This window comes from Notamacropus eugenii, chromosome X (genome assembly GCF_028372415.1).
Source record: "Notamacropus eugenii isolate mMacEug1 chromosome X, mMacEug1.pri_v2, whole genome shotgun sequence".
NCBI classification, from domain to species: domain Eukaryota; kingdom Metazoa; phylum Chordata; class Mammalia; order Diprotodontia; family Macropodidae; genus Notamacropus; species Notamacropus eugenii.
Window position 1 is genome coordinate 98,488,071 of NC_092879.1, and position 70,072 is coordinate 98,558,142.

At 50.0% G+C, this 70,072-nt stretch overlaps 1 protein-coding gene, 1 long non-coding RNA gene and 1 other non-coding gene across 6 annotated transcripts; 2 read left to right on the forward strand and 1 right to left on the reverse strand.

The window, feature by feature from the left end:
• Nucleotides 1-5,542: 5,542 nt before the first annotated feature.
• Nucleotides 5,543-48,457, reverse strand: LOC140515288 (ras-related GTP-binding protein A). 4 transcript variants are annotated; one of them, XM_072625920.1, is made up of 11 exons: nucleotides 48,369-48,457; nucleotides 44,208-44,309; nucleotides 33,345-33,378; nucleotides 29,597-29,696; nucleotides 24,265-24,331; nucleotides 21,333-21,555; nucleotides 18,247-18,342; nucleotides 16,483-16,605; nucleotides 11,608-11,699; nucleotides 8,562-8,677; nucleotides 5,543-6,369 (listed from the first exon to the last, which is right to left on the reverse strand). In XM_072625920.1, the coding sequence occupies exons 2-11, from the start codon at nucleotides 44,276-44,278 to the stop codon at nucleotides 6,272-6,274; spliced, it is 1,020 nt and encodes a 339-aa protein (XP_072482021.1). In that variant the 5' UTR covers nucleotides 44,279-44,309; nucleotides 48,369-48,457; the 3' UTR covers nucleotides 5,543-6,271. The 4 variants fall into 4 exon arrangements, with proteins under 4 accessions (XP_072482021.1, XP_072482019.1, XP_072482022.1 ...); XM_072625918.1 differs by lacking the exons at nucleotides 44,208-44,309; nucleotides 48,369-48,457 and adding an exon at nucleotides 35,411-35,848; XM_072625921.1 differs by lacking the exons at nucleotides 44,208-44,309; nucleotides 48,369-48,457 and adding an exon at nucleotides 35,177-35,381.
• On the forward strand, nucleotides 33,119-49,085 carry LOC140515290 (uncharacterized). Its single transcript, XR_011970929.1, has 2 exons — nucleotides 33,119-33,696; nucleotides 48,322-49,085. It is a non-coding gene; the product is annotated as an uncharacterized lncRNA (long non-coding RNA).
• A 14,152-nt stretch (nucleotides 49,086-63,237) lies between these two features.
• Nucleotides 63,238-63,309, forward strand: TRNAE-UUC (transfer RNA glutamic acid (anticodon UUC)). The gene has a single exon. It is a non-coding gene; the product is annotated as a tRNA-Glu (tRNA).
• The last annotated feature ends 6,763 nt before the right edge of the window (nucleotides 63,310-70,072 follow it).

A 70,072-nucleotide genomic window follows, 5' to 3' on the forward strand; every position in this document is an offset into this window, starting at 1 on the left:
CAAAGCACTCCAGTGTCTTTACTGAGAAAACCCTAAATGGGATCAACTGAAAAAATGACTGAACAAGTCCCCTGGCCTTGTGTTCTATGAACTCCTCATTTTAGGCAAAGCCCTTGTCAATGTTCCACCAGAAGACCTGTAAATAGTGTCCTTCATAGATGTAGGCATGTCTTTGGGGAACTTTATTATGTATGGAGCTAAAGGTCTGCCAATATATGTGTGTGCAGGTGTTTGTGTGTAGGGGGAAGAATCCAAAGAGGCTATTATAGAGGAGGATGGGAATTCCACAGGGTAAAAGCAGAGGTAATGAGCAGCATTTATCTCAAAGCCAAATACACTGTGACAAGATCACATTCTCAAAACCTCAAACCAAACCAAATCACAACAATCCCAGCATTTCCAAAATGGCCACACGAGGACACTTAGGGCATGACAAGGCTGTGCTTTGGCCCATCCACTCTCTCCATGCCCTGGAAATGTTTCCTGGCATTGAGGATATTGATCAGGATGGCTGCAGAAGTGACTGGGGAAAGAAAACAGATGTGAGCAGTAGTAACAAAAACAAACCTGGTGGGAAAGCTGACCAATATTTTCTGTTTATTGGAGATGTTTGCTGACTGACCAACTGACCAGCAGCTCTCTTCTGTAGATACACTGAACTTTAAAGACCAGGGCAGGGGCAGTGACAAGGAGCACTCTCTGTCCCCAAGCAGCTAAAGAGGCTCCAGACTCGGGAAATGTCTTTGGGCCAAATCCAGTCACAGATTACATTCCAATTTCAACTTTGAAAAAATATCAAACCATGAAACATGTTTTTGGCTCCAACCAGGCTTGTTCTTTTGGTCCAGGAACAAAGGGGATTTCTCTGGAGGCCTCTTCAAAGAGCTAAATAGAAGCCAGAGCAGCATTTCAGCTTTAGAAGAACACTGGATCATCACTGTCACTATTGATATCATCAGCCAAGTTCTTGGGCATCTAATGTGTGTCTGCTACTGTCATAGGCTCCCCAGAAACTCACTGCCTCATTAATGAGGATGGTGATGATACCACCTGACTTTCCTGCAGTGCTTAACTCTATAAAGAGCCTTCCCACCTCTTATCCCATTTGATGCTCACAGTGACCCCTTGAGGTCCATAAGGCACTTGGCCCCACTGGAGCATGTACCCAAAAAGTGGCACAGCTGGGTCTAGAACCCAAGTGTTCTGATGTCCCACTGTCCATCCTTTCCACTAGCTCTGTCTTCAGATTGCAATGACTGGGGCCAACCTGAGTGTCTCAGGGCAAGCTCACCTCTAGTAAGGGAGCTGTGGTCATCACTGACTTCTCTTCCAAAAACTGGGACATTTCCAGGTGAGAATTAGATCAGATCAATATGGTAGATGGTATCATTGGAATGGAGGACCATTCATCATCAACACTGATTACTAGCAGATCTCGGCCCTCAAAATTATCTAAAAGAAAAGAAAATATGGATCTGGGGTGAAACAATGGGGGTACAGAAGTTGCAGCCATGATAACAATGCCTATGGTGTTCCCTGTATAGATTTTTGCTCCCAAACAACTTTCTCATGAAAATAGAATGGAACTGCCAATGAAGAGATACTGGATTGTCCATAATGTCAGTCACACACACACACACACACACACACACACACAGAATCTTTGGCTTTGTCCAGTCAGTTTTTCCATTTTAAGATAAAAGTTACTGGAGAAAGATGAAAAGGGATTGTTGGTCTAAAATAGACTCAAACAGCCACACCTGTGTGTCTTTCCAAAAGACCCTTCTTCATTATCTGCAGTTCGGCCAGGGGGCTTTGCCCTCCATGACTCATACTTCTGGGCCTCATATCCATCGGCAGCAGCAGGAGGAAGAGATAGTTGGAGCTTCACTACCTGGGATTCTGGCTCCTGTTTCCTAGTAAAATCCATCCCTTGTTTATAGAAGCTCTTTGTACACGATCTGTAACCATGGAAACATGCTCTCTAGCTTCTGGAAGAAACCGTTCCACAAGCTGAATGAAATGGAATAAATGAAAACCTTTATTGTGAAAAGGGGCTATAGGCTTCTCCAGCCTAGGGGCCCCTACACAAAAGATTGGATTCTCTGCCTTAGAATCAATGGCTGTTAGAGCCAGAAGGACCTCAAGGTGCATCTTGCACAACCACTAAGGAAGACGGGTTAAGATGGAGAAATAAGCCAAGAGTGAAAGATGACCCAAATAGATGACATGGGGATGGATACACGGGCCCGACCAAGGATGCGATCCACCAGGGCTTTAGGCTTAGCTATTGGGGAATACTGTCCATGAAGTCCAGGTCCTAAACTATCTGGAATCAGAATAAAGGGGGAAATGCTATCTGTCCTTGAAAACACTCAGCTCCGGTGGCCGTATATGTATTTCAAGCCTTACTCTTGCTCAGAAGAGTCTTGGAGCCCTCTTTGGGAATTGCCTTTAGACATCATTTATGTCCTCACCTTTGGATTACTTTATTCTCCCAGTTTATCTGGACCCCTAAATAATATCTGTCATTCAATGAATCAACATCTAGGTGCCAGGTATACGCCGTTGGGGACTTGAATGTCTTTTAGCTATTTCCAAAAACAAAATCCTTCCTCGTTGGGCAGCGGAGATATCCCATTGTGCACCCAAGGATCTGAAGGCAATCCCAGGAGAAGCAGGAAGCTTCCCAAGGTGACCAGCTTGGTGGCTAGGGCAGTTCCATGTGACAGTTCTGGTCTCAGTGTTGGAGTCTGGGGATCTCATTATGATCACATACTCATACTGATCTGTCTCCTTTCTACTAGATTTTGCACCCCAGAAGGTCAGGCGCCATCTTCTCTGGAAAGAATGCCAACTCTCTCCTAAAGTCTTTTGGAAAGGCTTCCCCTACCAATGGGCTATTTCATGCCAATTTTCCATAGGAGAATAAGGTTCATTGAGTAATTTGTTGTTCAGTCGTTTCAGCCATGTCCAACTCTTCATGACCCCATTTGGGGTTTTCTTGGCAAAGATATTGAAGTGGTTTGCCATTTCCTTCTCCAGCTTATTTTGAAAGAAGAGGGAACCAAGGCAAACAGAGTAAAGTAACTTGCCCAGGATCACACAGCTAGCAAGTGTCTGAAGCTAGATTTGAACTCAGGAAGGTGAGTCTTCCTGATTTCAGGCCCAATACTGTACCCACTGCACCATGTAACTGCCATCATTTAATAACACTGGCAGTTATGTTTATGAGTTCAGGTTTGCACATAGTCCTTCAGAGTGGCCTTGGGAGATAGATACCATTATCTCAATTTTTCAGATGGGGAAACTGAAGTTCAGAGTGTGAGAACCCAGGAATAAAAGAGGGACGGACTATTAAAAATCATAGTTTTTTGCCAATGACTAAAGGATAAGAAACAAATAATGAAGAAATAAGCACTTGCAAGCTGGAGGAACCAGGGATCCCCCACAAGCAACATTTTATCCATGACTGAGAACAAGGAGTGATTTTGAAATGCTTTGTAGCATCTTGCTGATAAAAGAGCAGAATTCTATCCTTGAAACTCCCCATGAGAGGCAAAAGAACACAATGTCGAGGTCTTGGCCTGCATCAGTTGTCATATACTATGTGCCAATTGCCTGCCCTTGGGTGCCCCTTTGGCATCACGCCCTTGTTTAAGTTCTAACCCCTATCTCACTGCCATGTAAATAGCGTCCCGTATATGGGCATGTGGGGGGCAAAGGGGAGAAGGGGGACTTTACGACTTTTGCAGGTGTTTGTGTTGGTAGGAAGATGTGGTCTGTATCTCTTTTAATGGAGGACAGGGGTGGGAGAAGCCCAGGGTAAGAAGGTGATGAGCTGCACTCATCTCAAAGCCTGAATAAATAATGACATTACTACATCCTCCAAAAGCAAACCTAATCACACAGCGGGAATTCCAGTGTTTTCAAGACTGTCTGTCACAAGAGCCAAAGCAGGCTTTGAGAAGGCTGAGCTTTGGGACACCCATTCTCCCCAACCCCTGGAAACAGTTCTTGGCTTCGGGGATACTGATCAGGGGAGCTGCAGACATGAGGGAAAAGCAAAGAAAATAGATGTGAACAGTAAGAAAAAACAGGTCAGGAATTCAAAGGACATTCTCTGTTCATAAGAAACATCTGAGAGTGGTGACTGGCAAGGGATCTCAGCTTTCAAACTAATCTGAATGCTTGAAAGACAAAAACATGTGTATATGGATTGAAACAATGCAGGGCGGGGAGGGGGTGTCAGCAGCCATAATAATACTGTTTTTGTCTCCTGGATGAATTTCTCCTCCCTTACTACTAACTTTCCTCCTTCAAATAGAATGGAATTGTTGATGAAGGGATACTGAATTGTCCCCATCAGATACCCTCACAGAACCTTTGGCTTTGGCCAATTTTGGACTTTAAGATCAAAGTGTCCAGAGGAAGTAGGAAAGGATTGTCAGTCTAATGTAGTGATAACCTCAAACAGCCACATCCCCATGTCTTTCCAAAAGCCCTTTGGCAAATACCAAATATAATATAATATAATATAATCATATAATATAATATAATCATATAATCATATAATCCCTGATTTCCTGCAGTTTGGCCAAGCGATCTTTCTTTCCATGGCTCACACTTCTGGGCCTTATATCCATATCCCTCTGTGGCAGCAGGATGATGGTACAGTTGGAGTTTTTTGTTATTTTGTTCGTTTTGTAGAGGCAATTGAGATTAAGTGACTTGCTTGGGGTCACACAGCTAATAAGTGTCTGAGGCTAGATTTGAACTCAGGTCCCTCCTGACTCCAGGGCTAGTACTCTATCTCCACTGAGCCACCTAGCTGCCCCAGTTGGAGCTTTTCCACCTGGGATTCTGGCTCCTACTTCCTAGCAAAATCCACCCCTTTTTTTATGGAACCTCTGTACATGGAAAGGTGGACACAGACTCTCCTGTCTGCTGTAACCACGGAAATGTGCTCTCTTGCTTCTGGGAGAAACTGTTCCATCAGCTGAATGAAAGCTAATCAATTTCAAAGCCTTATTCTGAGAAGGGGCCCACAGGCTTCTCCACCAGGTTGCCCAAGGGCCTATGACATGAGGGGCATGGCACCTCTGCCTTCTGTTAGAGCTGGAGGAACCTTCCTGATCATCTTTTGCAATCTGCTGTCCCATTTCCCAAAACCACTAAGGAAGACGGGCTAAGGGTGAGAGAGGACCCAAAAGAATGACAGGGGGACGCCTGGGCCCTGCACAAAGCTACCTCCAGAAGGACTTTAGGCGTACTGATTTTTTCAGTAAAATATGAGCCAAGGTTCTTGGCTGAGTTGGAGGGACCAAGTGGAGCCCTGGGAGGTTTGAGGGCAGAAGAAAAGATTTCCAAGAACTGCTGTGGTGTCACAACCTGGAGGCCAGGGCCTCTCCCTGCCTCCCAGTGCCTCCTGTGGCCAGCCCTGACATGGCAGGGGCTCAGGCACCATGACAGCACAGCCAAGAGGATCAGGTGACCACCAGGCCTTCCAAAAGCAAACCCAGAAAGCCGCACACATTTGCACTTTGTTGCCAGAAGTACTTTATTTTGTCCGATGATTAATACAGATTACATAAGACGTATACAAATATGCCACTGGGTAGGCAACATAGGAATTCTCCAGCAATAAAATGGGGATGGCCTCATGAAGATCCAGGAGTGCACCAACAGCAAAAAGGACAAAAACAATTTAGTGAAAAGAGAAGCACTTAAGATCTTCAGGGAACTGGGAATCCCTAAGGAGTTAACATTTTCTTTTACCATTGAGAACAAGGAGGGATTTCGAAATGCTTCACAGCATCTTGCTAAAAGAAGAGCAGAGGGGAATTCCATCCATATCATTAAGAATCAGAGGCAAGACATCCCAAAGTAAAGGCTTGGCATGCATAACTGTCAGAACTATGTGAATATACGATGTACACGTCACCTTCCCTGGTGCCCCATGAGCCCCTCCCTTTCCATGAAGGCCTTTCTCAGGCTCCCTTGGGTCTCCTACATATGTGAGTGTGTCGGTGTGGGACTGTCTTGTAGGTATGGGTGGATATATGCATGTGTAGGTGTATGTGTATGGAAGGGGGTATGTATATGTTTGGGTTTTATTTGGAAGGGGGGGGGGAGCACAGGGTAAGAATATAGAGGTGACAAGCGGCATTTATCTCAAAGCCTGGATACATAATAGCAGTACTCAAATCTCCAAACTCAAGACCAAACATAATGGAGTTCCGCTGGTTCCCAAAGGGAAACATGAGCACGTTTAGCGCATGAGAAGGCTGTGCTTTGGTCCATCCACTCTCTCCAACTTCTCAAAATGCTTCCTGGCATTGCGGATATTGATCAGGGTGGCGGCAGACGCTATAAGGGGAAAGAAAAGAACACCAAGTAGGCATGGAGAGCAGGCCATCATCCATCCTCTGGGCTTAGATCCTTGAGGGCTGGCCTGTTTCATTTGTACCCTTGTGTTCCTCGGAGGTGGTTGCAATACCAAAGAAGGGACCTGGATGTTGGACTGAAGTAGAAAAGTGAATAACGACAACACCCCCCAAAATAGCCCCCAAAGAGAAACAGGTTCTGCTCAGATTTTTTTCAAAATGATCCAGAGTTTGTGTGAATCACTCTGCAAACTGTAATAGGAGAGCAAGAAGACAGCGAGGCTACAAGCGCATGCTATGACACTGCTTAATGGCCGAGAAGGCTCACAAATATTCCAGAGAAATCCATCCAAAGGGAAACTGAGCCTAAAAACTTTCCAGGGCCCAGGTCTCTTTGATCACAAAAGAACAATTTGCATTCTTAGATGCAAGCAAAAGGCACACTGGTGAGCAAATGGCTGACTCTTTAAAACAGGCAGCAGAAGCAGCAGCACTGCCAAGTGTTCTAAGGCAGTCCTCCTTGAATGAGACCAGCATGAAGAAGCTCTCAGGTGCCAGGCCCAGTTCTCATAGAACTTCCACCCTCCTGACAAGCAAAGCTGGGCCAAAGACATCCAAGCTGTTTCCTAAGGAGGGGACAAGGGCCACCGTGGGTGCTTGCCACAGCCAGGAGCTAGCTAGCACTGGGGTGTAGCCTTGAAGAAGCTGGGGAAAGGAGGAGGCACATCCCAGGTCATAGACTAGTAGGTCTACAGAGCAGCAAGCCTGGTACAGACTAAACAGTCCCTGATTTCAGATTTTCCATTCTCCTGGAGGGGGTACCACAGGGATCTCTAACAGGGTAATTGGAAGAGACGGTATCCCACCATTGTTCATTTCCCTAAAGTTGGCATCTTCCTTCAGGCTTTCCTATTTGGCTGGGGGATCACCTGCCATTCACCCAGCATCCCAGATTCACAACCTGAGCATTCATTCATTCATTCATTCATTCCCTTTGGCTCCTTCCTCCTTCAGCACTCTGATCTAGCTGGTTTCTAAGTCCTGTCTACTGAACTTAGAGAGCAGTGGTTTTAACTCCCCTAACCTCTGGTTTCTCAGGACCTGGCAAAGTCTTCTGCACACAGTAGATATACACTTAATAAAGTGCCTCCTGCTGGATCTAGAAGCCACCTTGTTTAGATACTGAAATACATTCAAATGCTCACTTGCATGTGGTCAAACACATGCCAACGCACTTTCTGCATGTGTTTAAGTGAGGAGGGCTACATGGAGGCTTCAGGGCTGCCACTGGGCTCAAATGGTACAAAAAACTGAGAGAAATGTCCTTTCTTCCAAGCTCCAAGGCAAGAGGCTGGGAAGGATTCACACATTTCCTTTCCTGAGCAAACAGATTAGGGCAGAGTGAGTCCCTCATTCCAAATCCAGAATGGGAATGGGAAGCTAAGGAGATGGGGACTTTTTTAAAGACAGGCGCGTAAGAGCAGACTAGCCAATCAGCAGGTATTGCTGGAGGTATACCTGATCAAATGTGTAAAGGGAGGTCCCACATATACCTTAGCAGGCTGAGGAGAGTTTGTGATGGGACTCCATATGGACACCTCACTGACAAACCTCCATCTCCTAGGAAAGGTCTCAGGCAAGAGTGCAGGACAGACATCTGCACATTCACATGATCATCAAATAAGTAGCCAAAGAATTCAATTGAAATTAAGGAAAATCGTTCTAGGTACTAAATGGGAGCCTGGCTCTTGGATCTTGGCAGTCTAAGGTAGGAGGAGGTCCCAGGAGACCAAAGGGAGAGTAGACTGGAATTAGCACCAGAGCCAGTGGCAACTCTGAAGCCAGCAGCTGGAGCCTGGGTGCCAACACCTTCTCATCCTATAGCACAAACTGAGAATATGGAACCTTTGGGTTGGCAAAAAGGACAGGCAACATCATGGCATGTACAAAGAATCCAGCAGTCACCTGGCATTTCAGTGTTCCAAGATCAGCACCTCCATTCACTAATCAGCCTAAGATTTGCATCATGAGGCCTAAAGCATGCTATTTTGTTTCTACCTTCTTTTAAAGTCTAGATTTTTTTGGACTCTGTTTTGTGGATTGTTTTATGTTCTAGCAAGAGAAAAATGAGACCACTGAGAGTCTTGAGAGTGTTTGTTTGATTTTCTAACTTACGTATTGATGGATCAGACATGACAACCATCACGTAGGTGTTGGAAGTAAAGATGTCAATGAAAGCAGCAAAGTTAGAGTTCCGGACTTCCATGCTCTGGAACGAGGCCGCCAGCTTGCTGGAGGGGAAAGGACAAAAGCTATTTAAAAACAAAACCAGACAATCACATCTTTTCTACTTATTTCTTTGGGCCCATGGATCCTTAATGAAGCAGTGCAGTTCAGGGCTATTCTGCCTTCCAAAGCAAATGATCAGGTGACTTCCAGGTCATGTGTGCAACAAAATGGCAGACTAGATATTTTCTCCAATCCCTGCAACCTCTCAAACATTTCCGAAACAGAAATGATGCACCAGAGATAAAGAAACTTCAGCTATTTCCATGGTCTAGGACACCTAGAATCCAAAAGATTAAAAAAAAATCCCCGAGCCCAAGAACTGATGCTCTTGAACTTGAGTTCACTCAGTATCTCTTCCCCAGCTCCAATGCTATTGGCAGCAAGATGATACTGGCAGAGCCAAGGATATGAAACAGGTTCACATCAAAACCCTCCATCCCAGCCTTCCACCCTTGTTCCAGTGCCATAAAGACCATGGCTCCAGGCTGTGGAAGTTTGCTCACGCCTCAACAGTCAGCTTGGTCAAAGTCCTTCAGCAGCAAAAGCCTGCTAAGGCTGTAACTCGGAAGAACTGGTGCTAGCGAAAGAAGGCTCTAAACTGCCAGTGCTGGGACAGAGTACCAAGGAACAAAGGGAGTGGGACGGATCACCAGGAAAACAGGACACTTTGCAAGGGAGGGAGGGATAAAGAGAAAGAGTGAGAGAGCGAGAGACAGAAAGACTGTGTGTGTGTGTGTGTGTGTGTGTGTGTGTGTGGCCATGCAGTACTCCACCAAGTCTGAGAGAAAGAGTCCAGCACCCAGCTGGGTACAGTTCTGACCACCCAGAAGTCAGCTGGGGCAGAAACCCAGGCTGGTGAACCATGAAATGCCCAGCGTGGGAGGAAGCTGACACACATTGAGATCCGGTCCCCAAGGAAACCACCATCAGAAGGGAGGGAATCAGGAAGTGAACAATAAGGAAAATGAGGGGGAGTGGAGATTGAAAGGACCAAAGATTTCAGGAACAAGAAAATTCAAAGACCTTAAACATAAACAGATAAATCAAGAGGAAAAACTGTCCACAAAAGAAGGAAATATGGCTTCCAAATCTAGTAAACTAGTTCAGGCATGAACAAATACTGCAAACCCAAGGAAAATGATCCAACACCTGATGAGACAGAGGACCCTGTGGAATGTGAGAACACAGAACCACAACACACTACTCCTAAGCAGCTCAAAAAAAGAAATGAAAATTATGAGAGCAGAGTGTATGTCCTGTACAACAAAAATAATGAGCAAAATAGAAAAACTGGCGTGTGCATTGGCAAGCCTCGCCAGGGAAACCAGAGACAACACAACAGACCGGAATTTCAAACGCACAGAAGGGAAAGACAACCTAAGAGCAAAACCCAAGAATAGTAAAAGAAAAGATGCTCATTATAGTGATGGGAAAACACCCACAAAATGCTATTTGAAATGTGAATGCAAATCAAAGGAGAGTAATTAGGTCAATACCCCATAACGCTTTTGGAAAAATCAGTTAACCTGATGTGTTTTGCCTGAACAAAACGTCCTTTAGCTCTAAGATCCATATATTATCTTCTGACTGTCGCCATTCAAGAAAGGATCCCATTTCTTTCCAAACCAATCACCAACAACTTTCACTTTCTTGGTTCTTTCCTTGAAGTTAGTGGCTCAACACGCCAGTCTTGCCACACTACCATTACCCATGGTCTGCTCAAATGGAAAACAAAGTCCCCCTCCTTTCTGCTCTCTTGTTAGATTGGAAAGAAGATTTCCACCAAAATGATTTACTCTCCATCTTTAATAAGGTGATTCTGGTATTCACTGTCTACTCTCCTCAAAATGCTCATTTCATGGAATGATTAAGCACTCCCTGGTGCAGACCAGAAGCATTGAGAATAACACCTATACCTCAGTAACAACTTGGGAGTCATAGCAGCTCCCCATTCAAGGTGAGTGCCACATAGAAGAAGGCTGGCATGGGTCACGTCCGGGAGGAAAACCACTATTTGTGTCTAAAAAAGGGCCTGCACCCTTCACCAAACTCAACAAGGTTTCCTCTGCTTGGATGCTTCCCAGTTCATACTTCAGTGAATCACCAATACCTCATGTTCCATGCATGGTACACAAAAAAGAACATGGAACTTGGAAAGAGAAAAATCTGGCCTCCAATCCTGGCTCCATCTGTTACCAAGTGACCTTGGACTCAAGAGGTGACACTTGCTCTTGCTGCTGAGCCAACATCTGAACCCAAATCTTTCAACTTCAGACCCACTGATTTTTCTTCTATGCCACATTCTGCCAAAGCCAAAGCCAAAGCCAGCACAGGATGCACTGGGGTGAGCCCAAAGTTACATCAGCAGAGGCTGTGAACTGAACCTGAGTACAGACTAGGTAGGGGGTAGCCAGGTGGTACAGTGAGTAGAGCTCCAGGCTGGAAATCAGGGAGACTCATCTTCCTGAGTTCAAATCTGGTTTCAGACACCTACTAGCTGTGTGCCCCTGGGCAAGTCACTTTCCCCTGTTTGCCTCAGTTTCCTCATCTGTAAAATGAGCCAGAGAAGGAAATGGCAAACCACTCCAGTATTTCTGTCAAGAAAACCCCAAATGGGGTCATGAAGAGTCAGAAACGACTGAAATGAATGAACAACACAGATGAAAATCCTACCCTATACCAACTGAGAATTCTCCATGCAAGACTACAAGCAGCGCAGGCCTTGTTAAAAGAAGTGGCCTCACATCAAGCCTGAATGGAGATCATCCACTACGGAAAGCAGGAATGTGGCCATGAGACGGACAGCCAGACGGACAGACAGACAGCCGGATGGACAGCCAGACAGCCGGATGGCCAGATGGACAGACAGACGGCCAGATGGACAGACAGATGGCTGGATGGACAGACAGACAGCCGGATGGACAGCTCTCACCTGCAGCTCAGCTTGAACTGCTTGATGATGTTACTGATCTTCTCGAACCTGTGGACATCACGCTGTTCTTTACACTGGTAATGGGAAATTACCTGTGGAGAAAGAGAAAGCAGCCAGGATGCCCCGTGAGGTGAGGACGCCCCGTGGGGTGAGGATGCCCCATTGGGTGAGGACACCCCATAAGGTGAGGCCCCTTTTCTACAAACGTCTGTGACCGGAGAGCTTTCCTTCAAGTCTTACATTCCATGCATGACATCAGACAGATACAGCCTCAAGGCCACGCTCAGTCTTCTCAATGTCACCTCAAAGTGCCTAGGATCATGCAGTGAGGGAGGAATCAAAGCCTCCAGCTGAGCTGTGGAGGTATAGGCTCCCACTCACTTAAGCCACTAACTGCAGGAATCAGGACTATCTCTGGGCCATGTGACCAGAACACACTGAAGGAACACTTTTCTACTATCCCAGAGCCAAATGCTGCCTGACCCAATCATTTGCAACTACTTGAATCTTGCAGTACTGTTAGGTCTCCCCCCAGAGTCCTTGAGGCCATGGTTTAACATCACCAGTGCATCTTTCCTTTAGACAAACACTCTTCTCTTGGGGTGCAACCAGCATGCAAGTCATACAGAAGAATGGCTCAGCATTCCGTACGTGCCCCTGAGAGAGGGATAAACCTCACACTTCTCTTTACTTGGGATTCTTGGCTAATGGGGGAGGGGGAGAAAATGGGGATACGGATTAGCAAACAATCCTGAGGACTCCTTGGTAAATGAAGAAATGACTTTCTGATAGATCTGAGTCCCTGAAACATAATGTGGAATGACTTGGTTTATCTGCTTCTATAGAGTAGCTATGGAAAATGTCTTCCATGGCCATCCAAGGTATCCTTGACTTTTTCATGACATAGCTAGCTACTGCCCACGATGGACAAAGACCCCCCCCCCCTGAATAAAATCTGATCCCCTTGGCATAGAAGATCCAGCCCCCTGCTATTAGCTGCTACCCACGGAAGACCTAGGCACTTCACCCCCCACCACCACCAACTGGGACCCCTGCCCTGGAAATTCCGGGAGTTTGAAGTAACGTTCTAAGTTTGATAAGTTCTATTCATGAGGCTCAGCTACATAATGGGTTAAATAAACAGGCTTTGGTGGGCAACCATGGGAGGCAAACTCATTTTAAAACGTTTTTTAATGTCTACTCTAAATGACCAACTGATAAATCCTGCCCATGCTTCCACTGGGGACTGCTTACAATTTACCCAATTTACCCAATTTAAACTCTCCTGGTAAAAGGCCTAGAATCGGAAATTTCAAGCTGGAAGGGACCCTAGAAATGTCATTTGATCAATACTACTCATTTTCCAGAAGGGAAACCAAGGCCCAGACAGGCTCTGTGATTTGTTCCAGGTCATAAAAGGAATGGCAGAGGACAGATTTGAAGACCCAAAGGAAATGGAGCAGCTCTACATCCCTAGAATACACAAAATCCCTCCCCTCAAGGAACATGTAACTGGCTAGCAGAGGCCAAAAGGCAATCGGGCTATTATTTCCATAAAAGCCCAAGAATGAAGGCCAGAGTGCCAAAAGTCAGCAGTGAGGAAGGTGCTGCCCACTGTGCAGGCCAGGGGTTCCAGGGAAAGGTGGAAATCTCCGAGCTGTGTCCCTGATGAAGAGCAAGGAGTGGGGAAAGGGGGGGAATAAAGGGAGTGTTCAAAGCCCTCCTTCTGGTCCCCTCCGTTTTGAGGGGGGAGGGGAGTGAGAAGTAGGTCACAAAGTCCTTTCAACATTATCTCTGCCAAACACCCAGCCTCCTGGGAACTCCCATTCCCCCCTAATTAAAAACAAGCATATCCCAATCAATTGGCCCTATTCTGGGCAAAACTAGGAATAAGACAGACAAGGCAGTGGGGCTGAGTCAGAAAAGAACTAGGTTCGTATCTCTCTTGACCCTGGCTGTGTGATCCCAGGGAAGTCATTTGATCGCTGCTGCGGCTCTAATTCCATCTTGACTTGGAAGAGACCTCAGAGGCCATATCTAGTCCAATCTCCCCATCTTATAGCTGAGAAAACTGAGGCTTCCCTGTAAGTGGCAGAGGTGAGACTAGAATGCAGTTCTCTCTGACTCCAGGCCCAAAGATAAACTCCTGGCCCACTGGCATCAACTGCAGCTTTGAACCTGGGCACTGGAGGGTCTTCAGTTAACAAAATCATTTTGTGTTTTTATTGACAAAGAGCAGAAGGAGAGCTAAAGGCCAGCTCAAAGATTTCTCCTGAATATCAGAGGATCTGAGCTCATTAGCAGGAAGAGACGTCAAAGCCACCCAATTTCAGTGCATTCAGTGCCAGTCACTAAGTAGGCAGATAACCTTGGTGAAGTCAAGTCACCAGAGCCTGACTGTCTCCATCTTAGGTACTGAAAGAGCTGGCTTACGTGACCCATGAGCCAGCAGAGATGATCTCTGCAACAGCAGGAAGAACCAAGAGGTGCAAGATCATGAGAGAAAGGCAGAGGCTGAGATGTTCATAGGCAGAAAAAGAAAGCAACCTGGTCCTAGAATGGATTACTAAACACCGGTTGTTAATAAACGTCTAGAAAAGGAAGCAGAGAATCACAAAACCAGCTTGGCTTCAGACAAAACAGATCAGAGCAGACTAAGCTTATTGGGTTTTTTTGGACAGGGTCACTAAAGTGATATGAAGGCAAGCTTTGCAGCTGGCAGACCTGAGACCAGGTCCAACCTCTGCCACCTTCTAGCCACCTAGCCCAGTGATCCCGGAAACTCCGTAAGCCTATAAATTAGGTTCCAGATTAGGGAGGATTGGAGCTCTGCTGGTGGGAAGATGATCCCCAAGAAGGTGGGGCTTTTAGCAAAGCCAAATGGGACACTGAGGTAGGCCAAGGACAGACTGGAGGGCCAGCTGCAAAAAATAGTCATCAATGGCTCAATGTCAACTTGGAGGAGTTCAAGATTTCCCCCCACCACAGCGCAATTCAACACAGTTATCAGTAGCTCACAACAAGCCGTGAATGGCATGCTGGCCAAATTCACCAAGGACATTAAACGAGATGTCCCACTAAATGACCAAGTTGGGCTGAGAAAAGACTGGGCCAAATCAAATCTGATGATGCTTTCCAGAGCTAAGTGACAAGTCTTGCAAGTGGGCCCTAAAAACCAAGTTCCCAAGGGCACGGGAGGGGTCATCTCAAAAATCTCAAAGGGACTCAGAGTTATCAATAGGGTGATACATGTGGACAGCCGATTCATCGGAGGAGGGCAACCAGGAGATGGTGAGAAAGATACAGACACCAGGAGGATAAGGGGGAAATCTTCAAGCTGCCGAATGGAAGAGGCGTTGGGCTGGTTCTGTTCAGGCCTGCCGCGGTGAAAAGGCTGCTTGGCTCTGCTGTAGTTTTATTACATTATCTCAAACATACTTTCTATTTGGGGGTCTTACTGTTTAAAAAGTGAACTTTGTAAAAATGCTAAATTCTAATCTTTTTTCAAAGTATTTCACAAGATTCCACTGAAAACCGAGTTAAGTCTAAAGCAAAAGAAAATAATGAAGAATTTATCATCGTGTCTGAAGTGTCGAAACAATTACTGAAAATACACTTCCAAGAAGCTTTGGGCATTTCTTGGTTATAGCTAGATAGAAAGATAGTCACTTTTACCTGTGGAGAGACAGAGAAGGAGAGTTTTTGGTAAAAAGTAGCAGCTCCTGACAACTGGCAGCATTTCCCCAGAGCTGGCCCTGTGACCCAGAGGTAAAGTTGGCACCCTCACTCAGAGCAGACTAATGTGCCTGCTGGCTATATGGATTTTTCATAGTGGATCCTCAGTTTGATCTCCCAGAAAGGGCTGGAAATTCAAATCCTATCGTTTGCTGGTGCTGGGGAAAGTCTCAGAACTAAGGAAAAGGTTTTCCTTTCTGGACATTTGATGTTAAGCTCTCGGTGGCATCTCCCACCTAAGGCACCCAGATTGAGTGTGAGGCTGGGCAGGAAGGGCATTTAGCTCTTCAGCCACACATCTTTGTGCCTACTGGCTACCAGAACAAGTGAACCAGCTCACTGCAGGGGAAGCTGAGGCAAAGCAAGGGGAAGGGAGGAAATCCCAGTCAGGGTCACAAAATCTCAGAAGTATCTAGTCCAACCCATCCCTCAAATCCCAGACAACTGGTCACCTGGCCTCTACTGGAAGCCCTGCAGTGATGCCCATGTCCTGAGCACCCAAGGAAGCTCATTTCACTTTGAGGCTGCTTGGATGATTAGGAAGGCCTACCCTGTACTTGGAGTCAAAATCTTTCAACTCACCCACTGCCCTCCAGAGGAGATTATGGTTTCAGTTCTACATGAGAGCCCTTCAATTACCTGAAGGCCTCTGGCATGTTACCTGCCCACTCCTGGGACAAGGAATTCAGCCTGGGGTCGCAGATTCTCCCACCATCCACCTTGTCAAGCAACGGAGCAACTGATCATTCAAAGAAGTTTGGGGAGAAGCTGACTTCCCAGCCTACCTCATGTTTTACACCGCCCACTTTGCCAAAGTGACCCCATCTGCAAAGCGAAGTTACTCTCTATGTAGATATACACCTCTAAATGTCTAAAATTACTCACTGCTAAAGAAATGTTCAGAGAATCTCACTCTGGTCATCTGCTAGATAACTTGACTTCTGAAGCAGTGATCCCAGGGAAATGGCCGAGCCCTGACCAGCACCAAGGCTCCCCGCCCCATCATCTTCCTCCACCCCCAATCATCTCCCCCTCATCATCTCCCCCCCCCCCCCCCCCCCCGGTGGGAAACAAGGCTGCCACTGCACCTGCTGCTCAAATACACATATGCCCAATGGCACACATACGCCCCATTCTCACCAGAAAAGTAGCTCTTTCAAAGAGCAGCACCTCATCCGCTTCGATAATCTGAGCAAAGTTTCTCAGGTTCATTTCCAGCTGCTGAACGTTGGGGATGAGTTGATAGACGATACTGGACCAGGCCTGCCGGAGGAGAGGAGGAGCACCAGAGCTGAAGTCCTGGCTCTGCCCTTTCAATTGGAGGCTTCAGGAAACCCAAGGCTACCTTAGGGGGACATTTATTTGCAAAGGGACAGCCACCATAAAACACAAAGTTTCGCAAAGAGCGGTAGCTGCGGAAACCCAGAGGCCAGGGAGCATTCTAGTTTAACCAGGCCTGGCTACAAAGATTTTCTTCCCCTTGGCAAGTCCCTAGAGGTAGGATTTCCTTCTTTCACAGAACTCTCCAATAAAGGCTCAGGCTTTAAGCCTGGGGCCAAAGGTCCACTGGAAGAAGGGAGGGAAAGAATGAAACGGAATAGAAATTAGCCACTGATTGTTACTCCAATTAAAAACTTTTGTTCAATTCTGGGATGCCTTCATTAACATTTGGAAGGAAAAAATCCAGGCCACCACAGGTCATTAAAATTCAGCAAGCCCTTTAACTCCTTTAGCGTTGCCTGGGGGAAAGTGGTGAGCTGGGATGGGAAAGGCAAAACTTTTCTAAAGGGGTGTGGGAGGGAGGGGGGGGGAGGGGGAGAGGGAGGGGGGAGAGAGAGAAGGAGGGAGGCAGAGAGAGAGAGAGAGGGAAAGGGGGAGGAAAAGGGGAGGGGAGGGGAGGGGGGAGAAAGAGAGAGGGAGAGGGAGGGAGAGGGGGAGGGGGAGGGGGGAGAGAGAAGGAGGGAGGCAGAGAGAGGGAGAGGGAAAGGGGGAGGGGGAGGGAGAGGAGGAGGGGAGGGGAGGGGGGAGAAAGAGAGAGGGAGGGAGATGGGGAGGGGGAGATGGGGAGGGGAGGGGAAGGGGGAGAGAGAATGTGTGTGTGTACGTGTGTACACACATAATATACACATACTCCCATGTATACCTACCTATGCATGTAGTGTCTGCAGATTTAGGCGAGACTTCAGAAGGGGGAGGAGGAGGGAGAGAGGAGAGGGAGAGGGGGAGAGGGAGAAGGGGAGAGGGAGAGGGGGAGAGAAAGAGAGAGGAAGGGGGAGGGGGAGAGGGGGAGGGGAAGGGGGAGAGAGAGAAAGAGAGAGAGAGAGGAAGAGACAGAGAGGGAGAGGGAGAGGAGGAAGGGGAGGGGGAGGGGGAGTGTGTGTGTGTACACACATAATATACACACACTCCCATGTATACCTACCTATACATGTAGTGGCTGCAGATGTAGACGAGACTTCCGAAGGGGGAGGGGAGGGAAGGAAGGCAATCTGGGCCGTGCTAAATGCTTTACAAATATTAGCTCGTTTGATCCTCCCCAAAACCCTGAGAGAAAAGTGTTACTGATTCCCATTTTACAGTTGAAGACACTGCAGCAAACACTGGTGAAGTGACTTGTCTCAGGGTCAGTAAGAGATTGAGGCTGGATTTGAACTCAGGTTCAAGTGCTCTGTCCACTGTGCCATCTAGCTGTCAGAAGTTCACTGAGGTTAAGCACAAAAAATCCCTGATATTATTAGGAAACTGTTCAGGTGACCAGTGATGCTTCATTTTCACTCTGGGCCTTCTTTCTCCAAAACTTAGACAAGCCAGGAGTCAGAGTAAGATTTTCACTCTGTTAATTTTCTCCCATCATTTGGAGATTCCTATTTTCAATTGAGAGAACTCAAGAGAAAAAGTACCAACCTTATAGAGTGTTTCGTCCCAGATAGATGTTCGAAAACAAGCACATTCCAACGGGCGGGACAACCGTCTCAGGTCTTCCTCGCGTTCCTTAAAAATCTGAAGAAAAGACAAAAAGAAGGATCTAACATGTCTGACCAACAATTGTTCCTGTCTTTCCTTGGGGAAACAAACCAAGGATCCAGTGTCAGCAGCTGGTTTTCCTTCTTAAAGGAAATCGAGGTAGGAATGGAGGCGCACTATCTCTAGGCCCCCAAAACATGCTACTGGCTAGGACTGAAGTACAATAGCAAGAACTACCCATAAGTGAGGTCAACTCGAAGCTGCCCACTCACCCCTGACTTGGCCATCCTTTCGTACATGGAAGCGAGTGCAAATTCTTTTAACAGTAAAACTCAGTTCCAGAGACATACCTAGTAATGTTTGTGCCTGAGAGAAGCAGCAGGAAATATGCCCTCAACTGGCTTGGGAGCTAGGGAGTGGAGGGGCTAAGAGATCCCAGGACACTTCAAAACAAGTGTGAAATGGGAGAAGGAAGTGAGCCTTTTGGGGAGTGCCCAATTCTAACGAATGGTCTGTTTTAAGTAAGTTCTCAGCCAGTTGCCTCTGGCTGCTGAAGCAGGTGTCACCTAAACGTCCTTCCTGCTCCCTCCAGCACACTCGTGTTTGTGTCATCCCAATGACTCCCAATGGCTCAGCAGTATTTTACCAACTTGATAGAAGCAGAAAGAGTTCCCACTGTCTGTCCTTTCCACTGCTGCCCCCAGGGCCAGAGCAACGACAGAGGAGGAAAGGAGGCTCATTTTGCTACTCTGGCCACACTGAGCCAACCCAAGGCTTGACCCTCATTCCCCTTTGGAACGGTAATCAATAAAGCAAACCCAGTGCTTCCCTAACATTGAAAGCATCAAGCAAACGAACCTCGATTTCCTCCCCAAGATCTTTGTGTGCTTCTTTCTGATTGTTTCTCTCTTGTACTCACAATCCCCTAAACTTCATTTGTCGAGGACAGCGCCTCTCCCCAGAGGTGCCCCTACTTTGGCAGAGGCAGTTATCTCTCCCTCTGCTTTCTCTTGCTCCTTTCTCCTAGGTCAGGAATGAATACTAACTTCTGGAAATAAGACATCTAGGGACCAATCATGTACCCCTTCTGTGCCTTGGGGCCTAAGCAGGGCATGAGTGAGTCAGGGGCTAGGCATCTGAGGCCACAAGCTGCCACAGCAGACTTGGTTCTTCCTTTTACAGATCTTAGGGAACTGAGGCCCACAAAGAAGTGACTTGTCCAAGGTCACACAGGTAACGTGAGCACAGCTTTAGGAAAGCAAATTTTCTGGGTCTCCCAATATGATACAAAAGCTGCTATTGGGCTAGTGGGGTCACTGGCCCCAGGTGCCTTTTCCTTCTCCAAATGCAAGCATATGCCTCCTGATACAGAGCGAAAAGTCTTGGAGAAACAGGTAACAGCAGAGCTCCAGACCTGAGCCTTGTGGAGAACCAAGGGAGCCTGGAACCAAAGGCAAGAATGCCACGGTTTAGCTATGGGGGCTTCCAGATGTGCACTGCCAAGCAGAGAGCAGAGTAGCTCTGATCCTGACGGCCTCACGGGCCTACAGGTGAAGGCCTCGGAACAGTATCAGTTCCAAAGCTTCCTGACGGAGCTTTCCATTAGAAAAGAGTTTAGGAAATGCAGTCCCGCTACTGCCTGAGTACTGGGCAGAGATGGCTCCAACTCCAAATATGGTCATCAAAGAGCTTCCGGAATACAAGAAGTCCCTTCACAGGCTCAGGCCTGCAGCCAAATGGGCACCTCTTCTGTGGCCTGGCCAGGAGACTGGGATTTGAACTTCTGGCTCAGCTTTCTAAAAACACAATGGAGCCATAGAATGTTCTTTTAAGGAAGGAAAGGGGAAGGGAACATGCACTTTTCATGTGCCTGTATGTGCCAATCATTGTGCTAGGAGTTTTTCACAAATATGACCTCATTTGGTTCTCATAACACTGGGGGTGGGGGAGGGTGTTAGGCACTTTTATGATTCCCATTTTACTGTTGAACAAACTTAGGGAGACGTTCAGTGACTTGCCCAGGGTTATACAGCTAGGAAGTCCCAGAGGCAGCACTAAAACTCAGGTCTTCCTGCCTCCTGGCTCAGGGTTCCGTGGTGCCCCCTCATTGCCTACAGGCTCTTGGAGGATTGGGAGCAGCAGAAAGAAGGCTGAACGCTGCCTGGGTTTCAGTCCAACCTCTGCTGCAAGTATTAGCTGTGTGACGTTGGAAGAGTCTCTTCTTTGGGGGCCTCAGCTCCCTAAGATCTGTAAAAGGAGGAGCCAGCTGATGGCCTCAGATCCCTCACCTCCTGACTCCCTCCTTTCTGAGCCCCAGGGCACAGAATCAGAGAAGGGACAGAGAAAGGAGCTCATTTTGCAGATGAGAAAACTGAGGCCAACAGAGGGAAGTGACTTAACCAGAACTGGTGAGTATCTGAGGCTGGATTTGAACTCAGGTCCTCCTGACTCCTGACCCAGAGCTCTAACCACTGCAGCACCCCAACTCCTAGATTAAGGGGAGACAAAAACAGGCCACAAGCCTAGATATTGGGGGCTCAAGTTAGACTCGTTTGCCTTGGCTGGTTTGTCCATTTTAGAATCCAAGGTGAAACCTATCTTGCGAGTGCCCAGGAGTGTTTATTTAGTTAAGGCTTTGAACTAAAACACTTCTTTGTCAAGTTGATCTTAAATTAAATTTTTGTGGGACCTCAGAATACAACAACCAACATGTATCCCTAATTTCATAAACCTTTCTCTTGTTGTGGCACAGTCCTGGGTTCTAGGTCCTAGTTCCTGGGCCCCAGCCCCAACCCCAACCCTGACCCCTGACTCCCGATCCCAGAGGAAGTACTGAGCAGACAGGAAGGGAAAGGCCCTTGTCAACCAAGTAACGGTTCTTTGGCGCCATCACATGGCTGGGCTATCTAACTATCCCCTCTACCCTATGACCAAAATGGAGCTAACAGTACATTGTTCTGCTTACACCTCTTTAAGAGGGGCCAAGGCATGCCACCAGGCTAGCGACCCGTGCCACAGTTTCTTACCAGGTCCCGCTGGTCCTCCTGAACAAGATCCATTTTGTGCACAAGGCAGAAGATCTTGGCATCAGGGGAGTTCTGAAGGATGGCCTCGAGGCAGGACTGGTAGTAATGCATGTCCTTCTCCAGCTCTCGGCTCTCCACATCAAACACATAAATCAGAACCTCCACGTTGCGGAAAATATTGTCCCGCTGGCTGGTAAAATAGTTCTCCATGAAGGTGTCCTGGCTGGGGAGAAGTAGACAGAGAGGATTGATGCGCCCCAGCTTTGGGGCTCCTATTTACAGTTCACACCACTGCTATAACAGCCATATGTGAAAGGGGGCAGGGATCTCAACTCTGACTCTTAAGACCATAGCTAAGACTTCTTTCTACAAGGAAATTTATAGAGAAAAGGGAATAACTGGAACACTCCAAGAAGCTGAGGAGCCTCTGGCAGGCCATCCCCAAATATCCCCTAAAGGTTCCAGTTCCCCATTTTAAATGATTATAGGGATTTAGAGTCTTGCCATTTGGGGCTTTAGGATACAGTCTACACTGTCTGGGCTATCATTTAGCGGATATAAGTCTTTGATCAGGAATGTAACACTCCTCCCATGGGAGAGGGTGATTTGTTACAAAAATGTGTTTGGCCACATGGCTCCTTAGAACACTCCACGGGGGAAGGAGGGACTGCTTGAATTGAGAAAACCCTCCAAAACTAATAAGGTCAGCCTACTCACTGTGCCCAGAATATCTGATTTTCCTTCCAACCTCCACACCTTTGCTCAGCTGTTACCCCTCCTCCCTACCTCCAGCCAAGCCCTTTCCTTGCCGCTAAAATATGCTACCTCATTCAACTCCTACCTCACTCCCTACAAGGAGCAGCTCAAGCCCTGCCTTCTTCACCATCCTGCCTCTTGCAACTCCACAAAAGTCTCTCTTCCTCCCTGAAGGCCCACTTTTTCTACTGTTCCCTTGCATGGCATGGCCTGCTGCTCCAATGTTTCACATGTGCAGGCCTCCCTCATCTTCCTAAGGACATCCCAAGCTCACAGAAGAGGAAGCAGAAGCATCCTCCACATCCATCCCAACTGGCTTCTATGGCCAGGCTCCCTGAATTTAGCACAGGGCTGAAGAAGACCAAGGAACACTTGGTGAATGACTGTAACGTCACCCTCCCACCACCTCCTTCTGGATCAGGCACCAGGGAGGCAGCTAAGTAGCGCTGCAGCAGGCAGAGCAATGGGCTGGGAGCCAGGAAGACCTGAGTTCAAATCCAACCTCATATATGCAGTAGTTGAAGCCTGAGAAAGTCTGTCTCAGTTTCCTCAACTGGAAAAAGGGAGAAATAGTAGTACATGTCTCCCAGGGTGTTGTGGGGATGAAATGAGTTAATATTTGTAAAGTGTTATAGTGGTTAGCACTATATAAATGCTCATTTCCCTTCCCCTTCCATCACTCAAGAAAGCTTGTGGAGGAAAGCAAACACATGCCTTCCAGAAAAAAAGGCAGTACGTATAAGGTGGACAAATACGTGATGCAAGGAGCAGGTACCTTGAGATTTCCAAGGAGGACAAGCTGGCTGTGGGTGGGAGGAGTGAGGATGGCTAGGTGCTTGGGAAGGAAGGATCAGCCTGGTTTGGAACAGAAGGCACAAACTCCCACAAGTCATCTCTGAAAACAGTGAGATTTGTGGGAAAGGAAGCTGAAAGGTTTGGGCATGAGTAGGAATGTCTCTAAACTATTGGCTAGAAGCGTAATCCACATCTTGACGCTGGGCCAGGAGAGACCACGTTGCCTAAGAGGGCTTTCTGGGAAGCAGAGACCAAGCAGACGCTCAACCAAAGCAGAACTTTTCCACAGAGTTCCCCCCAACTCTGCGTCTGTGGGCTTTTGGGGAATGGAGTGGAAAACATGTACTCCTGCTACCACCGAGAAGAGAAGCCAGCTCATTTAAACTAGAGAATGCCAAAGAGAAACCTGTGGGGGACTAGACACTTCCCCTCCACCCAGGGTTCACGTGTCATACCCAGAACCCTTTAGCAGAATTAAAGAATGGATTTCTTTTCCTCTGCTTGTATTTGTTCACATCTTTGGGCATTTTGCTTTATGGCTTTCTGCGCATCTTTTCATGTTTTTCTAAGATCCCTGAGGTCATCATTTCTCATGGCACTAGAATGGTCCATCACTACCATATACCACAGCTTGTTCAACCACTTCCCAATTCATGGACATTCCTGCAAGTGCCACCACAGAGGGACCTGCTATAAACATCTTCCAACACAGAGGTTCTTTTCCTTTCCCCCAGCCATCTTTAGAAACAGACCTAGTAGTGGTATTTCGGGGTCAAAGGGCATACGTAGTGTACTAACTCTCTGGCATAATTTCAGCTTGCTCTCCAAAATGGCTGGATCAGTTCACAGTTCCTTTGGGAGCTAGCTGGATCTTGATCTTGGGCATTTAGGTCAGTCCTTCGTGGATTTTGGATATGGAACTTCTATCGAGTCTTTGATACCAAGACTTTCTTTCTTGCCCTCCACTCCCACCCACCCCCAAAAAGCCAACAAAAACAATAACAGATGATATGGGAGTAGCTGGCTAAAGGAGGAGGAAATGCATGGGTTCAGGTAGCTGTGGCAACTTAAATCTCAAAGCCATCCAACCAAGCTACCAGGCCAATGATGAAGATAGGAAATTCAGAGAGCGCTCAAAGGTGCTTTGAACACACAGCCTCCAGTGACTGGGGCTCCTGGGTTGGTCCCTTTAGTCAGCCCACCTAACTCTCAGTTTGTTATACATCTGAGAGTGCACCCCAGGGCCACTCTGACCCTCATGACACTGCAAGAAAAGAGGGTCAGGCTTGGAGTCAGGAAGACCTTGAGCTGGAGAAGTCGAGGTCCAGGCTCTGTTTATACCCCAACTGGTCAAGTGCCTGAGAAGGCAAATGAAACCTACCCACCACAGTCCCAGAGGTTCAGTACCAGGTTTCCCAGAAATCGAACATGAGAATGTTCCACGTCAACTGGAAAAGAGACAGAAGAGAATTAGAATCGCTGCGAGACAAGGTAGACATTCCACCAAGGACAGGACTCCCCTTTTGACAGCACAGAGGGAAGCCTGCCTTGGAAAGCCCAACCAGTGTGGCACAGGGCCAGGGCCCTACAGAAAACTCTGAGTCAGCTTCCCAAGCTGCAGGCTGTTCTAGGGTAGGGTCCTCCCCACACCTGGCTGTCCCCCAACAGTCACCAAGACTGTTTGCTGAATGGCATGTGCACATGCAAACATGTGCGTCTGGCCAAAGACTTTACATTCATGATCTCCCTTGAGCGTCACAACAACCCTATAAGGAAGACACCACAGGCACCAATCTTACAGACAAGGAAATGGAGACTCAGAGGAGGAACTGCCTTGCCCTTGATTGGAACCCAGGTCTTCCTAAGTTTGAGTTCAGCACTTTTAATGCTTGAGGCCAGAGAAGTAGGATTTCCAAGCAGGTAGTGTCAGTCAGTACAAAGAAAGAATCCCAAGGCAGGAAGGGGAGAGTGAGGATTAGAAGCCAGGGCTCCTCACTCCTCCTTCATGGTCTTGCCATGTTCCAATGGACACCTTGGTGTGGTGGCCCAGTGCCCAGTGCCATCAACAGACTCTCCCTCTGCTGCCACACTTCAGAAATTGCTCCTCCTTGGAGGATCACAGTTAGTTCAGACTGCACAGGCCACTAGCCAGCTACAGACCCCTAGGTCAGTCTCCTTCCTTCCTCAGTGAGTTCTCTGCCTGGTTCACTGCCTTTCTCTCCTTCACCCCCACACACTGATCCCTCCTCTAACACCCTCCCTGTCCATTTCCTCAGTCTACTTCTTTCCCATGACTGCTTCCTCTGGCCCACCACAGCTGCATACAGAGAGGGTCACAGTCTTGACCTTGCCAGCAGCCACCAGTGGCCCCCCTCCTCCATGTTCCCTAATTCTGGGATTCTGAACCTTGTATTGTCATGGACTCCTGGCAATCTGCTGAAGTCTAAGGGCCACTTTCTCAGGAGGATGGTTTGAAATACCTAAAACAAAGGTTTCTCCACCTCTGCTGGTTTCTTCTCAGTCTCCTTTACTGGGGCCTCAGCCAAGTCAGCTGCACTAACGGAGCTGGAGGGGCCCTCTGCCCCAGGCTCAGTTCTTGACCTTCTCCTCATCTCTCTCTCTATTGCTTTTCTCGGTGGTCTCCCAAGCTCCCATGGGTCGGTTTAGTGCCTCTATGACAGCGATTCCTTGTTATATATAGGGACACACCTAGCCAGACCTTATTCCTAAACTCTAGCCTCATGTCACCACCTGCCTTCTGGACATTCTCACATTGGATGTCCTGGGAGCATCTGAAACCCAATTCAGCATCTTTCTGCCCAAACCCTTCCCTCTTCCCAATTTTCCCGTTATTTCCTTTCCCCGTCAAGGGTCCCTGCATCCTATCAGTCACCCAGGCTTGTCAACTTCTTATCACCACATCCAATCATTCCCACCTTCCATCTCCACTCCCACTGCAGCTGCCCGGCACAGGCCCAACTTGGTAGCCTTCTGGTTGCTCTCTCTCTTAGTCTCTCTCCACTCCATCTTCCATTTGGCAGTCCAAGTGACTGTCCTACAGCACCCACTACTCTATAAAACCCAGTGGCTCCCTATCGCCTCTAAGATGAACTGGAAAGTCCTTTCTTTGGCACGCAAAGCCTTTCAAATTGCAGCCTCTTCTCCTGCCTTTGCACTGGCCAGACCTCCTTCCTTCTGCCTTGTGGTTTCCCTGGTCCCCTTCAAGACTAAGTTCCAATGTTACCTTCTAGAGACCTTTTCCTGCCTGCCTGCGCCACTAGTACCTCATTCTCGAGATTCTCCCCCATTTACCCTGCGTATTTCTTGTATGCACATATTCTTCTCGCCACCACCCCCCCCCACCCCCCCCCGCCGAATGTGAAGTTCTTGCTAACAGACTGGTTTTTTGCCTTTCTTTGTATCCCCAGGGCTTAGCCCAGTACCTGACACATGAGAGTTGCTTAATATAGGCAGGCTGCCCTGCCTTGATTCCAATCTACCCTCAACTGACCTTTCTAAAGCACAGTTCTCACCATGTCATTCCCTTACTCCATGTACTCGAGTTGATTTTTACCCCCACAATCAAATACAAACTGCTCTAGTTGGCATTCAAAGCTCTTCATAACCTGGCCCCTTCTTCCCTGGACAGTCTTCTCACAACTTCTGGGAGCCATCTCCAGTCATCTCTATCCACATCTGTTCACTGGCCCCAGATGGCTCTGGAGGAGAAAGTGAGGCTGGTGACTTTGCACAGCCTTCCCTCCCTCAAATCCAAGTCACATGCATGTCATGGCATCACCTCCCTGATGCCACCAAGGACAAACAAGAATCTTCCATCTTTCTCTCCTCCATATTCTATGGGAGTAGTGGTGTCCTTGTTTTTTCTAGAACCTCACACTCCATCTCCCCACTGTGTACCTTTGCAATGGCTGTGCCCCATACCTAGAGTATTCTCTCTCCTCACCTCTGCCTCCTGGCTTCCTTTAAGACTCAGCCCCAATGTGCCCTTCTACAGGAGGACTTTCCTGCCACCTTCCCTTCCTCAAGGCCTTCCCCTTTAACCTCTAACTGCAAAGTCTCAATCTTAAATCTACATAACTATTGGCTTTTTCTCTCCCCCATTAAACTGGGATTTGCTTAAGGACAGGGACTGTGTTTTTGCCTTTCATTGCATCCCCAGGGCTTAGCACAGTGCCAGGCACAGAGGGGGTGCTTACTAGACCTTGTTAAGGGTAGATCACACCTCTCAGCTCTTCCATCCTTTCCTTCAGAGGGTCATGGATTCAAAAGCTAGAAGGGACCCTGGAGGTGACCTAGTCCAATTCCCCAGTTGTGCTGAGAAGGAAACGGAATCCCTAAGAAGGGAAGGGTCACATGTGGTATTGGAGCTCAGGTCCTCTGCCACTCAAGCCCGAGATTTGATGAAATCCTCCAGACTACTGATTCCTGCCCTTTCTTACCTTGGTCACTACAGAGCACAGATTGGAGGCACCTCTGACCTCTCTCCCATGCCTCCAACTTTGCCTACATGAAAAAGCAGTGACCCAGTCCTAGTTATTGTTTACCATCCTTGGATAGTGTCAATAGTAGAACTGGTCTCAGACACTTTGGAGGCCCTCATTTGACAAAGGAGGAAACTGAGGCAGTCAGCATTGAAATGACTTGCCCACGGTTACATAGCTGAGCAGCGTCTGACTCCAAGGTCCCATTCACTAGGCCAACTCCCATCTCCCTATCATACTAATCTCCCTAAAATACTCCTCTAAGTATGCTGTTGTGTTGTCCACAATTAGCCAGGACCAGTGGCAGGACAGCATCAGGTAGCAGTGGGCAGGACTCTGATCAGTTGTCAAAGATCAAGCCCAGGAGAGCCTCGAGTTGATGGCTCAAAGCAAAAAAATCATCAAAGCCTGGAAATTACAAGTACCTACCATGTGCAAAACATATGTTTCTTAAAAGTTTTTGGCAGCTAGGTGGCCCAGTGGATAGAGCCCTGGGCCTGGAGTCAGGAAGACTTCAGTTCAAATCCAACCCCAGATACTTCCTAGCTGTGAGACTCTGGGCAAGTCATGCTGTCTGCCTCAGTTTCTTCAACTGTAAGACAGGGGTAACAATCACACCTACCTCCCAGGGTTGTTGTGAGGATAAAATTAGACAACATTTGTAAAGCTCTTAGCATAGTGCCTGAGCAGGGCAGGCGCTTACTGAATGCTGGGGTTTCCTTCTTTCTTGCCTTCTGGCCAAGGCTGGATCGTACCGAAATAATAATAACAAACTTGTTGGAAGACCTACGCCTCAGACAAAAAGCACCAAACTCGCTGAAAACAGAAGGGGAGGGAGAAGACTAGTCTCTAACTCCAACTGGTAATCACAGCACAGGCAGCAGGCTTTGAATCTGGCTCTTCCTGACTCCTCGGTCAGACCTTTCTCTTACATCAAAGTATCCCTCCCCGTTAAACCGTGCGAGGAGAGAGGCTAAAGGCCACCCAGGGCGAGCCCGGATTTGTCTTTCCACTTTCAAGATTCAATCAATGTTTCTGTGACATGTGAATAATATTCTGGGGACTTATGAAGGACTAGAAAGGCCAGGGCACTAGGCCACCCCCAAAGAATGGTGACTGCCCTAAGTGACAAAGCACCTCTCCACCCCAAGACAGCCACTGGTGGAATGAAAGCAGAGAACGAAAGCAGGAAGAACTCAAGCAAGGAAGGAAAACAAAGTGATCAAAAGGCTGCCTCGCCAGGAGCTGACAAATGTATCTGCACGGCATCACAGAGTGATGGTTACACAGTAACTAGGTTTGCCCAAGGACTAGAGTTACTATGACCAAAAAATACCTTTCCAGAGCTTGGTGAATACAAGCTATCCAAGCTAAAACGCAGTGGGGGACAAAGGAACCGTCCACACTACATTCCTGTCATCAGGCCCACCAGCTCCATTAGAAACTTCTACATAAGTGTCTCAGAGACAGAAAAAGCCAGAACAAGAAATAAAGCCAAAGAATGTGAAATAAAGCTGCTCCTGGGGCCCAGAGACGACTCAGGTTGGATCAGATCAGGGTCAGCATGTGGCCTGAAGGCTCCAGGGCCCAGAAGCTCAGGGTTACCCAACTGAACACCCTAACAGGAGGGAGGGAGGAGGCTGGCTGTAGCCCACAAGTGGATCTGTATATAGGCGAGCAGTTGATGATACCACCGGCCACAAACACGTGCAGGTAGCCTAACATGGCTCCCCACCCTAGCCACTCTAAAGCCTAAAGCTACTCTAAAGCCACTCGCTGCTAGTGACAGGTAGTGAGAGCCTAGCTGTTCTCTAACCACCCACTGATATTCCCCAAAGCAACTACTAACTACTCTTGATTCTCGAAAGTACTGGGCTCTTTATGCCTGACAGTGGGGCCAGGGCCATAGAAGATTCCACCAAAAGGGTCTATTTCCCAGTGAAGTCAGTCCAACCAACCCTCGAGGCCTGGAAGCTCAGCAGCCTCTGCTGACAAGCCACCCATCTCCATCCCCCTGCCTTGGCAATTGGGCTACACGGCATCTCCTCCAGTAGGGGCCATTTTCTGCAGCTGTCTGGTTCACTAAGGAAACAGAGCTGCGCTCTGAAGAAAGAGCCCTCTAAAGACATGTGCCAAAAGTCAAAGGCGTTTCTGGGGGCTGTTTAGGAAAGCTGTGGCTTTAGGATCTGAGGCGAAGACGAAGGAGCTTACTTGTTGCGCCAAGGCGGCGGGTGTCTCTTGCAATGTAATTTGCAAAGATGATTGATCTCATGCTAGTCTTCCCAGACCCGCTCTTACCCATCAACAGCACCTGGTAAGTAACAGAAGAAGACAAAATGTTTACTTAAAGTGAACGACGAATGCAGGCCCTGACACCAGACTTAATACAGGGCAAAGAACCTTCGCCAGGAAGGTGTTTACCAGGCCAAGTCGGATGCCTGGAATTCTGGGTACCAGGTACCTTCTTGTCATTGTCCCAGACCACCACAGGGCCCGGGCTCATTTCTTCAAGGTTTACTGTACATATAATCCTGTGTAGAGAAAACATGTCCTGAAGGAAAAGTCCTGGAGTCTCAAAATCCAAGACCAATGCAAGGGATGCAAGATGAAGTAGGGGAACAGCTAGCACTACAAAGGGTCCTGTTTTGGTGCCGGGCATCCTCCTCCCTCTTCACCTTCCTTTCCCAGCAGAACTTAAAGGTTCTCACCCCTCTCACCTGTGTCTACTCCGATTCTGATAAAGCTGAGATATCAGGATAGGAGCAGGCTCCAGAAACAAAGCACAAATAAGTTGTAACTGTCTCAGGGGACTTTGTCTTGGACCCATGTAAAATCTCCAGCAGGACAACGGGCTTCCAAAGGAACTGGGCTGTTAAAAGCTACAGCCCTGTCTGTGCCCTCTGGCTCAGGGCGCCCACTGGCAGTGGCCAAGGAAGTCTCAAGAAAGAGCCCCGTTGTTGAAGAGAGACAGAGACAGAGAGAGAGACAGAGATGGAGAGATAAAGACAGAGAATCAGAGACAGAGACTGAGACGGAGACAGAATGAGACAGACACAGAGATAGAAAGTGAGACAGAGAGTGAGATAGAGAGACAGAGACACAGAAACAGAGAGTGAGACAGAGACAGAGTGAGACAGAGACAGAGAAAGGGTAGGACAGAGAGTGAGACAGACAAAGAGAGAGTCAGAGACAGTAAGACAGAGAATTAGAGACAGAGTGAGACACACAGAAAGTGAGACAGAGAGTGAGCCAAAGACAGAGAGTGAAAGTGAGGCAGAGTGAGACAGAGACAGAATGAAACAGAGACACAGAGACAGAGAGTAAGATACAGAGAGACAAGAGAGAGAACTAAATAACAAAAGAGAGAGAAATTCCTGCTGTATCTTCCCTGTCCATCCCTAAGATAAAATGCCTGGAGTTTGATCATGGAGACCACTTAAGCAATTGAGGTGAGATATAACCATCCTTTTTTTAGGCAGAAGGAGAAAGAGATGTGTGTGCTCGTCCTTCGTTGCCAAAGAAGACCACGCCATCAGAGAGATGATGACGTAACTTGCACTTGACTTTGTTTTGAGTGAGGGAGGGCTGTGCAGGTCACCAGCCTCACTTCTCCTGCAGAGCCATCTGAATCCTGTGACCAGATATTCATCAGAATGACTGGAGATGACCCAGGATGAGGCAATTGGGGTTAAGTGACTTGCCCAAGGTCACACAGCTAGGGAGTGTCAAGTGTCTGAGGTGAGATTTGAACTCAAGTCCTCCTGACTCCTGCACTGGTGCTCTATCCACTGTACCACCTAGCTGCCCCTAGAAGGAAAAAAGACAGGATGATGAAAGCTCCTTGAGGTTAGCATCTCTCCTTCCCAGGAGCACACAGAAAAATGCTTTAAGAACCACTTTGTGAACGGCACACACTGTCAGCCTTGACTGACAGAATTCCTGCTTTTGCTAACCTGACTTTGTTTCTTACTTTTGAAAATTCTTTATGACATAGTATGGGCAGGAGAGGGGGAGGGATGTAGTTGGCAATGAAGGAGATATAAAACCAAAAGAGAACAGGAAATTTTTTTCTTAAAGAAATGGCTCTTGAATGATAGCAGCCAAAATCTGCTTCACTTTTACAATGTCAGGAAGGTGACCGACTTAAGGCTATTGTATCCATCTGCTTTCTTATAGTCACAATTACGTAACAATGAATTGGGATAAAGTCTGAGGTGAAAGGATTGGAACAGCTCCAAACGCCACAAGGAAACCAGCTGAGAGTTTCAGATTATAGCTAAATGTAATCATTAGACCTGACAGGCCCATGGCCTGGAGTTGAGTGAGCTCCCTGGTACTAGAGAGATACCACCTGAGTGAAAGGTGTATGTCCATGGGGAGAGAAGATATGCCCCTAAAGCCATCACTCTCCAAAATTCAGGTGGAAACCAGTGGGGGGGAGGTTTGGGGGGGCCTGGAGATGGCTGACCTCTAAGCTTTCTGCACTCAGAGCAGTACAAAGTGATGAATTTGGAGGCAGAAGAACTAACTTACTACCTGTATGACACAAGACCCATCACTTCCCCAATCTGGGGCTCAGTTTCCCAATCTGCACAACTGGAGAGGAGGGATGTTAAGGTCCTATCCACATGTAAACACACAATCTTATAACCTTGTTTTTGACATCAAGGGATTATAAATACCACATTCAATCCCCAAATGCAAAAAAAAAGACTTTCTGGTTGTAAATACTGGGAGAGGAATGATAAAAATTGTACCAGATGTTCTCTAAAACAATCCAATAAAGGAAACTGTCCCAACAGAGAGAAGCAGATGGGGAAAGGCCAAGGATAGTTCAGTTTGGTTTGGAGTTTTTTCCCAATTCACAAATAACCATGCCAGGGTTGCCTGTGAAAGAGAGACCTTCGTACATTTCCCCCCTTAAGTAAAATGTACAAGGAAGAAACATTTCCCTTGAAGTTTTACCTACTGGGAAAATGGTGAAGGTGTTTTGTTTTGCTCCACAGTCCACAGAGTCCAGCTGAGCTACAAGGACCTGGCTTTCTCAAGGTAGCTGAAATGGCCCTCGCTAGGCTCAGGAAGAGGGGTTCCAAGAGAAAGCTGCCACCCTCCCACCAGGGAGGCAGGATTGGACACATTTGGGGGAATCTGGTTTGCTTGACTATGCATACACGTAACAGGGATTTTCTTTTTCTTTCTTTTTTTTTAGAAGGGGATAGAAAGAAGGAAAAATAAATACTTGATGACTGAAAAAAAATGAATTAAAAACCCTTTTTTTCAAGAGCCTCCCCACTAGTATTACAGTAGGACTCTAGTAGAGAACTTAGTAAAACTATCTTTCAAATACCCTACCACATACAACCACAGTTCCTTAAAAGTAAAACCCATAACGAACTCAATAATGACTAACAGTTATTATACATGCATAAATTCCATTCCAATACGTATTAAAGACCCATGTGCAATTTGATCCAACATTCATATTAAGCAGGTTATATGTAAGAATGGTCTTGCGCTACAAAGAAACAATTCAGTCTTTGTTTTCAAGAAGACACATTCTAGGACAGAAAGTACTCAGAGATAAGTAAACACAAAGTATTTTCTGAGTAAGGAGAATTATAACAAGTTGGGGTGGGGGCAGTGGGAGGAGGAGGATAATCGGCAGAGGCCTCCCATAGGAGGCATCACTTGGGCTGAAGCTCCAAGGGGAGGGTAAGGATCCCAAGAGGCAGATGATTGGGCAGGGAAGGCAGAAGGTGCTGGATGGGAACTAGTCAGAGATGCAGGAGCAAGAGGAGAGCAGGCTAGGAAGGCCAGCTGGAGCCAGATTCGGAAGGCCTTGGAGGAAGCAGGGGCATGATCATGCCTGGGCCATTCCAGGCCCAAGGTCCCTGGCCCAAACATTTCAGAATTTTATCCTGCATGCAGAGATGCTTTTGGATGGTCTTAGGATGCTTACCTTTTTCTTCATGGCTGTGATTGGCATCACCCACCTGCAGATTTGAAAAGAAAAGAGTATCCATGGTCCAATGACAACTAGTACAATTTCAAATTAATGCAAAATTGGGAAGGGGCCCGGCTAAGGTAGAATCTGAGTGTTACATATATGGCTTTTGGCCTAAACTCAATCCCCTTTTGTCTTCCTGCCCAGGAAACAGTCTTTGCTATTCAGCCACCGAAATATTTGTCCTGAAGACAACTAACTAGTCCTGAAGAGACCTCGGGACCTAGAGGATCAGCTGTGAGACTTGGCACCTAGAAGACCTGGATTCAAATCCTGCTTCTGACCATTATTGGGTATCTGACTCTGGGTAAGTCACTGAACCTCTCCTCCTAATGTGTAAAATGGGGATAATAACAAAATGTCCTTCCTGGGGACCCAGGAGGGTTGAATGAAATAATACAAGTGTTTTGTAAACCTTGAAGTGCCACATAAATAAAAAACGTTTAGAAATTATAAACAATGGGGGGGGGTGTAGAAAGACAAGACATGTAATTCTATCAGTATGAGAAATTTAGGATGTTTTTCCAGAAAGTTGCCTGTGGGGCATTGAGAGGCGGAAGGCTAGGCAGATGCCTTCAGGAGCAGGCCTCTGAACCCAGATCTACCTAACTCCAAGGCCAGTAAGCCAGGTGCTTCTCAGGAACAACCTGGCATGTGTCTGCTGTTGCTTAGTGACAAAAAGAGGCTGTTCCACTCTAAATGCCCTCAACAATGCACTTTCCCCATCATCCTGGAAAGGTGAGATATAAGGAGCTTAATTTGTAATCAAGTGGAATCGATTTCATGCCCTTAATGTAAGCCTTTTGCCCTGACTCAGGCCGCAGTGGAACAGAGCTAGAGGGAGGCTGCCACCCTGCCGGGTCCAGCCAGGCCAGGCCAGCCCCGGCCTAGCCTAGCCTAGCCCAGCCCAGCCCAGCCCAGCCCAGCCCAGGTCCGGCCACACCTGGCTTCTCATCAGCACCCCCGCAGAGAACTGGTTACATAGTAACCAGAATGGATACAGTTTCCCAGCTGAGCGCTGAGAGGACCGCTCCCTGCACTGGAGCTCTGCTACCTGCGCCCAGCCCGAGGGTTTCTTCAGCGCCCGCTAACAACTACTGACCTTAGGCTCTCTATTAGGCCCCTGGATCGGTTCCCACGACCCCGACCCAATCCCGGCCCCGCCCTGCCCCCCTCCCGCCCCCCACCCCGCCACGGCCCCCTCCCCTGGCTCCAGCCCGTCCACCCGCCAGCCCCTTACCCCACCCGCCAGCCCTGGCCCGTCCACCCGCCAGCCCCGGACCCCACCCAGCCCCTTACGCAGACCCTGTGGCCCCAAGCAGGTAGGCCGGAGCGCCCCATCGGCCGAAGTCGTAGGGCCATCCTCCAGAGGCCGGCCCGATGGGAGGGAGCGGAGGGAACAGGGGGAGCGGTGGGAAGGGGGTCGGGGTCAAGGGCAGGGCCGGACGAGGGGTCGCCCGGGGTGGGGACTCGGGCGGTGGCAGAAGCGGGGACGAGCTGTCTCCCCGGATCCTGGCCCCGAGCCGGCTGGCCAGGGCGCTCCGCGGCACATAGGCCAGGGACCGGGCCGGCACCGGCACCGGCACCGGCACGGGCACGGGCGGCGGCGGCGGCGGCGGCGGCGGCGGATGGGCGGCCGGGGCCCGAGCCGGGGCCGGGGCCGGGGCCGAGGCCAGGGCCGGGGCCGGGGCCGGGGCCCGGGCCGAAGCCGGGGCGGGGGGCGGCTTTTGGGGGGAGAGCGGTGGGGGAGCGATGACGGGCGGGGACCGGAAGCAGGGGCCTCTGACCTGCCACTACCGGCTCGGAGGGCCGCGAGCGGCCGCGTCTGCCAGGGCTCGCGCCCCCCGGGACGGTGGCGGCGCGCGCCTCGCGACGCCAAGGGCTACGGCTACGGCTACGGCTACGGCTGGGGAGGCGGCGGCGGCGGCGGTGGCGGCGGCGGCGGCCGGGGTCACGTGAGGAGCAGGCGGGGACCCCCCCCGGGGGGCCCGTCACGTGACCGGGGCCCCGGAACACCGTACCATAGAGTGTGCATGGGGAAGGCCAGAGTGTCGCCGTCGGCCTCGCTATCCCCATCGCCGACACAGTCGCCGCCTCCGCCTCCGCCTCCTTCTTCTCCGCCTCCTCCTGGTCCGCCTCCGCTGCTGCCGCTGCCATCGATCCCTTCCCGCAGCAGCAGCAGGCCGCAGCCCCCGGATGCCGTGCTGGGGCCCCCGGGGCCCGTGCCCCCCGTGGCCGCGCTCTCCGTGGCCTCGGTGGTGCTGGGCGCCGTGGTGGTGCTGGGCGCGGTGTCGCCGCTGCAGTCCGCGCTGTCCCCGCCGCCGCCGCCGGCCTCCTCGGCGCTCAGCTCGGGGGCCGCGGGTTGGCCCTTAAGGTAGCGGCGGCTCCGCGCTGCCTCGGCCAGCCCCGCCCCCATGGCCCCGGTGGCGGCGCGGGCGGCGCTGCTGCGGCTGCGGCTGGGGCTCCGGCGGCGGCTGCTGCTGCTGCCGCCGCTGCTCGTGCTTCCCCCGCCGCCGCAGCTGCTGCTGCCGCTGCTCCTTCCCGGGCCGCCGCCCCGGCCGCGCCCGCTCGCAGCGGAGGCTGCTGCGGAGGCGGAGGCGGAGGCTGCTGCTGCTGCTGCTGCTGCTGCTGCTGCTGCTGCTGCTGCTGCTGCTGCTGCTGCTGCGGAGGCTGCAGTCCCCGAAGGCGCCGCCGCCGCCGCCGCCGCCTCCGCCTCCTCCCGCCGCCGCCGCCGCCGCCGCCGCTGCTGCTGCGGCCGCGCCGAGGCCCTAAGGACTACCGCCAGCGGCCGCCATGCCTGCCATGGCTGCCGCCGCCGGGACTCCCGCCCGATGGCCCCACCCGATGGCTGCCTCCTGCCTCCCGCCCGACGGCGGCGGCGGCGGCGACCCCGGGTAGGCGCGGCCCCGGCCGGGTAGGCGCGCGATGCACCTGCCTTGGCCCCTTTCGGCGCTTGATTGTTCAGCCTTGGCACTCCGTGACCTTTGTCCTTCGGCCGGAAAGACGCGCGCGGCCCGGGAGCGTGCCAGTGCCAGTGCCCGTGCCAGCGTGGCCCCCCTCCGCCGCCCACCCACCCCACCAGCAGCACCCCCTGCGCGCCTGGCCGCTGGGGACCCGGACTGCGGCGGGCGGCGGGCGGCGGGCGGGCCGCCTGGCAGCCCCGCCTGCAGGCGGGCGAGAAGAGGGAGGCGCGGCTCCTCGCCCCCAGCCGGGCACGCTGCCGCCTCCAGATCCGGGGCTCTCTGCGCTAGACCCGATCAGGCTGCCAAGCGGGCCACCTGCCCTCCAACTTCTCCTCCCCCCAGTGACGACCAAAGAACATGCAGGCGCACTGCCCATCTGGCACCATCTCCACACACTGGAGCTAGCCTCAAGGGCCCCCAGGGGGCCGTGCCCGAGTGCCAAGGGCTGCCTCCCCCAAAGCCACCTAATCCTCGTGAGGGCTGTTGGTTAGATCAGATGGTTCCCGGGGGGCCTGGGATGTGGTCACCCAATCACAGCTCGAAGGAACCTCGGAAGCCACCTAGTTCAACCTCTCGATTACACACAGGAAGAAACTGAGGTACCTCGAGGTTAATTATCCAAGGTCACTTAGAGGATAGGAATGGGCCCTGGCTCCTCCAGCCCACTCGGGCCCTCCACACTGGTTGTTGCTTGGCCTCTCTTCCGTTGGAGCGGGGCGCCATTATAGTTTGCAAATCATTTACAAATACATTCCACATCACTGTCATGTGATCCTCCCAACAATCTGGTTTGGCAAATGTTATCCCCATTTTGCAAATGAGCACCCTTGGGGCGCAAATGCTTAATGCAAATGGCTAATCTGCGGCTGAACCTAAAGCTCTTTCCCCTCCACTGGCGGAGGTCTATAGCACTCTGCTGCCTTCCCGCTGGCCCCCAGAATCCTTCACCTACAACTCCCATTTATGAAGAAAAAGCCCCAGGAGTTGGCCCTGCAAATGCTCCATGCTTTTGCCCCACTCTCATTAAAGGTGGTCCATTATCAATCAGGACCCTGGGTATGAAGTTGTGGCACATACACACACTACCGCACTAAATGCCTCTTTGTTTCTGTCTCTAGTATGATGTTTACCATATAGTCTTGTAGTCACCCGTTAGCATAGGCAAGCACTGAATGTGGGCCAGATGTCCTCACATTCCTAGCTCATAATCCTGCACCTATGCTTGTGAGCCTCAAAATGTCCTCATCTGTAAAATGAGAGTTGGATGATACCACTAAAGTCTACAATCCTCCCTTCTACAACTACAATTGTACTTGTAGTTTCCTTGAGGAAAGAGGCTGAGTCTTATCTGAATTTTGTTTCCCACCAAAGTCCAATGTCATTGCCTTATCCTGATATGGAAAGGAGCCTGGGTTCTCAAAGGACCTAATTCATCTGTGAAATCTAAGGTCTGCTAGGTACTACTAAGCTGGAAACATTTTGAGTAAGGGTCCAAGGGTGATGCCTTCTTCAGCCCTGGTCACTCTTCAAGAGCCCCTACTAGAAAAATAAAAAAACAAAACCCAGGAGAGGTTGCCTGCTGGTTCAGCACACTGACAACCCTGCAAGCAATTTAACGACCTCATACTCTGTGCAATGCCCTGTGCTAGGCACTAAAAATAAAGATAAAACAAAGACTAGCCCTGTCCTCAAGGGGCTTCCATGCGCTCTGGGGAGAGCAAAACTAAGTGCTAAATAGATATAAAGTAATCTTAAGACAGAGACGAGCTAATAAATGGGGAGGGTCAGAGGGATGAAGAGCCTCCTAAAGGAGGTGGCCCCTGAGATATACTTGAAGGAAGCCCACGTGTTCCAGCAGTGCAGGATGACAAGGCACAGAGGCAGAGATAGGCGACAGGAAGGAAAACCAAGGCACAGTATACAAACCTAAGGGGAAGAGAGTTCCTAAGGAGGGGAGATGGTAGGCAGTGTCAAAAGGTACAGAGAGCTTAATTAGCCCCAAAAAGGTGACATTTCACATTGACCAGATCATTGGTAACCTTGGAGAAAGCAGTCTGGGTAGAGGGGTAGGTTTGGAAGGTTGCTGCAGGAGAAAAAGCAGTTAGGAGGACTAGGGAGAGCCTTCAACAGGTGGAGAAGACTGAAAATAAGGGAGGGAGGGAGGCCATGACACCTCGAGGAGACAGGAAGAGGGCCCAGACAGGATCAAGGTCCCAGATCAAAAGGCTGACTTAGGAAAGCTGAAGGCCGGCCCTTCCTCTGAGACTAAAGGAAAAGGGGAAGGGGGAGCTGAGGTTTGTACTGAGAGAAGAGGCTGGGGAAAGGATGGGACAAGGCCTTTGGGCTGGGGAGGGTGAGGGGGAGCTGTGGTTGGGGTGACTAGAGAGGAGAAAGGCTTTGGGGATCGGGCTGCAGAGTGGAACGAGAAGCAGCGTTCCTGTGTCTAGCTCTCCCCCTCTTCCTTCTCCCCTCTCACTCATTCTGCCTTCCTATTCTCCTTCCTCACTCTGCTTCCTCCAACCCCTTTTGATCTCTCCCTCTTCCCCCTCTCGCTCTCCCCCTTCCCCTCTCACTCTGCTCCTTCCTCCCCTCTCTAACTCCCTCCTGTTCTCTAATTCTGGAAAAGTGAAGGCTGAGTGAGAGGTGAAGGGACGGAATCTGTAAACTGAGGGCATGGGGAATGGGGAGGCAAGTGCCAAGGACTAGTTTATCAGATCCCAGAGTGCCAGAGTCAGAAGGCCCCTGAAGCTAGAAAGAGTCTTATTTTAGTACATCTGAGACTAGTAAAACTCATTCTTACCATCCCTAAGTATTAGTAACCTTTTTGAACTCATTACCATCAAGAGGCAGAACAAGATAGAGACACAAATAGATCCCATGAAGACTTAGATAAATTCATGTTGAATGAGTTTTCCCAGAGCCCCAAAGCATCTAAGACTTTAGGGGGAGCCTTAAAGAGCCCCACGTCCAACTTCATTTGGGAGATGAAGAAATGAAGACGAGAATAATGAAGTGACTTGTCTAAGATACCACAACTAATAACCAATGGAGCCAGAATTCAAACCAAGATCTTTTGACTCTAGACCTGGTGCTATTTCCATTCTACCAGGATTGGAGGGAGAAATCTGGTCTATGAGGCAGCTGGGTGACACCTAAAGGGCAGGACATGAATCCAGCCCTAGACACTTACTAGCTCTGTAACCCTGGACAAGTCACTTAACTGTTTGCCTCAGTTTCCCCAATTGTAAAACAGAGCTAATAATACACCTACTTCACAGGGTTGTCATGAGGATCAAATGAGTGAACACATATAAAGTGCTTTGCAAACCTCAGCTATATAAATACTATCTATTATTAGCTGTGAAGTGACATAAGGGAGGATAAGCATGACCTTGCTTACCAATCAGAGCCCAATGATCCTGGGACCCTGGGCTGAGAGAGGGCAGCCTTTCTTGTGATTTGATGCTGTATTATTATGTTACAGAGTTTAAGCTTAGGTACATATAGGGATCACTCTTCCTCCCCCTGAACAGAAAGACTTGGGGGATTAGTGACAAGTGCTAGAAACTGTGGTACATAGTTGATAGCCCTGGGTGATTCTGATCTCCCACCCAGATACTTTCCAGAGCTCAGTTTGGAACAACTGGGGGTTGGGAGCAGGGAAGGAAAGCAGCTTTGAAGAAATGGAACAGCATTCCTTGGGTAGACAAGACGATGGCTCCTTACCCCATGTCAGTATTTATGGTCACCAGCTTCAAATATAGAGTTTGTGGTGAGGAGACTCTCGGAATTCTAGAAAACAAGGGAGAGCCTGGTCCTGGACAAAGCTAAAATGAACCATGGTGAAAAGAAGAGGCCTCAGTGACAGGAAGTCCCTGCCCTGAGGCTCAGGAGACCCTCAATGCCTCCCCCCCCACCCAGATCAGGAGAGGTCTTGAGGCTTTTTCCCTTGGTGGCCAACACTCCCAATGACAGAACAAGGTTTGTTTCAGCAGAGAGGGCATTTTGGCACAACTAGCCAGTGTTCAGGGAGCTGCTAGGAGAGCCTCTACTGGAAGGAGCCAGTCAGAGCAGACAAAACTCAGAAATAACACTTGCTGTGGCTTTCTGGGAGTGACAGAAAACTCAAGAAGCTGAAAAGATGCTTGTTAGGGAGCATCCCCCAGACTCCACACCCCAAAGTCATCCTGGGCTTCTTGATCAAGCTCTACCCCCACCCCACATGGCTGTGGTCAAAGCCTGTTGATTTCACCTCTGAAACATCTCTCAAACATGCCCCCTTCTCTGGGCTGACCCCTCATGCCTATATTGCTGCAACAGCTGCTGGTGGGTCTGCCCACCTCCTGTCTCTCCCAACTGCAGTCTATCCTCCACTCAGCTATCAAAGGGATCTTCCTAAAGCACAGGTCTGATCAAGTGTCTTCCCCCCCTTTTCCCCCCCACTCCCTAAACTGCAGTGGCTCCCTATGGCCCCCACAGTCAAAAACAAAATACTCTTGTTTGGCATTCGAAGCCTTTCATAACTTAGTCATCTCCTCCCTTTCCAGTATTCTTACACCTCACTCCCAGACACATTCTCCTCCTTTTCCATCCACTGACTGGCTGTTCCACAAACAAGACCCTCCATCTCTGGCTTCCCCTCAGGCCTGGAATACATTCCCCATTCCTCCCACTGACCTCCTTGACTTCCTTTAAGTCGAAACTGAAATTCCACTTTCTCTAGAAACTCCCTTCATTGCAGGGCCTCTTCTCAGCTGAGTACTGCCAGTTTAGCCTGTCTAGGGCCTATTTGGGCTGATTTGTTTGAATATTGTCTGCCCCATTAGACTGAGAGCAGGCATTGCCTTCCGCCTTTCTGTGTACCTCTAGCCCTTAGCACAAGGTCTGACACATAGTAGACTCTTAATCAACACTTCTTGACTTCTTGACAACCAAAGTCATCTGCTCGGAACGACTGTAAGAGAGAAATCCTCACACTGAGGATTGTAGGGGATCCTAGGGTTTACAAAGACTTAAAAGCTTACTTTCCTCCTTCCATATCCAAGCAGTTCCCAAGGCCTGTCGGTCTGCTTCTGTAGTGAAGTAGAGTACAACACAAGCAATGGCCAGCAGCATCAGAAAAAGGCTCTTCTTGTAACAAACCAAATACTGCCCCTTTAGGCAGAGTGTTGAGAGCCCCAAAGGTGGGCCCCGCCCCAGCAGTTCTGAACCGATCCCATCTGCACTCTGTTGCAGATGCCACATCAGGCAAGGACACTGACCCAGAGAAGGCTAAGAGGGCTGGGGAGGAGAGCTGCCCGTATGGAGCTGAAGGACCAGGCTGTCACCACCATGATGGATCAGGCTAGTTCTTCATGGTCCCATGGAGGCCACGAGAAGGGGGGTCTTGTGGGAATGTCCAGGGCACTGTTGTCGGACAGGTTTAGACCAGCTGGTGTCCAAAGCCCCCTTCCAAGTCTCCCATTGGCTGCTCCAGATTACATTTAGGAAGGGCAGAGCACGACAAACACTGGGGGAGATGGGAGGCTTCAGCAAGGCATCACGCCCACACTGCTGGAGCCCACAGGCTCCCAGAGGATAGAATATATACACAAATAACTCTATTGCAAGCTAATACATTATGACTGCATAAGACAGCTGCAAAGTAAGGGATAGATGAGGTCAGGGAGGGGCTGGCTGCTGCTGATTGGGGGGTCGGGGAAGCCTTCCTAAAGGAGATGACATTTGAGCTAGGTCTTAAAGGTTGCGCAGAGTTGCAAAATGCAGAAATGGGGGCGGGGGGGGGGAGGCCATTTCTGGGGCAGAGGCCCTGAGCAAAGACCAGGAGCCAGGACAATGGATGGAGCCTAGTAAATCATACAGTTTAATGTATGCAGAGTAGCACATATGGAGGCCAGCAAGGTAAGATAAGCCTGGAAAATTAGGATGGTACCAAACTGTGGAAGGCCTTGAATGCCAGAATAAGGGGCCTCCCCAAACCACTGCAGGCTTTTGAGCAAACTTTGTGCCACTGTCTTGGCCTTGACCAAGGCTCATGCATTGTAGTGACCCTTCTCACTGTCTACCTGCACAGATGATCCCATTCCCTCTCACTTCCTCCAGCAGGTTGCCTCTCTATCATCCCCATCTCTCATTTATCTTCAGTCATTCCCTGGCTCCTGGCTGCTTCCTACTACCTATAATATGCCCATGGCTCCCCTATCCTCAATGCCCCTTCACTTGGTCCTTCCATCCCTGGTAACTATTTCTCCTCTGCCCTTTGTAGCCAGACTCCTTGGAAAGGCCAGAGTCTGCCTTAGGTGCCTCCAAAAGTGAGTGAAAACTCTCTTTTTAGCCCCTCCTGATCTAGCTTCCAACCTCATCATTCCACTGAAACTGCTCTCCTTGATTTCTTAGTTGCCAAAACCAATGGCCTTTTTCAATTCTCATTCTCCCTGGCCTCCCTCCCTCTCTGCAGCCTTTGACCCCAGTGGTCACTCTCTCCTCTTTGATATTCTCTTTCCTCTAGGTTTTTGGAATACTCCTCCCTCCCTCAGTTTTCTTCCTCCCTCTCTGATGGCTCCTCCTCCGGATCACACCCCTCCCTCCTGGCCCCCCTCCTCCCTCTCTGATGGCTCCTCCTCAGTCTCCTTGGCTGGCTCCTCTTCCCCATCACCCCCTCTAACCACAGGTGTCCCTCAGGGCTCTGGCCCAGGCCCTCTTCCCTTCTCCCTGTGGACTGTTTGGCTTGGTAATCTCAGCTTCTATGGATTCGACTTTCACCTCTATGAAAACGACTCTCACACCTGCCCATCTCTGCCAGCCTCCTGTCTTGCATCTCCAGCTGCCTATCAGATGTGTCAGAAGCAGACGTTAGACCTCTGAACTCATCCTCCTGCCCCTCCCCTCCTCTCAGGTACCAAGTCTCCCAATTTCCATTCCATCCTTGATCTTTCACTCTGTCTCACCCTCCACATCCAATCTGTGGTCAAGTCCTGTGCCTAACATCTCGCATGCACCCCCCCTACTCTCCCCTGACAATGCCCTGCCTCTAGTGCAGACCCTCATCACTGACACCTGGGCTGTGACACTGTGACACTGGCACTAGCTGCGGGGGGCGGGGGGGAGTCTCTTCTCACCCTAGTCTATCCTTTACTTAGCCACCAAGGCCCAGGCCTAACGTTCCAGTCTTTTTCCTGGCTGCCTCCCATACCTGAGATGTTGCCTCGCTTCACCTCTGCCTCATGACTTCCTTCAGCTCTCCATTAAAATGTCACTGTCTGCACAAAACCTTTCCCAATGGATGTGCCTTGTCGCCGGTGCCTTCCCTCTGAGGCTCTCTCCAATCTCTCCTATCTGTCCATAGCTTGTCTGTCTATGGCTATTTGTGTGGTCTCTTCCCATTAGACTGGGAGCTCCTTGAGGGCCGGGGCTGACTGATACATTTACTTTAATACTCCCAGCATGATTTCACGATGTTGGTGCTTCCTTCACTTCTACAGACCATAATCCCTTGGAGCCTTAGATGCCCTTTGGAAGTTGCTGGGGCTGAATGAAACCTTGCTGCCTTATAGCAGCCCATAATAATAGCTCACATTTATATAACATTTCCCAAAGGTCATCGCATTTGATCCTCACAACAATTCTAGGAGGTGAGTGCTTTTACAAATCCCATCTTACAGATCAAGAAACTGAGGCAAACAATGATCAAGTGACTTGACAAAGGTCACCCTGCTAGGACATCTGCCTGATGCCAGGCCAGCATCCTATCCACCAGAGCTAGTACCAATAGCCCTCCCACTGCCTCCTCCCATCTAAGGCAGCTCCATCTGACAGAGATAGAACCTGGAGAAGCAGGTGAGAGCACTGGACCTACCTGAAAGGTGCCATTGGTAGGGGCCTCCTCTTCACGACAGGCCCCGAAGAGACTATCCTAAGTCTCTCCATCCCTTGCTCCAACTGGTGGAAGGGGATACACCTGAGAGAGACAGCAGCATTAATGGCATACCATGGCAGCATCCCCATTGGACCCTGGAACCCAGGGGTTCTTCCCCTTTTTACTGTCACAGAATCCTTTGGCAGTCTGAGGAAGCCATGACCCCCTCCCCTTCTCAAAAGAAGCTTTTTAAATGCATCAAATAGAGTACATAGGATTACAAGGGAAACTGATTTTGTTTTTCAAAATCTATCCTTTTTTTTTTTTTTAGTTATCAGATCCTAGGTAAAGAGACCCTGGCCTGGACCAAAAAAGCCCTTTCTCTCCTACTTCTCACACAGCCATCTGGACCCTTCCCAGTCCCTGTCTCCCCCTGTCCTCCCATCCTCCCCTTTTCCTATGACTCCTGGAACCCTCACTTTTCTCTGGGTGGGTTTTTTAAATCCCACCAGTTTCCTAGGTAGCTTCTATAGACACCCAGACCACTGGGTGCTTTGTCTTAGAGGCTTTGGAAGATACAGAAGAAAACATGGTCTCTGCCTTCAAGCAGTCTATAGTCATAAGGAATTATGCAGATAAGTAGAATTCAAATAGAACAGAAAAGAGTAGAAAGTGCTTTTTCTGGTCCGTGAAGCTTCCAGCTTTGAGAGTACAGAAAGCAGTGAACTGGGTCCTAAGGTTGGCCAGAGCAGGGAAAGGTAGGGCAGGGGCAGATCAGCAGTAGCTAAAGCATGGTAGTAGGAATCTGCAGGAAATGTGAGGGGGACAGCAAACAGTCCAGTGTGTCTTTACCCAGAAGGGAGGAAGGGTATTGACACAAGGTGGTCCTGGAAGACCTGGCAAAGGACTGTGGGTATTGTTCCCAATACTCCAGGTGTCAGAGGCAGTTTCAAGGACTTTGGTGGACTCCATTGAGAGGGTGTGTGTGTGTGTTCATCCTTCATTGCCGAAGAAGACCAAGCCATCAGAGAAATGATGACATGACTTGTACTTGACTTTGTTTTGAGTGAGGGAGGGCTGTGCTGGTCACCAGCCTCACTTCTCCTCCAGAACCATCTGAATCCAGTGACCAGATATTCATCAGGATGACTGGAGATGACCCAGGATAGTCTAGTAACAGATATGTTACTAGATATTGAGAGGGTAGCCCAGAATGAACTCCTATAGCTCTCCATAAGCAAGGAACTGACAGATGGAGAGAAGGGATGGTGGGTTTGAATATCGGGCTTCAAAAAAGCAGTCCTAAGGCCACAGTGCCCCAAGCGGATAAAGAACCACTCAAGGAGGCCAGTAGCCAAGCTTAGCTTGAAGCAATGGCCTGCCCAAAGAGAAGGCAACTTTCCTTGAAGCAACTCATTGTGCAGGAACTGGACCGACTCTCTAACATCTAATCAGGCATCAGGAGGTGGAGAGTGAGTCACAGATTGCCTAGAAGAGCCTCATTGATCTTTACAGCAAATAGATCTCAGTGCTTAATTCTGAAAATGGAGGTGCAGGCAGGCACACCCTTTAATAGACAAGATGGCGGTAAGCTGAAGAAAAGCCTGTCGAAAGCAAAGAGCAATGAAGTGAATATGCGTCTCAGAGACTCGAGCTACCATGAACACATGATGACCCACCCCTTACGTCTAGAGACTGGAACTCATTTTAGTGAGTGGGGAACGTGGGTCACTTGAGGACCTAGACTACAACATGCAGCCTCAAGGCCGCAGGTTCCCCACCCCTGGTTCTAAGCTGTTGGGCTAAACCCAGTTCCCCTCACATTGCTTTCCAGTTTAGCCTTGTGAATAAGAAATCTTTCCCTCCATAACTTTGTGCTCTTGGGTTTCTTGAACCCTCGGCCACCATGTTCATTGGCTCTTCTTCTAGTCTGACTTTTCTAGGCTTTTCTCCTGATCTAATCTTCTATTTTTAACTTCAGTACCAAACACTTTTACTCTGAGATCTAGTAACGCTAGGCCCCCACCATTCTGTTTTTAAAAGGTATTTTGTTCCTTGAAATTCTTGGCCTTTTGCTCCTTCTCCTGAATTTTGTTTTTATTTTGTCCAGTCTAATGAAGTAAAACTTTGGTGGTTTGTTTAGCTTGGTACTAAATCTATAGATTAATTTAGACAGTTTCATTATTTTTTAGTATATTGGTCCAGCCTAACCATGAACAATGGATATCTTTGCAATTATTTAGGACTTCATTTTTGTAAAGACTGTTATTTAACTATATTTATAGAAGTCCTGTATAGTAGGTAAACTTCCACATATGTTATGCATTTTGTAGTTATCTTGTATGGAATTTATTTTTCTATCTTTTCCTCATGGTTTTTGTCAATAATATAAATATTAATATATGTTAATATAAAAATGTTAATATAAATTTTAAAATGATGATGATTTTGACCCCTCCCCATTTTCCTAGTTTCCTTTTACTTTACTTGTCTCCCATGCACTCTATAATCCAGCCACACTGGCCTACTTGCTATTCCTCACACACTATACTCCATCTCCTGACTCCAGGCCTTTGTACTAGCTGTTCCCCATGCCCGGAATGCCGTCCCTCCTTATGTCTTCCTCCTAGATTTCCCAGCTTCCTTCCTCTACCACTAGTGCCTACGTTTTGAGATTACTTTCCATCTACACTCTACATATCTACAAGTTGTTCTTACCCTGCCCCCCATTTAAATGTGAGCTCCTTGAGGGCAGGACCATGGTTTTGCCTTTCTCTGAATCCCCAGAGCTTAGCACAATGCCTGGCACATAGTAAGCAGTTTATAAATGTTTATCGACTGATTATCCTGCAACTTGACTCTGCTGCAGGAGACTCCCTTGCTCGGACACTTTTGCTTCTCAGGAAAATCTGGCTTTCTCCAGAAGGTCCCTCATCCTTTGTCACCCTCTTTAGTAGCTGCTGCTGCTGCTGCTGCTGCTGCTTCCGCTTCCGCTTCCCTTTTAGGGCTCGAGACTGCCAAACTCTTCTGCTGGGAAGTTCTCCTGCTGGCTTAGTCTGAGCAGATGTCTCCAGGTTATACACTCTCCTTTCTCTGATTGGCTCAGTACCTGCCTCCCAGTCTGCCCCTCCACTACCCCACCTCTTCCCTCATTCTTTGTGCTCCTTCAAACACCCAGGCCTCCCACTTGAGCAGCAGGAGTGGTCATTTTTTAAGCCTTCCTCAAGCCTCCGAATTGTTCTACCTCCAAAATCTTGAAATCTGCAAATTCCCCCTTCTTAGAATGTCCCGTCCATCACTACTTCACAGTCCTCATGAATGGGCTCTGTCTTCACCTCCATTCTTTCCAGTTCTCCCATTCAGTCAGCCCAATTTGGGTCTCCCTTTCCTCCCCCTTGAATAGTTATGAACCTACAGGTAACCAGTTAAACAAGACACTGCCCCCCTTATCCCTCTGCTACTTACACCCTGCCAATTCTCGACCCCAGGAAACCCCCCCCCCCACCACACACACACATAATCTTCCTTTCTGCTCCTCTCCTGAACCACCAGATGTTGCTGGAGGAAGTTAATAAACCATGTTCTCCTTTGGGCAGAGAGGTGGTAGACTACAAACTTACTCTCTGAGGAAGCAAGGCTCTGGAGCAGGGGCTGGAAACTAGGCACAGGTCAAAGGGTGGGAGTTAGCAGAGGGGAGTAAAGATACCTCTTTCATTTTTAAAGAAAGGTTTTATTGATTTTTTTACGTTGCTGTCACTTCTCAATAACTGCCCCCTCCAACTCCCCTGTGACCAAAGGAATACCGGGAAGCAAAAGTCAATATGGCCCAGGTCTGAGAGCACCTGCCTTGCTGACTACCAAGAGGTGAGAGACCTGCCTTGAGATGGAGTGAGAGGTAGAATTAGGCTCCTCTCTCTCCCTGCTCCATCCCATCTCCCGAGTCAACACTGGCTACCAGTTCTGTTCCATGATACCTCTTTCTCTGAGACTTGGGAAGGAAAGTAAAAGAGAACTGTTAAGCAGCTGAGGAGGGTGGAAAATGTTCAGAGAGCCATGGGGAAGGCTCACCAAGATGCAGTCTAGCTGAGCTTATTCACCCGCTTTCCCATCTTAGGACTCAAATTCCTTGCACATGCTTAAGAAGAAGGGATGTCTCCATACCTGGCCAGCGAGCTGATGGAGTGGAAAAATTTCAGGTGCTCTTTCTTCCTGAGATGCGTGGCACCCAGGACACGTAATCACCAGAGGGGCGACCACGTCGTAGCAGATGGACTTTTGAGAGGGAACCTGGAGAGAAAGGAGAAAAAGCAGAGAAAGGCTGAAGGCCACTGAAGTGACAGGCCCAACGTAGGCCATGGCCACATGCTGCTGAGAGCTGGTGGGGCACTGGTGGGGCTGGGGCTCTGCTGTCTCCCATCCCTCTCAAACACTGGAGCAGTGCGATGTCGATGTTGTGCAATGTGGATGACAGAGCCCCATACTCTAGCCAACGACGGACTTGAGAATGTTGTTTGTGCTTCCATATTACCCAAGACCTCACCCATGGTCCAGGATCTCAGCAAGAGGAGGCCACCCTGGATTTCAGTTGAGAAACACGCCTCTGGGCAGATTTCACTTACTCTGGGAGGCTACACTCCGGCGCTAAGTAAGTCCCTTGGAAGGCAGGTTACTGGCCAGCACTCTCCACTTCCCTAGGTTGGCCTCAGGCCCCTTGACTATTGGGTGGGCTTGGGCTAGACTGACAACCATCTGTCCCGGGGGAAGTTGGGAGGAGCCTAGAAGGCTGTGGCTGGCTTGAACGGACACTAGGAACTGTGTCACTGTCACTGGATTTCTTTGCTATTACTTGCTTTTATTAATTAAACTATCAGACTACAACTTGAGGCCCAAGTGACTAGTTATCAGACGATTTCAAAAAGGAGTACAGTAGGAGCAAGACACCAACCAGAGAATCAGAAAGCTAAGAATAAGAAGTCCTAAACCAGACCCTCCCCCTCAGGCCTCCAACACTGGGGGAAAGGTGATTCCCCAGCCCCAAAGAGGCTTCCTTCCTAGCACTCACAAGGCCAAATTCCTCAAATTGGCATTCAAGGCCTCCCTCCCCCCTCAAAAAAACATGGCGACCCTGGTTCTGATCTCACTCAAAACTCCTCCTTGCTGCTCCTTCCTCTCTCACCCTGGTCAATCTTAATTTTATTTCTCAGCCTTTGCCCAAATTATTCCTTATGTTTCAAGCACCCTCCTCTTCCTCCTTTTTCCTGCATCCCTCTCTTTAGAAACCCTCCCCATCCTTGGAGATACAGCTCCAGTAAGACTCTGACCACAAGTTTCACATCACCTTGAATAGAGCACTTTGTGCCCACCCATCTTTCCATCATAACCACTTGTTACATAATTATGGGATTTGTTAGATAGCTGTATGTTTGGGCATGCATGCAGTTGAGCCCTTCTGATAGACTATAAGTTCCATGAAGGCAGGACAGAGGCCTTATCTGTCTTTGTCTCTTTCCCAGTGCCTAACACAGTGCTTGGCATATTCCAACTCTAACCCTAATTCCTAGCCTGTTGGGACTTTGTAAAAGATGGATGGATGGATGAATACATACCCTAAGGTAGTAGTTCACAAAGTGTGGTCCCAGAGCCCCTGGGGGTCCCTTAGACCCTTTCATGGAGTTGACAAGGTCAAGATTTCACAATAACACTAAGATTTTTTTCATTTCCAATATGGGAAATATGGATAGAAATATGCCACATAAACAAAAACTCTTGGGGAGGGAGGAAGAATCAGTCCTTAAATCATTTTAAGAGTATAAAGGGGTCTGGAGACCAGACAGTTTGAGAGCTGCCACCCTAAAGGACAGCTTTACTTAGAACTTTCTGTTGTGACAACAGGCTCCAGAGATAACATGCCCCACCCCTCCATACCCCCTCCCCACCTTCAGCCGGGCTCCTCCTACAATGAGAACAGCCGTACACTATGGGCTTTCTCTAAGGCAGCCCAAAATTCTTTTCCATAGAAGGTGAGGCATGATGGGAGTGCACAATTTAGCCAAGCACCTGTTGGCCAACTGTATCCAGCTTAAATGACAAGTTGCTGGGAGTTTCCCTGGTTCAAGCTCCATCCGTTCAATCTCAGCACCCTGCCCCCACCAGCCTACTCTCCTGCCCCTCCCCCACTCTTTCTTCTTTCAGATTCAGACTCCTTTAAAATTTACAAGGTTTTCCCTCTCAACAACCCTATGCGATAGTAGCACAAGTATTATTATCCCCATTTTACAGGTGAGGAAACTGAGGCTGCGATCAAGGAAGTAGCTCAGGTATAAACTACAAGCTGTCTGGCCTTTCAAAGCCCTTCCCAGCTTGGCCCCAGGCCATCTTTCCTGGCTCCCCCTCTTCTCTTCTCTGCTCTGGCTAACCAGCCTTTGGGCTGAGACCCGGACACAACCCAGGGTCTCCTGCTTGCGTGTTTTTGTACAAGAGTTCTTGCCAATCAGGACTTTCCCTCCCCCAGCAATCCCTTGGAATTTGCTTCTGTGAACCTGTTGTATCTACCCAAAGACTGGAGGCTGGGGCATGTTTCCTCCTTGTAGCCCTGGCACAATGGTCAGTACACACCTGGCTTATCTGGTGGGAGATTTCGTGGAGGGGGTGATGCCATAGAGAGCGGATGGGCCAGGCAGGGCCCAAGGGCCCAAAGCTAGTTACCTGGGAGGGGACAGGGTAGCCCTGGTCTATTTGACCACCCCACCTGAGATCAGGAAAGTAAAAGCTGACATTTACACGGTGCTCTAGGGCCAAGAAATGCTAAACACCCCGTAGCTCCTTAGATAAGGGAGGCCGATTACCCCCACGCCTCCATCCCTTCTTAGGAATAAGAAGATTCCCTCCGGGCTGCTAAGTAGCTGCTTCCGAGGAATCAGCCTCAGGCTCCCCACATGCCCACCCGAAGGTAAGTTTAATCAGTAACACATCCAGCCCCAGTCTCTCTCCTGAGCACTGGGTCCACATCAGCCACCAATAGAGACTTGGACCCAATGTCCCACACGAGTCTCCAGCTTGCCCCATCCCCTACTGAACTCCCCATCTTCCCCCCAAATCCTCCTCTCTTCCAAACCTCCCCCTTCTCCCAGTCTCCCAGGTTCATAAAGCCAGACTGCCTCGCCACTCACCCTCACTTCAAATAGCCACTCAGTTAGTAGGACTTGTCATCTCAGCCTCCACCACATCTCTCAGCTGGGCCTCTTCTCCCTGTCCACAGCCAGCTGCCCCCTGAGCTCAGGCCTTCATCACCTCTGGGCCAGGCAGCCACCTAACTGGTCACCCTGCCTCAGGGCTCTTAGCCTCTTGGGTGCATCCTACGAGCGGCTGCTGCCGACAATTTTCCTTAAGTGCTGATCTGACCATGTGACTCCCCTACTCAGGAAACTCCAGTGACTTCCCACAGCCTCTAGGCTTGGACCAAATATAAACTCTGCTGTTTAACCTTTAAAGGCCATGGCAGCCTAGCCCCAGTGGAGGGCCTAGCTTCACACATTACTCCTTCTCCGGCTCTGGGACACAGCTGAACTCTTTGCTCTGAGCCTCTGAACTGGTTGTCCCCCATTCCTAGGACACCCCCCTTCTCACCTCAACCTCATAGAGACTCTGGTTCCCTCCCTCCTTACCCTTCCCCAGGGTTTGAGCTACTTTGTATTTAGTTTATAGAAAGGAGACAGGCATTTATGAAGCACCTACTGTGGGCCAGGCAGTGTGCTAAGCACTTTTCAAATATTCTCTCATTTCATCCTCACAACAACTTGGTGCTATTATTATCCTTATTTAGCAGGTGAGGAAACTGAGGCAAGCAGAGGTACAGTGACTTGCACAGAGTCATACAGCTGAACTCAGGTCTTCTTGACTCCAGGCTCCGAACTCAATCCACTGCAGCGCCACCTAGCGGCCTTCTGGATATATTTATTCATGTACTGTTTGTACTCCAGTTAGAATCGTGAGCTCCTTGGGAGTGGGGCCTGTTTCGGTTTTTCCCTGTACCCCCAGCTCCCAGCACAGGGTTGAGCTGAAAGAGGTGCTTAATAAAGCACTCAATAAAAAATGAAAAATGACTGACTGGTACATGGCAGGCTTAACCATGAGAACTGTTCACACACAGATGTGGACTAGAGGTCAGTCATGGATGGGCTGGACACCATGAGATAGCTGGGTGAACTAAGGCCTAGAGGGAAGGATGGAGCAGGCCCTTCAATGGATGACTGATGTGCTTCCCCAGAGGGTTGTGAAACTGAGAAGCTATGCAATCACCTTCCCCACTTACAGGGCTCCAGGATGACCCTGACTTTGAACAATGGCCTAGACCATCTTTCCCTCAGCCCATGCCCTTGAAAACTGCTTCGCAGCCCCACCCCAGCCCCCTGTTTGATGTGTGCCAACAGGAGAAGTGCTCCAGGTGATGGATGCTGGGGGAGAGGGACTTGGCTGCTTTCTCTGCCCCATGATACCTGGGGGAAGGGCAGGGGCCTTCTCATGTCCTTGTCTAGCAGCAACAGGGCCCCTTCTCCAGTCTGCTCCCCCTCTCCCTCTCTGTCTTTTTCTGTCTGTCTCTATCTCTCTTTCTCTCTCTCACCCTCTGCTCTCCCTGTCTCACCCTCTCTCTCTGTTAATCTCTTTTTCTGTCTCTGTCTTTCTGTCTCTGTCTCTTTCTCCCTGTCTTTCTTTCTCTGTCTGTCACTCTTTTTGTCTCTGTCCTCTGCCTCTGTCTCTCTTTCTTGCTCTCTGTCTCTCTTTCTCTCTCTCTGTCTCACCCTCTATTTTCTGGATCTCTTTCTTTTACCCTATGCTCCCCCTCTCCCTCTCTGTCTCTTTCTGTTTCTCTCTCTTTCTGTCTCTCCTAACCTCTGCTCTCCCTCTCCTTCAACTTCTCTCTCTCTCTTTCTTTCTCTTTCTCTCTCTCTCTTTTCTGTTTCTCTTTCTCTGTCACTCTGCATCTTGTCTCTCACCCTCTGTTCTCCCTCTCCCTCTCTGTCTCTCTCTCTGTCTGAGTGTCTATCTTTCTCTTTATATGTCTCAGTCTCTTTCTTTCTGTCTCTGTGTGTTTCTCTGTCTCTATCTCTCCTCTCTTTGTCTCTGTCTCTTTCTCCTCTCTGTCTGTCTTTTTCTCTCCATCTGTCTCTGTCTCTCTCTCCCTCTCTGTCTCTGTCTCTCACTCTCTGTGCTCTCTGTCTCTCCTATCTCTCTGTTTCTACCTCTGCCTCTCTATCTCTCACCCTCTGCGCTCTCTCTCTGTCTCTGTCTCTCTGTTTCTCCCTGTCTCTCATGCTCTGCACTCTCTCTCTGTCTCTCCTGTCTCTCTGTCTCTCCTCTCTTTGTCTCTGTCTCTTTCTCCTCTCTGTCTATCTGACTTTCTCTCTCCATCTGTCTCTGTGCCACTCTCTCCCTCTCTGTCTCTGTCTCTCACTCTCTCTGCTCTCTGTTCCTCCTGTCTCTGTTTCTACCTCTGCCTCTCTGTCTCTCACCCTCTGCACTCTCTCTCTGTCTCTCCTGTCTCTCTGTCTCTCCTCTCTTTGTCTCTGTCTATTTCTGCTCTCTGTCTGTCTGACTTTCTCTCTCCATGTCTCTGTACCACTCTCTCCCACTCTGTCTCTGTCTCTCACTCTCTGTGCTCTCTGTCTCTCCTGTCTCTCTGTCTCTATTTCTACCTCTCCCTCTCTGTCTCTCACCCTCTGCATTCTCTGTCTCTCCTGTCTCTCTGTCTCTGTTTCTCCCTCTCCCTCTCTGTCTCTCACCCTCTGCGTGCTCTCTCTCTCTCCTGTGTCTCTGTCTCTCTGTTTCTCCCTCTCCCTCTCTGTCTCTCACCCTCTGTGCTCTCTCTCTGTCTCTCCTGTCTGTCTCCGTTTCTCTCTCTCCCTGTCTCTCACCCTCTGCACTCTCTCTGTGTTTCTCCCTCTCCCTCTGTGCTCTCTCTCTGTCTCTTCTGTCTCTCTGTCTCTCCCTCTCCCTCTCTGTCTCCCACCCTCTGTGCTTTCTCTCTGTCTCTCCTGTCTCTGTCTCTCTGTTTCTCCCTCTCCCTCTCTGTCTCTCACCCTCTGTGCTTTCTCTCTGTCTCTGTTTCTCCCTCTCCCTCTCTATCTCTCACCCTCTGCGCTCTCTCTCTATTTCTCCCTCTCCCTGTCTCTCACCCTCTGTGCTCTCTCTCTGTCTCTCTTGTCTCTCTGTCTCTGTTTCTTCCTCTCCCTCTCTGTCTCTCACCCTATGCGCTCTCTCTCTCTCTCCTGTGTCTCTGTCTCTCTGTTTCTCCCTCTCCCTCTCTGTCTCTCACCCTCTGTGCTTTCTCTCTGTTTCTCCTGTCTGTCTCTATTTCTCCCTCTCCCTTTCTGTCTCTCACCCTCTGCGTTCTCTGTCTCTCCTGTGTCTCTCTCTCTGTTTCTCCCTCTCCCTCTCTGTCTCTCACCGTCTGCGCTCTCTTTGTCTCTGTTTCTCCCTCTCCCTCTCTATCTCTCACCCTCTGCGCTCTCTCTCTGTTTCTCCCTCTCCCTCTCTGTCTCTCACCCTCTGTGCTCTCTCTCTGTCTCTCCTGTCTCTGTCTCTCTCTTTCTCCCTCTCTGTCTCTCACCCTCTGCGCTCTCTCTGTGTTTCTCCCTCTCCCTCTGTCTCTCATCCTCTGCGATTTCTCTCTGTCTCTCCTGTCTCTGTCTCTCTCTTTCTCCCTCTCTGTCTCTCACCCTCTGCGCTCTCTGTGTCGCCCTCTCCCTCTCTGTCCCTCACCCTCTGCGGTTTCTCTCTGTCTCTCCTATCTCTCTGTCTCTGTTTCTTCCTCTCCCTCTCTGTCTCTCACCCTCTGCGTTCTCTGTCTCTCCTGTGTCTCTCTCTCTCTCTCTCTGTTTCTCCCTCTCCCTCTCTGTCTCTCACCCTCTGCGCTCTCTCTCTCTGTTTCTCCTGTCTGTCTCCCTGTTTCTCTCTCTCCCTCTCTGTCTCTCACCCTCTGTGCTTTCTCTCTGTCTCTCCTGTCTCTCTGTCTCTGTTTCTCCCTCTCCCTCTCTGTCTCTTACCCGCTGCACTCTCTCTCTCTCTCCTGTGTCTCTGTCTCTCTGTTTCTCCCTCTCCCTCTCTGTCTCTCACCCTCTGCATTCTCTGTCTCTCCTGTGTCTCTCTCTCTCTGTTTCTCCCTCTCCCTCTCTATCTCCCACCCTCTATGCTTTCTCTCTGTCTCTCCTGTCTCTCTGTCTCTATTTCTGCCTCTCCCTCTCTGTCTCTCACCCTGTGTGTTCGCTTTCTCTCCTGTCTCTCTCTCTCTCTCTATTTCTCCCTCTCCCTCTCTGTCTCTCACCGTCTGCGCTCTCTCTCTCTCTCTCCTGTCTCTGTCTCTCTGTTTCTCCCTCTCCCTCTCTATCTCTCACCCTCTGCGCTCTCTCTCTGTTTCTCCCTCTCCCTCTCTGTCTCTCACCCTCTGTGCTCTCTCTCTGTCTCTCCTGTCTCTGTCTCTCTCTTTCTCCCTCTCTGTCTCTCACCCTCTGCGCTCTCTCTGTGTTTCTCCCTCTCCCTCTGTCTCTCACCCTCTGCGCTTTCTCTCTGTCTCTCCTGTCTCTGTTTCTCTCTTTCTCCCTCTCTATCTCTCACCCTCTGCGCTCTCTCTCTGTCTCTGTCTGTCTCTGTATCTCCCTCTCCCTCTCTGTCTCTCACCCTCTGCGCTTTCTCTCTGTCTCTCCTGTCTCTGTCTCTCTCTTTTTCCCTCTCTGTCTCTCACACTCTGCGCTCTCTGTGTCTCCCTCTCCATCTCTGTCTCTCACCTTCTGCGGTTTCTCTCTGTCTCTCCTGTCTCTCTGTCTCTGTTTCTTCCTCTCCCTCTCTGTCTCTGACCCTCTGCGTTCTCTGTCTCTCCTGTGTCTCTCTCTCTCTGTTTCTCCCTCTCACTCTCTATCTCCCACCCTCTGTGCTTTCTCTCTGTCTCTCCTGTCTCTCTGTCTCTATTTCTCCGTCTCAATCTCTGTCTCTCACCCTCTGTGCTTTCTCTCTGTGTCTCCTGTCTGTCTCTATTTCTCCCTCTCCCTCTCTGTCTCTCACCCTCTGCGTTCTCTGTCTCTCCTGTGTCTCTCTCTCTCTGTTTCTCCCTCTCCCTCTCTATCTCCCACGCTCTGTGCTTTCTCTCTGTCTCTCCTGTCTCTCCGTCTCTATTTCTCCCTCTCCCTCTCTGTCTCTCACCCTCTGCGTTCTCTTTCTCTCCTGGCTCTCTCTCTCTCTGTTTCTCCCTCTCCCTCTCTGTCTCTCACCCTCTGTGCTCTCTCTCTGTCTCTCCTATCTCACTGTCTCTCTGTTTCTCCCTCTCCCTCTCTGTCTCTCAACCTCTGCGCTCTCTCTCTGTCTCTGTCTGTCTCTGTATCTCCCTCTCCCTCTCTGTCTCTCACCCTTTGCGCTCTCTGTTTCTCCCTCTCCCTCTCTGTCTCTCACCCTCTGTGCTCTCTCTCTGTCTCTCCTGTCTCTGTCTCTCTCTTTCTCCCTCTCTGTCTCTCACCCTCTGCGCTCTCTCTGTGTTTTTCCCTCTCCCTCTGTCTCTCACCCTCTGCGCTTTCTCTCTGTCTCTCCTGTCTCTGTCTCTCTCTTTCTCCCTCTCTGTCTCTCACCCTCTCCGGTTTCTCTCTGTCTCTCCTGTCTCTGTCTCTCTCTTTCTCCCTCTCTGTCTCTCACCCTCTGCGCTCTCTGTGTCTCCCTCTCCCTCTCTGTCTCTCACCCTCTCCGGTTTCTCTCTGTCTCTCCTGTCTCTCTGTCTCTGTTTCATCCTCTCCCTCTCTGTCTCTCACCCTCTCCCTTCTCTGTCTCTCCTGTGTCTCTCTATCTCTGTTTCTCCCTCTCCCTCTCTGTCTCTCACCCTCTGCGCTCTCTCTCTCTGTCTCTCCTGTCTGTCTCTCTGTTACTCCCTCTCCCTCTCTGTCTCTCACCCTCTGTGCTTTCTCTCTGTCTCTCCTGTCTCTCTGTCTCTGTTTCTCCCTCTCCCTCTCTATCTCTCACCCTCTGCACTCTCTCTCTCTCCTGTGTCTCTGTCTCTCTGTTTCTCCCTCTCCCTCTGGGTCACTCACCCTCTATGCTCTCTCTGTTTCTGTCTCTCTGTCTCTGTTTCTCCCTCTCCCTCTCTGTCTCTCACCCTCTGCGTTCTCTGTCTCTCCTGTGTCTCTCTCTCTGTTTCTCCCTCTCCCTCTCTATCTCGCACCCTCTGTGCTTTCTCTCTGTCTCTCCTGTCTCTCTGTCTCTATTTCTCCCTCTCCCTCTCTGTCTCTCACCCTCTGCGCTCTCTCTCTCTGTCTCTCCTGTCTGTCTCTCTGTTACTCTCTCTCCCTCTCTGTCTCTCACCCTCTGTGCTTTCTCTCTGTCTCTCCTGTGTCTCTGTCTCTGTTTCTCCCTCTCCCTCTCTATCTCTCACCCTCTGCGTTCTCTGTCTCTCCTGTGTCTCTGTCTCTCTGTTTCTCCCTCTCCCTCTCTGTCTCTCACCCTCTATGCTCTCTCTGTTTCTGTCTCTCTGTCTCTGTTTCTCCCTCTCCCTCTCTGTCTCTCACCCTCTGCGTTCTCTGTCTCTCCTGTGTCTCTCTCTCTGTTTCTCCCTCTCCCTCTCTATCTCGCACCCTCTGTGCTTTCTCTCTGTCTCTCCTGTCTCTCTGTCTCTATTTCTCCCTCTCCCTCTCTGTCTCTCACGCTCTGCGCTCTCTCTCTCTCTCCTGTCTCTGTCTCTCTGTTTTTCCCTCTCCCTCTCTGTCTCTCACACTCTGTGCTTTCTCTTTCTCTCTGTTTCTCCCTCTCCCTCTCTATCTCTCACCCTCTGCGCTCTCTCTCTGTTTATCCCTCTCCCTCTCTGTCTCTCACCCTCTGCGCTCTCTCTCTCTCTCTCCTGTCGCTGTCTCTCTGTTTCTCCCTCTCCCTCTCTGTTTCTCACACTCTGTGCTTTCTCTTTGTCTCTGTTTCTCCCTCTCCCTCTCTGTCTCTCACCCTCTGTGCTCTCTCTCTGTCTCTCCTATCTCACTATCTCTCTGTTTCTCCCTCTCCCTCTCTATCTCTCACCCTCTGTGCTCTCTCTCTGTCTCTCCTGTCTCTGTCTCTCTCTTTCTCCCTCTCTGTCTCTCACCCTCTGCGCTCTCTCTGTGTTTCTCCCTCTCCCTCTGTCTCTCACCCTCTGCGCTCTCTCTCTCTCTCCTGTCTCTGTCTCTCTCTTTCTCCCTCTCTGTCTCTCACCCTCTGCGCTCTCTCTCTGTCTCTGTCTGTCTCTGTATCTCCCTCTCCCTCTCTGTCTCTCACCCTTTGCGATCTCTGTTTCTCGCTCTCCCTCTCTGTCTCTCACCCTCTGCATTCTCTGTCTCTCCTGTGTCTCTCTCTCTCTGTTTCTCCCTCTCCCTCTCTATCTCCCACCCACTGTGCTTTCTCTCTGTCTCTCCTGTCTGTCTCTCTGTTTCTCCCTCTCCATCTCTGTCTCTCACCCTCTGCAGTTTCTCTCTGTCTCTCCTGTCTCTCTGTCTCTGTTTCTTCCTCTCCCTCTCTGTCTCTGACACTCTGCGTTCTCTGTCTCTCCTGTGTCTCTCTGTCTCTGTTTCTCCCTCTCCCTCTCTGTCTCTCACCCGCTGCACTCTCTCTCTCTCCTGTGTCTCTGTCTCTCTGTTTCTCCCTCTCCCTCTCTGTCTCTCACCCTCTGCATTCTCTGTCTCTCCTGTGTCTCTCTCTCTCTGTTTCTCCCTCTCCCTCTCTATCTCCCACCCACTGTGCTTTCTCTCTGTCTCTCCTCTCTGTCTCTATTTCTCCGTCTCCCTCTCTGTCTCTCACCCTCTGCGCTCTCTCTCTCTCTCTCCTGTCTCTGTCTCTCTGTTTCTCCTTCTCCCTCTCTGTCTCTCACCCTCTTTGCTTTCTCTTTGTCTCTGTTTCTCCCTCTCTATCTCTCACCCTCTGTGCTCCCTCTCTCTGTCTCTCCTGTCTGTCTCTGTTTCTCCCTCTCCCTGTCTCTCACGCTCTGCACTCTCTCTGTGTTTCTCCCTCTCCCTCTGTCCCTCACCCTCTGTGCTTTCTCTCTGTCTCTCCTGTGTCTCTGTCTCTGTTTCTCCCTCTCCCTCTCTGTCTCTCACCCTCTGTGCTCTCTCTCTCTGTCTCTCCTGTCTGTCTCTGTTTCTCCCTCTCCCTGTCTGTCACGCTCTGCACTCTCTCTGTGTTTCGCCCTCTCCCTCTGTCTCTCACCCTCTGTGCTCTGTCTCTCCTGTCTCTGTCTCTCTCTTTCTCCCTCTCTGTCTCTCACCCTCTGCGCTCTCTGTGTCTCCCTCTCCATCTCTGTCTCTCACCCTCTGCGGTTTCTGTCTCTCCTGTCTCTCTGTCTCTGTTTCTTCCTCTCCCTCTCTGTCTCTCACCCCTCTGCCTTCTCTGTCTCTCCTGTGTCTCTCTGTCTCTGTTTCTCCCTCTCCCTCTCTGTCTCTCACCCTCTGCACTCTCTCTCTCTGTCTCTCCTGTCTGTCTCTCTGTTGCTCCCTCTCCCTCTCTGTCTCTCACCCTCTGTGCTCTCTCTGTTTCTGTCTCTCTGTCTCTCTGTTTCTCCCTCTCCCTCTCTATCTCGCACCCTCTGTGCTTTCTCTCTGTCTCTCCTGTCTCTCTGTCTCTATTTCTCCCTCTCCCTCTCTCTCTCTCACCCTCTGCGTTCTCTTTCTCTCCTGTCTCTCTCTCTATTTCTCCCTCTCCCCTCTCTATCTCTCACCCTCTGCGCACTCTCTCTGTTTCTCCCTCTCTCTCTCTGTCTCTCCTGTCTGTCTCTGTTTCTCCCTCTCCCTGTCTCTCACGCTCTGCTCTCTCTTTGTGTTTCTCCCTCTCCCTCTGTCTCTCACCCTCTGTGCTTTCTCTCTGTCTCTCCTGTCTCTCTGTCTCTATTTCTCCCTCTCCCTCTCTCTCTCTCACCCTCTGCGTTCTCTTTCTCTCCTGTCTCTCTCTCTCTCTATTTCTCCCTCTCCCTCTCTGTCTCTCACACTCTGTGATTTCTCTTTGTATCTGTTTCTCCCTCTCCCTCTCTATCTCTCACCCTCTGCGCGCTCTCTCTGTTTCTCCCTCTCCCTCTCTGTCTCTCACCCTCTGCGCTTTCTCTCTGTCTCTCCTGTCTCTGTCTCTCTCATTCTCCCTCTCTGTCTCTCACCCTCTGTGCTCTCTGTTTCTCCCTCTCCGTCTCTCACCCTCTGTGCTCTCTCTCTCTGTCTCTCCTGTCTGTCTCTCTGTTTCTCCCTCTCCCTCTCTGTCTCTCACCCTCTGCGCTCTCTCTCTCTGTCTCTCCTGTCTGTCTCTCTGTTTCTCCCTCTCCCTCTCTGTCTCTCACCCTCTGCGCTCTCTCTCTCTGTCTCTCCTGTCTGTCTCTCTGTTTCTCCCTCTCCCTCTCTGTCTCTCACCCTCTGCGCTCTCTCTGTTTCTGTCTCTGTCTCTCTGTTTCTCCCTCTCCCTCTCTATCTCCTACCCTCTGTGCTTTCTCTCTTTCTCTCCTGTGTCTCTGTCTCTCTATTTCTCCCTCTCCCTCTCTGTCTCTCACCGTCTGCGCTCTCTCTGTCTCTCCTGTGTCTCTCTGTCTCTGTTTCTCCCTCTCCCTCTCTGTCTCTCACCCTCTGTGCTTTCTCTTTGTCTCTGTTTCTCCCTCTCCCTCTCTATCTCTCACCCTCTGCGCTCTCTCTCTGTTTCTCCCTCTCCTTCTCTGTCTCTCACCCTCTGTGCTCTCTCTCTGTCTCTCCTATCTCACTGTCTCTCTGTTTCTCCCTCTCCCTCTCTGTCTCTCACCCTCTGTGCTCTCTCTCTCTGTCTCTCCTCTCTGTCTCTGTTTCTCCCTCTCCCTGTCTCTCACGCTCTGCACTCTCTCTGTGTTTCTCCCTCTCCCTCTGTCTCTTACCCTCTGCGCTCTCTCTGTCTCTGTCTGTCTCTGTTTCTCCGTCTCCCTCTCTGTCTCTCACCCTTTGCACTCTCTGTTTCTCCCTCTCCCTCTCTGTCTCTCACCCTCTGTGCTCTCTCTCTGTCTCTCCTGTCTCTGGCTCTCTCTCCCTCTCTCTCTCTCACCCTCTGCGCTTTCTCTCTGTCTCTCCTGTCTCTGTCTCTCTCTTTCTCCCTCTCTGTCTCTCACCCTCTGCGCTGTGTCTCCCTCTTCCTCTCTGTCTCTCACCCTCTGCGGTTTCTCTCTGTCTCTCCTGTCTCTCTGTCTCTGTTTCTTCCTCTCCCTCTCTGTCTCTCACCCTCTGCGTTCTCTTTCTCTCCTGTGTCTCTCTGTCTCTGTTTCTCCCTCTCCCTCTCTGTTTCTCACCCTCTGCGCTCTCTCTCTCTGTCTCTCCTGTCTGTCACTCTGTTTCTCCCTCTCCCTCTCTGTCTCTCACCCTCTGTGCTTTCTCTCTCTGTGTCTCCTCTCTGTCTCTCTGTTTCTCTCTCTCCCTCTCTGTCTCTCACCCTCTGTGCTCTCTCTGTCTCTCCTGTCTCTCTGTCTCTGTTTTTCCCTCTCCCTCTCTGTCTCTCACCCTCTGTGCTCTCTCTCTGTCTCTCCTGTCTGTCTCTGTTTCTCCCTCTCCCTGTCTCTCACCCTCTGCGCTCTCTCTGTGTTTCTCCCTCTCCCTCTGTCTCTCACCCTCTGTGCTTTCTCTTTGTCTCTCCTGTCTCTCTGTCTCTATTTCTCCCTCTCCCTGTCTCTCACCCTCTGCGCTGTGTTTCTCCCTCTCCCTCTCTCTCACCCTCTGCGCTCTCTCTCTCTCCTGTGTCTCTGTCTCTCTGTTTCTCCCTCTCCCTCTCTGTCTCTCACCCTCTGTGCTTTCTCTCTCTCTCCAGTCTCTCTGTCTGTTTCTCCCTCTCCCTCTCTATCTCTCACCCTCTGCACTCTTTCTCTCTCCTGTGTCTCTGTCTCTCTGTTTCTCCCTCTCCCTCTCTGTCTCTCACCCTCTGCGCTCTCTCTCTGTCTCTCCTGTCTGTCTCTGTTTCTCCCTCTCCCTGTCTCTCACCCTCTGCGCTCTCTCTGTTTCTCCCTCTCCCTCTGTCTCTCACCCTCTGTGCTTTCTCTCTGTGTCTCCTGTCTCTCTGTCTCTGTTTCTCCTTCTCCCTCTCTGTCTCTCACCCTCTGTGCTTTCTCTCTGTCTCTCCTGTCTCTCTGTCTCTGTTTCTCCCTCTCCCTCTGTCTCTCACCCTCTGCTCTCTCTCTCTGTCTCTCCTGTCTCTGTCTCTCTGTTTCTCCCTCTCCCTCTCTCTCTCTCACCCTCTGCGCGCGCTCTCTCTCTCCTGTGTCTCTCTCTCTGTTTTTCCCTCTCCATCTCTCACCCTATGTGCTCTCTCTCTGTCTTTCTCTCTCAGTCTGCTTTACCTCTCCCTCAACTCCTCTCTTTCTGTCTCTGTCTTTTTCTCTGTCTGCCCTGCCTCTCTTTCTCTTTCTCTGTCATTCTCTGTGGTTTTTCTCTCACTCTCTGTTCTCCCTCTGTCTCTCTCTTTGTCTCTGTGTTTCTATCTCTGTCTCTTTCTGTCTCTGTCTTGGTCTCTTTTTCTCTCTCTGTCTCTCATCCTCTTTCGCTCTCTATGAATCTGTTTCTCTATATCTGTCTCCGTCTCTTTCTCACTCTCTGTCTGTCTCTGCCTCTCTCTCTTGGTGTGGGCTTTACCAAGCAGGAGCATGGCTCAGTCGGTGGCTGGTGAGTCTTCCAGGTCAGCGCCATCAGGACAACTCAGACATCTTTGGCACATGTCGCTGGCAGGCTAAGGGTGCCCTGACAGATGCCAGTGCAGAGAGCTCGAGCTCTGCTGTCCGGGCCTCTTACCCAGCGCTTTGCCCGTCAGAGGCTCTGTTGGCATAAAATATTTATTGAACTAACGAATCCAGCTCACTTGCTTCTCTGAGGGTGGCTTCTGTTCCCTCTCCATTCTTTGTGTAAGCAGGTTTTGGAGCTTCAGAAGGGAGACCGAGGCAGAGAGAGAGGAATCAGGAACAAAGAGTCCCTGGCTGAAGGCAGAAGCGAGCCAAGCCGGGAAGCCCAAGCGAGACAGGAAGTGTCACTTAACAGAGCAGTGCTGAAGCTTTCTTTCACCAGTTTCCCATATGGTCTAGCGGTTAGGATTCCTGGTTTTCACCCAGGCGGCCCGGGTTCGACTCCCGGTATGGGAAATAGTGGTTTTTGTTGTTTCTCTTTTTGCTTCCTGACAGACATAGTTAATTTTTTATTAAAAACTTTTTAAAAACAGCTTCGGTGTCATTTAATGGGAAAGCCAATGACTTGCACTAAAATCGGCCAGTTCCTTTTGTGCAGGCAGATTTTTTTAGACAGGAAAGGTTGGTGCCCGTAGCCTGCATGGGCATCTAGATGTCAAGGGCTAGGCACAAGCCCAAAGTGCCCAATGCCCTGCAAGTGGAGCCTTGGGAAAACCTGACTTGTCTGGGGAGCTCTCTCTCTAAGGGGCCATGGGCCAGGTTTCCTGTGTAAGACACATAGATGTTCTCCAATCTGTGCCCCTCCCCAGCTCCCAAAGAGAAATTCCTAAAACACAGATCTAATGATGTCACCCACCCCTCCCCCTGTCCCCCCAAATCTTCAATGGCTCTTAATTGCCCCTTGGAGGAGACCTGCTCCGTGTAGCCTTTGGGTGTTCTGCAATCCGGCTCTGTCTACCTTCCCAGGGTCACCCCTTTCTGTCCCTCTCTCCCTGACATGCCAGCCTTTCGCTGGCTACACCCTGCATCCGTGCCTGTGAAAAAGGGGACCCCCACGTCTGGAACACGTGCCACTGGGCCCAAGCTTCCTCCAGAGCCCACCCCCAGACACCCTGAAGTGGGCAGTCCTCAGCCTCGATATTCAATGGTGATGCCCTATCTCCCGCCTTACAATCCTTCCCTATGGTTTTGTAGGTGCTTGCCTGTGTGCACACTCCCCAGTGCCTCTTCCAACCTTTTCATTCCTCCTCGAACCTTCCATGGCTCCCTCTCCCCTATTCTCTCAGCTGAGAATCTTGCCTCCTACTTTACAGAAAAAATGGAGGCCACTCCCCTCTTCCTCATCTCCCATCACTCAGGTGCCTTCCCTTACTGTCTTCTCCTTCACCCTGTCTCCCATGAGATGCAGCCTTACTCCTGACCAAGGCCAACCCCTCCAGCTGCACACGGGATCCCCTTCCAGTCCGGCTCCTCCGACAGATTGTCCCCTCTGCTGTCCCCACTGGTCTTTCCCTCTCTCCTGGCTGCTTCCCTACTGCCTCCAAACTGGCCTGTGTCCTCCATCCTGAAAGACCCTCACCTGATCCTTCCATCCTTACTATCGTCCTATATGACAGCTCTTCTGTCTTTGGTGGCTCACCTCCTTGGAAAAGCCACCTGCCCTATGTGCCTCCATTCTCTTTCCTCTCCCATAATCCCTTACAATCTGGCTTTCAGTCCTCCTTCTCCTTGACCTCTCTGTGGCCTTTGATGCTGACAGTCACCCTCTCCTCCTTGATATTCTCTTCTCTCCAGGTTTATGGGACACCCCTCTCTGTCCTGGCTCCCTTCCCTCTACACTGCTTTACTTGGTGAACTCACAAACTCCCATGGACTTAATGGCCTTGTCCGTGCTGATCCTGCCCGAAACCCTCTGCTGACCTCCAGTGTCACTTGTCCAACTACCTTTCTGACATCTCAAATTGGATGTCCAGTGGACATCTGAAACTCAGTATATTGCAAATGGACTCATCTGCCCCCTAAACCCTTCCCTATTACTGTGAAGGGCAATCTTATCCTCCCCATGCTGGAGACTCCCAACCAACGAGTCATCCTGGACCGCTCACTATCTCCACCCCCACAGTCCATCTGTCACCAAGGCCTGTCTTGCAGCATCTCCCAGATACACCCTCTCCTCTCCTCCGACATTGCCCCATGCAGGTGCAGGCCCTCATCTCCTTATGACTCAGCTGCTGGCGGGAAGGAAGTGCTGCTGCCGCACTCTCCCCATTCCGATCCATGCTCCATTCAGCTGGTAAAGTGACTTTCTTAAAGCAAAAGTCTGATCATGTCACACACACACACACACACACACAGACACACACACACAGACACACACACACACCGCACACACACACACACACCGCACACACCCACACACACCGCACACACCCACACACACACCCACACACACACCCACACACCCACACACACCGCACGCACACACACCCACACCCACACACACCGCACGCACACACACACACACACCGCACGCACACACACACACACCCACACACACACACAGACACACACACACACCCATACACACCCACACCCACACCCACACACACACCGCACACACACACACCGCACACACACACAGACACACACACACACAGACACACACACACACACACACTGCACACACACACACACACACACCCATACACACCCACACCCACACACACACCGCACACACACACACCGCACACACACACAGACACACACACACACAGACACACACACACACACTGCACGCACACACACACACACCCATACACACCCACACCCACACACACACACACACCCACACACCCACACACACCGCACGCACACACACCCACACCCACACACACACACACCGCACGCACACACACACACACCCACACACACACACAGACACACACACACACCCATACACACCCACACCCACACCCACACACACACCGCACACACACACACCGCACACACACACAGACACACACACACACAGACACACACACACACTGCACACACACACACACTGCACCCATACACACCCACACCCACACCCACACACACACCGCACACACACACACACACCGCACACCCACCCACACACACACCCACACACACACACACACCGCACGCACACACACACACACACACACACACACAGACACACACACACACTGCACACACACACACACACACACCGCACGCACACACACACACCCACACACACACACACAGACACACACACACACACAGACACAGACACACACACAGACACAGACACATACACACACACCGCACACACACAGACACACACACACACACACATCGCACACACACACACACACACCGCACACACACACACACCGCACACACACACACACACACACACACACCACTGGCTCTCTGTCACCCCCAGGAACAAATATAAGATGCTGTGTGTCATTCAAAGCCCTTCATGCCCTGCCCCTCCTCCTTCCTGGCCTTCCTGACGTATCCTCCTCCATCCAGCAACACCAGCCTCCAGATTGTTCCACAGACAAGCCCCTCCATCTCTCAGCTCTGGGCCTGGAATGCTCTCCCTCCTCCACTCTACTGACCTCCCTGGCCTCCTCCAAGTGTCACTTTCCCCACCCTCTGGTCATTCCAGGGCCTTCCCTCTGTTAGTTCTCATTTCTCCTTGCTTTCTGCATATTTATTTGCATGAAGTCTCATCCATTAGACTGGAAGCTCCCTTCAGGCAGGGACTGCCTCTTGGCACAGGGCCAGCACACAGGTGCTTAATAGATGCTTGTTGATCGCTTGATTGATTGGTGTAAGGGAACACATGCTAGGTATGAAATCAGGAGACACCTGGGTTTGAATAGACTCACTATAGTGGTGTCTCCAATATAAAGGGGAGTTTCCAGAAATCATTTACTGGCTGTGTAACCTTGGCCAAGTCATTTAACCTCCTTGTGCCTCAGTTTCCTCATCTGTAAAATAGAGATAATAATGTTTGCACTACCTGTCTCATGTGCTGTAGTGAAGAAAGCACTTTGTAAACCTTATGTAAAACCCAGTCGACTTACTGGGGGAGGAGGAGGGCAATGAGACTCCTACCAATACCCCAAAATGCTGAAATGTGGCAAAGTGGCCAGATAGAGCAGCTTGAAAGCTTGATAGGCAAGGGATGCAGGATGGATTTGGGGAGGAGGTGCCCCATGAGCCAGGCCTGGAAGGAGCGGAAAGAGGAAGATTATACTAAGGGGCTTGTCTTCCTTAGAGAATTTCCTCCTAGGTGAGGTCATACAAAGGCATGGAGGTAGGACAAATGACCAGTATGATGGAAGGACAGCCACTATAAAGGGAAGTTTCCAGAAATCAGGCTGAAAGTGAGGCTCACAGGTTCTGGACCTGGACATGCAGCTCCCCCTTGAGGAGTGGAGGAACAGGACCAGAGGAGTCCAGCAACTGGACTGGAGCCAGGTTGAAAGTGATAAAGTCCAGACTTTTCTATCACTCACTCAGCCAGAGAGCCTGGTCATCATTTAAGCCAAAGCTCTGGAGCTTTCAGACATTAGGACACCACAATGTGGTAGCGTAGAGTCAGCCTGCAGAGGGTGTCAGATGCCAACCTAAGTTCCATTTCATTTGTTAGGAAATGGAGGGTGGTGAGCCATTGAAGGGTTGTGAACAGGAGATGTACCAGGAAGATCATTTTGGTAAGTGGAAGAAAGATGAAGAGGGAAGAGACTAGAGATAGGAAAACCTGGCAAGAAGCAATTATGGTAATCCTGCCAAGAGGAGTGGGAATAAAGGTCAGAAAGAAGAAGAGGGCAGTACCCAGAGAAAGGTGATTTGGGGCAGGAAGAATTGCTAGGCCCTGGAACCCACTTGGCTATATGTGTGATGGTGGGTAGGTGGTGGATAAGGGAGAGGGAAGAGTAGAGACTGATGGGAGGGCTCTGGCCTAGGTGCCAGCCGCATAGACAGGGCAGCAACGAGGAGGGGCAGGGGAATGGGAAGTGGGGAAGGAGATGATGAGGACAATTTGGAATTCATTGTTTGCTTCTGGTCCTTCCCAGGGCAGAGCCATTTGACACATTTGGGTCCTGGCTGGAGGCCCAGCACAGAGCAGGTATCCCAGAACCATGGGCTGAATTAATAACAGGCTGTCGGTGCCTTTTCCTTGGTTAACAACAACACTAGCTCCCATTTCTCTAGCTACGTTTGACATCATCGGTATAATGACATTATATAATTCTTCTAATAACATTTTACATGTTTCACAAACTTCTAGACTTGGCTCTTCTATCACATTCGGGGCTAAAGGGGCATTCTGAGCTTGTTCACTTTTAGTCCTTCCCAGAAAGTGACAGCTTTACTGTCTCCAGGAAAGATGTGGTCATTTGCTCCACTTGAATTTGACTGGAAATTGTGATTACTTTAGACACAGGTTAAATAATACATGAATCTGATGTCAGACTGAAGGCCCCTGCAGGGCAGAGGACAGACCTCTGTGCTGCTCTTAATCAGCCTCTAGACTTTCCAGAAAATCTGATTATCTAGTCAGAATCAGTACTGTCTGGCTCCCCCATACAGATGAAACTGATCGACAAGATAAGAGCCAAACCATTCATGTTCCCATTTCCATCGTGAAGGCTGGAGAGAGGACAACCCCACTGGCTCATTCACAGGCCAATCTGAGGGGCGGCCAAAGCAAAGTCACAGAATGGTAGAGCTGGAAGACCACCTGAGGGAGCATGGGATCCAACCCCTAGCCCAGAGTCCACTGGGACAGGACTCTCTCCTCATCAGTGGAAATGAACGCCCTGTCCTTCCTGACAGGCTGATGGAGCTAGGGAGAGGTCTTCTGTTCTTAGCCAGTCCCCTTTGGGCCACGCATCAAGCTTCCAGAAAGAAGATGGAAAAGGCTAACCCCACTCCAGGCTGCTGACAGAAAAGGCTGGGAAGCCAGCAACCTGAAGCGGGGTTGGCCTTGAAGCTGGGAGCCAGAAACATCCTAAGCAGTGCAACAGTTACAGAGTTGAAGCTTTATATGTCCTGGGACTCCTCCTGAAAAGTCTCAAAAGGCCCTGGTGAAGGTTGGAGCACTCTTACCTCCCAGGTACTCAGCAGAGTTGGGACTAGAAAGTCTTCCTGAGTTCCAATGCCAGGACGGAAGGAAGGAAAGAAGGAAGGAAGGAAGGAAGGAAGGAAGGAAGGAAGGAAGGAAGGAAGGAAGGAAGGAAGGAAGGAAGGAAGGAAGGAAGGAAGGAAGGAACTTATAGCTGATATTTATAAAAGGCTTTAAGGTTTACAAAGCACTTGAAATACACAATCTCCTTTGATCATCAAAACACTCCTGGGAGATATTGGGGGGAGGGAGGATGGTCCAGGTCTCTGATCTTGTTTGCATGGGGCACTAACCTGCCCAAGGTCACAAAGCCTGTAAAAGGACAAAATTCAAACCCAGATTCCCCCCTGACTCCAAGTGCAATGACCTTCTACCCTACCACACTGTCAGAGGGAGGGGGAGTAGACATTGACTTCTTTAGTGCCACTTTCCCTCTGGTGTCTTTGTCTTTTCTTTGTGGCATCTCCCCTCAATGGGCACATCTCTTCAGGATGATCTTCTCATCCTGCCACCCAGGATCAGTCAGCCCCGTGCTCTTTGTTCCTCCTCAGACTTACTGGTCTCATTCCCTTCTTGGCCAGGTTCTGTCTTCCTGCCAAAGCTACAATGCTCAGAGCTCCTGCCCAGTATCAATGCTCACTCCATGCCTGGATCCCAAAGGGACAGGATTTTTCCCAACCTTCCCCATGGTAGCTCATTTCTTGGAGATGTAGGGAGGTATCTGGGGGGCTTGGATTAAAAAGACCTCACTCAGGGTGGTGCCTTCGCTTTCACTGTGTGCCCTCAGACAATCCTCTTCCCGTCTCCAGGGCTCAGTTGTCTCTTCTGTAAAATAAGGGGTTGGACTAGATGTCTTCCAAGGTCCCTTCCAGCTTTAACCTTCCAACCTGGGACACCGATGGTGAGCCGCCAAAGGAGACACTGGAAGCCCAAACTTCTTGAATGTTAGCACTGGGTGGAAAGAGGGATGCCAGGTGCAAATCGTGACCATGTTGGTGTAAGCGAGCTGGAGAAGGTGGAGGTTATTGCTGAGGAAGTGGGTGGTCGTCAACATGAATACTGAAGTCC

Coding starts and splice junctions, on each gene's coding strand:
- LOC140515288 (XM_072625918.1), bottom strand. CDS start 35,805: ATGGGGGCGGGGCTGGCCGAGGCAGCGCGGAGCCGCCGCTACCTTAAG. Junction 24,332..29,596: donor CCGCCGCCTTGGCGCAACAA/GTAAGCTCCTTC, acceptor TCTCTTTTCCAG/TTGACGTGGAACATTCTCAT. Junction 21,556..24,264: donor AACCTCTGGGACTGTGGTGG/GTAGGTTTCATT, acceptor ACTTCTCCCCAG/CCAGGACACCTTCATGGAGA.